At 42.9% G+C, this 72,089-nt stretch overlaps 1 protein-coding gene across 3 annotated transcripts; it reads right to left on the bottom strand.

The window, feature by feature from the left end:
• Positions 1–7,880: 7,880 nt before the first annotated feature.
• On the bottom strand, positions 7,881–55,463 carry CRR1 (Dihydrodipicolinate reductase, bacterial/plant). Of its 3 annotated transcripts, XM_086528716.1 has the most exons (12): positions 55,300–55,462; positions 45,145–45,359; positions 19,375–19,497; positions 19,219–19,293; positions 18,962–19,027; positions 18,741–18,836; positions 9,925–10,041; positions 9,704–9,796; positions 9,326–9,424; positions 9,153–9,239; positions 8,910–9,049; positions 7,881–8,173 (listed from the first exon to the last, which is right to left on the bottom strand). In XM_086528716.1, exons 3-11 carry the CDS (start codon positions 19,426–19,428, stop codon positions 9,017–9,019), a joined length of 720 nt encoding a protein of 239 aa, XP_086384842.1. In that variant the 5' UTR covers positions 19,429–19,497; positions 45,145–45,359; positions 55,300–55,462; the 3' UTR covers positions 7,881–8,173; positions 8,910–9,016. The 3 variants fall into 3 exon arrangements, with proteins under 3 accessions (XP_086384842.1, XP_086384840.1, XP_086384841.1); XM_086528714.1 differs by lacking the exon at positions 45,145–45,359; XM_086528715.1 differs by lacking the exons at positions 7,881–8,173; positions 45,145–45,359 and having other exon boundaries at positions 9,326–9,429; positions 55,300–55,463.
• Between the last annotated feature and the right edge of the window lie 16,626 nt (positions 55,464–72,089).

A 72,089-nucleotide genomic window follows, 5' to 3' on the forward strand; every position in this document is an offset into this window, starting at 1 on the left:
ATCCAAAATAGAAGTGGTTGCTTTTCACTCAAACTCTCTCAAAATAGTAGATAGAAGAGAGTTCTATTTACATTGCTTCTTTTGAATGGTTTTTGAGAAGAAAACATAAGCAAACTTGATAAAATGTCCAAAAGTAGTAAAAGTGATACTTTCTACTTTTATATACAATGAGATGATTGGCTTGCATTAATATAGCACCAATACCAAGTTCATATAACAAAAAAGAAGGATTCTCTAAAATCAAAAATTTATAAGATTAGGACATGTTTAAGTGCATTTATGAGCGTCTTAAAATATTTTTGATGTTGGTCATTTCAAGTGAAAGATGTGTTCTTTTTTAGAAGGTTTATGAGTGGTAAAGCAAAGTATAAAAAATTTTGAATAAATTATCTATAGTAACTATTTCAAATCAAGAATAGAATGAATCTCATGAATAGATTGAGATCTAAGCTATTCTTTGATGTATTTAGTCTTCCTAAGATCCATACAAATTCCTTCACCATAGATAATCTGACATAAATATTCAATCTCACTTTTGAAAAACGAGCTTTTCTTAGGATTTGAATAAAGTTGATTTTTGTATACTAATTTATAATTCAAATCCAAATGTGTATAATGGTCTTTTTCATCTATTAACTCAAAAGGCATTACAAGATTGAATTCATCATGAACAACTTATGTTTGAAACATAGTTTTATGAACATCAATTTTTATCATGCACACTTGATGATATCCAGATCTAAGATCTATCTTATAAAAAGTGGATGCAACACTTCAATGATCAAGCAATTCATCAACACGAGGAATATATATATATATATATATATATATATATATATATATATATATATATATATATATATACACATATATATATATATATATATATATATATATATACACATATATATATATATATATATATATATATATCATCAAAAAGTTCTCTTGAGAAAGAGATAATTTATCTTCCTATGTTTCAACACGTGTAGAGACAAAATCATGTGTGCTTTCATCATCATCATGTAATAACTTTAAAAGCATCATCATCAATCTCAATTTTAAAAGAATCATCACCATTTTTAACTTACATACGTAAAAGACTATGCAGTTGAGAAGTAGGACTATCAATGTGATCTTTGTAGTCTGAGTTACCTTGAGGTTTTTGATTTCTATCATTAAAAGTATTGGTAATGTTGATATATATCTCCATATTATGCACTTAATGGTTATTATCGTTTTCAATCCCTTCAATAAAGTGTGAGGAAGGTGTTGAATTTCTTTTAGCTATATGTCTCATCTTGTGATAAGTGTAGCAAACAACAGTCTTCATAACAAGTTTTTCATTATTATTGTTGTCATTATTATTGTTGTTGACTATGTGGAGCCTCGTTCTATGACTTCAAGAAAGGAACAAATAAAAGTTTAAAAGAATCACTTGAACCATTGTTATTTACTTTCTTTTATTGAAAACCATTTTGATTAAAATTGTTTGATTATATTCAATATTGATTGTAATGTTGCGTCCACCGTTGTCCAATGGTACCATTGGTCCTTGGTTGAAGATTAATAGGAATTGTACATTGTAGTGAAAGAGAAAGACAACTCTTTTTTGTTGGTGGCCCTTTTGGATTAAGATCTTCATCTTTTGCAGCTTCAGCATCATGAGTTAAAGAAATAGCTCTCTCCTATGTATGTAGACAGGATTTGTTGACCTTAACACACAAGGAATACTCCAAAATATATTTGTGTTTTCCAAATTAGAGCGGAAAACTTTTTCTACATTTTGAAGAGCAAGTAGAATTTCCCAAAATCTGTTTATATACTATGTGATAGTTTTCCATGTCCTAAATTAAAGAATGTCCCATGCGTGTCTAATTTTTTCTTTGTATTGAGAAGGCAAAAAGTAATCCATTACCATTCTTTGAAATTTCTTCTAGGTTCGTGGTTGTTTGTGTCCTTTACAAGTCACATTCCACCAAACAGAAGTACATTCTATCATTTGGTTTACTGCATAATTGATTTAGTTTCGTTCGCTGAACTTTTCTCCTTCAAAGTAGTCGATTAAAGATGATAACAAAGAGAGGTATATGTGCACCCTTTCTTTCATCATACTTTATAAAAGTAAATGTTTTTTTAGAGATCTTATTTTGTTTTGTTTTGCCTTGAGCATCCAAAGTATGTTTAATCACCTTGATAAGCCGATTTTCTTTATTGTCATCTTCACAATTTTATTTTTTAAAACTTTGCTTTTCTATTTTCTCAAGATTTTTCTAAAGGAGACTACGTGTAGTGCAATCCTTTTCACGCTCTTCAAAAAGAACATCAATTTTTTGATCCATAGCAAGAGAATTTTGGGTGGTCATAGTTGATTAACTCAAGTTATATATATATATGTGTGTGTGTGTGTGTGTGTGTGTGTGTAATTCCAAAATATATGCAATCGATAAATAACAAACAAAAAGAAAAATATAAGAAAACGAATAAGATGTTGTGTATATGTTGAATGAAACAAAAAAATGACAAGACCTCTTGTGAATATGCAAAGCCATTGAACAATCCAAAACGATGGATAGAAGCAGTTAAGAGAGCCTGTTCTTGTTTTGTTGATGATTGTAAACCCTTTGATTGACTTTAAGGTTGATTTTCAACTTTGTGATTGTCACTTGAAAGTTCAAGCAATGCATGAATTGCCTTTGTTGCTTTTTTTCAATTACTTGCATCGATTTCTTTGAAGTAGGTTGCTCATTGATGTGATTAAAACTATTGAGATGAGAAAGCTTGTTATTCTTGCATCTTTAGCAAAGAGAAAACCTTCCAAATGCAATCTTCTTGAAATTCTTCATTCCAGATTTATTTGATTTGCCCACAATAAGTACTCTTCTTTGCTTCTACACACTGTCTTGAATGTTTTCAAAGCTCCGATACCATTGTTGACTTCTTGATATTTTTCCAACGCTTTCAACACATTTTCAATTCATTAAATCAAAATAAATTCACCAAAACAAGTTATTGAATAATCATAATATATAAAAAGAACAACATAAACAAAAATCAAAACACAAGACACCATACTAGATACTAATCATCACCCTCAATCAATATGATTGAATGTTTTCCTTCCACCTCTTCATTCATCTCATGGAGTATGAATTACAATAAGATAAATACAATGAAAGATGAGAGAGCATGAGGTATGCAATCAAGAGTGTATGCCGTGATGAAGAGAAAAAAGTAACATAAAAGAGGGCAAAAGTGTATCTTCTGCAACTTTTCTCTAGTGAAATTTTTCATGGATCCGTTGGCTTCAAAAGGGGGATAAAACACAAGGTTGCATAGTCAGAATACTTTTGGAGTACTTATCTTCCTTGTGGAGGGTGAAGAAGATGATTCCTACTAAAACAATGCGGTGCGCATGAAAACACGATTTCGAAATTCTCTCTCTCTTCATCCTTGCATGCATGCATGCACCCAAAATAGAAGTGGTTTCTTTTCACTTAAATTCTCATTCTCAAAATAGTAAGTAAAGGGAATTTCTATTTCCATTTCTTCTTTTGAATGGTTTTTTAGAATAAAACATAAGCAAGATTGATAAAATGTCCAAAAGTAGTAATATTGATAGCAATACTACACCTGATGCATATAGCATGGTGAACTTCCACAACCATCAATAGGCACATATTGAGGTGATAAAGCCAAACGAGAAGGTAGACATGGGTTGAGGAGGTCACACATCATGGATATCGATGATACGTCAAGGTGTTGAACGTAAGGAGAAGGTGGGCAAGAGAGTCTAGAGGTTACAACTTGTGTTGGCAAGCATCAATGGGTAGGAGGCATCAAACCTAAGGGTTATGGTGTTATGGTGTGAGCATAGCTAATGGAGCCATCAATCCTCATTTTCTCATGTGATAACCATCAATGTCTCATCAACAATTGTGTCAACACATCATACGCTTGTAGTCATGCCAATAGCTTAAGAAACCCAATTCAATGGGTTAGCCTTTAGCCAATGAGATTAGGAAAATCTTAAAACAAAATAATGTACCTGTTCAGATTAGAGCTAGTAGGGGGGCCCAATCAGATTAAATCGAAAATTACAAAGAATCAATGTAGATACGAGGGACGCAATGAAAGTCGAAGCACAATGCCGATTGTCAAGCGACGTAGCAGTCAGCAGAAAGGAGGGTGTGCGGGCAAGGCGAAGGGTAGAAGAGCAGAGGTAGCATAGGGACTGAGGGTGGAGGGTAAGGAGGAGGTGCCGAGAGCTTGAGCCGCGTAGAGTTTTTCTTTTCATGGATTGATGCCTGGAAGCAGCTCAACTTGGCTGCTTGAGTGGCTACGATACATCTCTATAAGGTTGTTGAAGGAACGGTTATGGGTTCGACCCCGCCATCTACCTTTTACAGAGGTACTAAAGCAATGCCCTGAGAGGCAAGGAAAGAAACGGAATCGGGGAATCTCGAAATGATTTGAATAAAACATACTATGTGCCGGTAGGACCTATTCTACGAAGATTAGAGCCATTAGGAGTAGAATGTTAAAACCATTAAAAATGAGATTGAATATTATAATTGCCAAACAAGATTCATATATCAATCTCTCATCAAACCTTTTTTTTTTTATTGCTTATGGGATTTGACCATTTCATGTGTCAATCATAAGACAACATCAAGATACATTGGACCAACATAAGAAACTAACTTTGAAAAATCTGCACAGTTTAGAAAGTATTAAAGCATCATAGGAAACTGACTTAAAATAAGTAATGGAATATAACCAATTGCAAGCCCCGAGGAACACTTTCATTAAAGACATTTGTGAATTGACCATGCTATTTTGAGATATTATAGGAATTAAGTAAAAAAGACAAATGCTGCCCATTTCCTGCTTGCTTCCAATTTTGAGGAACAAGGGCTACATTCTTGATGCTTCTCTTTTAATCTTCTCCAAAGACTTGTTAACTTGTAGATTTTTGTGAAACAAATTTATTTTTACACTAGCACCATAGTGCTATTCTCTATATAGAGAGAGTTCCCAAAGATAGAGCAAAGCTAAATACAAATATAAGAAGATGTGTTGGATATTAGAGGTGGTCAAGGATTTTTTTTTCTTTTTGAACAATAATCAAGCTCTTCAAAGCCCAAACATCAACAAACCTCTCTCTCTCTCTCTCTCTCTCTCTAAAGAATTAATTTTTTTTTGCATCTAGCACAACCCAATTTATTTGCAATGTATGATTTATATTTCATTATATATTGGTACAGCCTTATAGTTGTGCTATTGTAAGGAGCCAAACATTGTCCTTAGAGAACCTCCAAGTTATAGACACCTCCATTGGCACCATGGGAGAAAAGGGAAATGAGAGGTTTAACGATGATGGATTTCACACTTAGAAGACTAGGCTTAAGAGTTACTTAACAAAAAGAGCCTACGGATAATAGTAAAGACTCCCATTAGTGATCCCCCTTCTAATGAGGGTGCACAAACACGTACCGTAGGTGCGAAAAATCTAACCAAAGACGAAAAGCTTCAAGGATCATCATCACATGCTGCATAACAACTATGTGCATTTCATAGATGAATGTGAGCAATACTCAACATCTTAAGAGGTTCTTGAAAAGAATATTGGGGCTAGGAGAAAGAAGAGTAAAGTGGGCCTTTAAAAAAACTATACAAATTAAAAATGGATTTAGGGGAAGACATAGCAAGTCTTGTCAATCGCCCCAATAGCATGATCATGCAACTTGCACATGTAAAGTGTGATGTACCTAAGAGGACAAGATTGTTCTTCTATTGGATGCTTTACCACTTATCTGTGACAACCTTGTCCCCAACATTGAAGAAAACGACCCAAATTCTGACATGCAAGATGCCATCAACTCTCTACAATCTGAAGACAGAACACAAAGGAAAGATCAACCATCAAGGAGAGAGCCATTAATACTTGCATCTAATATCATTACGAAATTTAGCTGAGGGTTGTTTTTCATCCAAGGCCTGTACCTTCCAAATCCTTCAAGAAGGGTGGTACCATTAGCAACTCAAATATTGAAGCTTCATTTCATACAGTAGATGAAGACCAAGAAGAAAAAGAAGCCGGCAACAAAAATCATGTATCTTGTGACTATGAAATTGACATTCTCTAGCTTGTCTTTTTGCATTTACCCCTTACAATTTACTCATGTTGGGGATTACTTTAATTTCATTTGGTCTCAATCATGTATACATCACTTGAGGGAGGTATTTTCAGTTTGTCTCCTGCTTGGTAACAACAATCATGTATCTTTTGACTATGACATTCTCTAGCTTTTCATTTTGCCTTTACCCCTTACAATTTACTCATGTTGGGGATTACTTTGATTTCACTTGGTCTCGTCCTGTATACATTACTTAAGGGGAGGTATTTTCAGTTTGTCTCTTACTCAGTCTCGATCATGTATACATTGCTTGAAGGGAGGTCTTTTCAGTTCGTCTCTTACATTATAAATGCACGTATTAGTCCCTCAAATTAGGGATGTTTTGTCTCTTAGTTTGGGATGTTTATTTTGCTCCTATATTGAAGTGTGTTGTCATTGCATCACTTGATATAGCTCAAATACTAAGGGGAGGATTGTAAGGTTATGTGGGCTTTGACATATGGTTTGTGTTGTGTATCTTAGCTTCTCTACATGGAGCCTAGTTCACAAGAAGTCACGTGACTATCGTGCATGTGGAGCAATAATCATCTCACACACATTTAGGGTCCATCCATGATTTTAAAGAGTCATTTGCTGGTGATTTTGAACTCGTACACACTTGTATTACACCTTTGTACTACCTACTCTAGGAATATTTAAAAATACAATCATGTACTCACTTACTTAGATCAAAAGTTTATTTTGTGTCTATACTCTCTTTTGGTGCATGCTTTGATTAAGTGTGTTGCAATTAATCCTCATCATAATGCCTCTTTACACTATCCATCATAGCCTTAACTTGTTCTTATAAGCTCTGCTTTTAACATGATTCACAACTAATGAACTAATGAGTTTCCTTGGCATCAATGACACGAGTTAACCTCCCCTACACGGTTTTTTCTCATTAGTTAACGAGGTTTGCGAGCTGTATGGGAGAAAAAATCCCTTATTCAACCTCTATTTTGTGTGGAATATAAACACATTTAATTATCCACATTCTTTGTTCTAATTATCTAGCACAAAAATGACATGTTCTGCATACAAGGCCCATGGCACGCACACCCTTCTGTGCACATCATACAACCCATGGTTCAACACCATGGGCTTCAAAGCCAACCCAACTTTTCAAAGATAGTTATGCATATTAGATCCTTTTTTGGCTCTAGAGGCCCATTTTAAGTTCATCAATTGAGAGTCTCTTGGGTGCAATCATGCCACTAGATGGCACCATAACAAGATAGCATCTTTCAGAAGGCAGCACTATTTATCACGCATAAGTTGTACTGGTTCAAAATTTCAGTATGTTCTGCCTTGGAAGAGAGAGGTTATGACTATGCGGAGCTTTTCAGAGCCCGTGTATGGGGGACATAAAAATAGCAAGCATGTGCTGGGTCTATTTCTTTGAGATGTCTCTCTCTCTCAATAGGACCCCACATATCCAATACCGTGGACAAGTCAATATGTATACAGGGTATACGATGTTATTCCAGTTGCACAAGCAAGGGGTTGAGCCCTCAACCTCGGCACTAACAACCCCCTCATAACTGGACAAACCCCGGATGACCTTCTCTCTAGCAACAAACTCCTCATACTGGACAAACCCCGGATGACCTCTCTTTAACAACAAACCCCTCATAACTGGACAAACCTCTCTCTCTCTCTCTCTCTCTCTCTCTCTCTCTCTCTCTCTCTCTCTCTCTCTCAATAGAAAGGCAGTGCCATCGTCTCTCTTGCGAACTAAATCGATGGCAGTGTCGACAGCGAGTTGCTTTGAGCCGCGCACAACAATATCTAAATAGCATTGGATTAGCTGGTCCATTATACAAACAGCAGCTCTTTTGTATGACCTTGCCTCACAACATATGCCTTCATCTTACTGCTGCTGCTGCTGGGGAAGTACTTAAACGGCAGGGAAACAAGCTGCTGCTTCGCATCTCCAAACTGATAGCTCACTTTGACAGACTAGCGGTTCATCCTCCAGCTTCTACAGATATCTAACAAATACTCTTTGTTAAGAAAAACGCAGTACAATTAGGCTGAAATCATGTGCCCCTCTTTTAATCATGGAATCATGTTTCGTTTTGTTAGAAGTGCATTACTTTTCGGATCTGTGTTTCTCTGCCTTCACTTGGTCTGCCTAAGCACTCTGTCTAAGGTTGCCAACAATGCACCCTTAGTGCTACATTAAGTTCTTGTGGCTTATGATGATACTTAGTGCATTTTGTGTGGCTCTGTGTGTGCATCATGTGCTGGACATGGGGTCAAATTGATTTTTTTATTTTATACAAAAAAACAGTTTCTCGACCGTTTTGGTCTTGGTTGAAACTCCAAAACACCGGTTTCTCCATTTCCGTTTCGGCTGTTTTTGTTTCAAGTGGTGACTATGCTCAAAGAGCATTTGTTTCTGCTCCTTCCAAAGAAACTAAAAGGCAGGAACAAGGCTAGCTTTCCAAGACATAAATAAAATACTGTGAGGCCTGCAGAAATGGTTTAAGAATGGTCAACTCATTCTCATAAGATGCATACCAAGAATAGATTCCGGCTCCTGTTGCTAGGCAGAACCTTGATTTAGACATGCAGCTCAATGGATTTTAAGCATTATGTGATGCACATTCACAAGATTATGAACATATATGGAGATGCACCACCAACCCACTCATCTGTCACACCATTCGACCAAAAACCGAGTCACGAAATTTCGTTATATCAAAACTGATTACCAAAGGATACATATTATGAGGATGGCACCAATTATGCTTGCAGCTGTAAGCATATATTCTAGAGCTGCACATCTTTATGATGAGGGTGATAATCTCTTTTTTTGCTGTTCAGATCCTTCAGAGAACCTTTTCTAGGCCATATACCAGAGACTACAAACACCCACAACTGTTAATTTTCTAAACATGCAGTTTCTTGTGAGCACAAGTCAAAACTGGCCAAATTTTATAATATGTCACATTAACGTATGGTTACCTCGAGTTTCAGTACTCGACGAATCGCTATCAAGAGGCCAGGCATGCATGCCTGCACATCATTCATATCATGCTGAAAGGAGAGAACCTGCATATTGACTAGTCTTAGAGACCCAACAAAATTCCGAAATTATCTTCATGAACAAAAGCTTGAGTTTATAGAAGCTAATATACTTCTCCTGGTCCTGAAAAATGTATTGATGTTCTCGAAACAATTCCTGGAAGTGATAGGCTGTGTATCCGTACACCATCACCCACAATTGCGCCTCTTGCCTGAGCTGCCCAAAGAGACCAGCCTTAAGTACACAAGCAGCTATGCAGTTCCTTTTGATTGTCAACGATTAGACCCTTTCTTGAAACTTTTGAAAAACATGCCGACACAAATATAATCATCTGCAGGCATTTCCAATTGAGAATGCCCAATTATGGCCAAGAACTTGCATAGAAAGTGTAGACTTTTGCAAGAATGACCACAAGGTTCAAAACAACCCTTCTGTTTACCTATGACCTTCATAAGTAAAATAACAATTTAAAAAAAGCAGGAGCCATAACTGGAGCATCTGTTGAATCATCTTTGGCGTTGTATCGTTGTCCTAAATCGGAAATGCTTTCAGCAAGCACTGCAGCTTCACGCGAAGGAAACTCCTGTACCTTCATCTATTAGTACCAATTGCTGCACCAATTTGCTCATAATTCAGAACAGTTTCTAAGCCAAGAGAAACTGTCATCTGGATTAGAACCCAAAACAACCATCTTTCAAAGGCAGCTCTTACGCTGGAGTTTTGTCGAGCTTCTACAATTTCCACACTTTTGTAATAAAAAGCTGCTGAAGCTGCAGCCTGCTGAAGAAGCACAGATGCAATGGAAAGCGTGGGAGCTACCAAGCAGCCCTACTCAAGAGAAAAATAGGTCTACATTCAGAATTATAGATTTGCTTACAACAAATAGACACTATTCACACATTTTCCACAAAGAAGTGATTTACCAAATGTGCTCTTCAAACATAAGAATGCCTATCATACACTCTTGTACCAATCAAGTTCAAGTAATTGCTAAAAGCCAATGAGAATGTCTAGCACAATAAAAACCCAATCAGAATTTGAAGACCTTATTTTTGACAATCAAGCCTTCAAGAGAAACCGGGCTTTCTTGAACTACTGCTGAGAAAACCGCCAATCTTTGTTATGTTTTCTGATTGTCTGGAACCAATCTTCGACTGTATTTAAGCTGCAAAAATTAGGGGTTTTTGTGGATTGACGAAGGAAATGCAATAGTGATGAGGTCCCCACAATCTGGCTATCCCTGTCAAAGGTGCAAGTTGCCAATATGTCTTCACTCGATGCCACCATCTGTGAGATAAACATTTTGGCAGTACCAAAAGAAATATAATTTGGTATTCAAGGCTATGCATTCTGGGAAAAGGGCCTTGTAGGTGCTCATGTGATACTGCACATGTGGACTACCATGTGGCACTGCTCATGTGGACCACCCATGTGGCATTGTCCATGTGGCACTGCCCATCTCGATATGGCATTGCCCACCCCTGTGCACTGTCATGTGGCACTGTCCATGTGGCATAGCCTAGGTGGCACCACCACGTGGCATCTTTATGTGGCAATGTCCATGTAAACTACCCATGTGGCACCACCATGTGACATCGTTATGTGGCACTGTCTATGTGGATGGCCCATGTGGCACCGCCCATGTAGCACTGTCCATGTGGTACTACCCATGTGGACTGCCCATGAAGTTACCTTAAGGAGGTGGAGCTACCTTCCATGAAGTTGCCACAACGAGTGTGGAGAAACGTTCCAGGATATTGCACATTGCCCCATGGAGCTGGAGGAATCTTCCAGGAAGTTGCTTCAAGGAGGTGGAGGAAGGTGCAAAGAAGCCTCATAACCTGCAATAGTGGGGAGCTCCCTAGGAGCTGCCTAACCTTTCAAGGAAGGTTGCTTAGAATCTTCCTTTAAGCTGCTAGGAAATTGTTAAGAAACAACATGAGCACGCATGTAGCATCACTCGAAGTTACCCTAAAGCTACCAATAACTGCCATGAAGCTTTTCCAATCTGGTGTTGTATTGAAGGAAATCTGACCAAATAGGGCATGTGTCACAACCATCTGCAGGTAGGAGCATCTTCAGCTTATAACATCTCAACATGAAGCCCATGTGCTACCGAAATTGAGCCAGCTGCCACAATGCTGCGGAATGTTGCAGCTCCCTTTTGTCTACTTGCTTCCCCAATCTGAGGCACATAAATGCTGGTTGTTGCTCTCCTTCAGGCCTATGTGCTGCACTATTCAGGCCACATGTCTGCCTATCGCTTCATCCTATGAGCTGCCCAAACTGAGCCTTATCTGCCTAAGGCTGCACCCTATAGGCTGCCCAAACTGAGCCAGATATCTGCCTAGCTATGCATCCTATGTTTATTTTTTTCCCTAAAGAGAAAATCTTCTATTAAAATAAATATCTCAAGGGCACAACCTCAAGATCAAATATAAAAAACCGATCACCACAGAGGTATGATCCCAATAATGTCCATGTGTCTTTGAATGCCAAGTGGTTGGAGGAGAATGAGTTGGCAGATTATCCTCAATTGTTAGATCTTTACCTTGAGGCTTTTGATTTGGAGCCTACCATTCCAAAAGTCTAGGCAGTTTCAGTAGTTGAGTCTGCTGGACTGGCACAAAGGAGACACAATCCACTCATTCGTCAGCGGCAGACCAACAAGATTGGGTTCCTAGTAGTCAAATGATTTGGTTCTTTGGAGCACCTAAGGTATTGTCACGTGCATAAAGAAAGAACCCACATCTTCTGTTAGTTTCCGATAATCATCCTAATGAGTCTCTTGTTAAGTCTTATGGTCATGCAAATGGACAACGCATTGTGATCTTGTAAGGTGCAGCGGAATGAATGTTTGCGCTTTGCTCAAGATGAGTGCTCCAAACTGTGCTCAAGGTTCCTTTTGTTCTTATGGAAGGGAGAGCCTTCCATTCTTAATGAGAAAGTGCTATGATCACAAACAAAGTGAATGGAGCCTTCCGTTCTTAATGAGAAAGTGCTATGATCACAAACAAAGTGAATGGACACTGTGCGAGCAAGTGAATGAGACTGAGAGATAGAGAGAGAGAAGAGAGATACGACACCAGAGACGTTGTAAAACCCTCCTCCGAAGGCCCCACTCTCGTCGGCGAGAGTGGTCTACTTATGATTGCACAAACTAGTACAAACTGAATGCATGTGACTGATGCAGGTCTAGGCTATGTCGATGATGACGACGGGGACGACGACACCGACCTAAGGGCTGAAATCTGCAATCTTTTATCTGCTGTCCAAAAACGCTGGTTTTGAGGCTGCTTTCTGATGATCTTGTCGCTGAAAATCTGCAGGTTTTAGGGCTGAAAATCGCTGCTAAAGATGGCTAAAAACGCTGGTTCGATGTTGCCTTACTGCTGAAAAACGCCAGCCAGAAAGGCGGGGGGGCGATCTGGTGTTCAAAACGCTAGAGCTGCCATTTGGAAACGCTAGGTTCTGGGACTTCTTGCGGTGAAGGTCTTCATGATGAAAACGCTAGGCTGATGCAGATGAGGGCGATGATCTCCTGCTGAAAACGCTAGGGATGAAGCTAGGCAATGATGTCTTTGCTTGGAGGGAAGAACCGCCAAGGTCTTGCTTGAGAAGTTGCCTGTTGAGCTTGGCTCCTGTTGCCTCTTCTGCCATTTAGTGCTAACTTGGGTTTGCTTATATATTAACTTACCCAATTTGCCCTACTCAATTTCCAACAAAAGTCACTTAAATTAATAAGTGAAAAATGTCAAAAATAGGGAAAATAGGCTAAAATCACTGGAAAATTCCCTTGATTCATTCTGATGGATTCTGATGGGAATGCTTATAATAATGTTGTGTGCAACTAGAGGATATGCATCTACACTAAGTGACTGGGCATGCACGGTCTACGAATAGACTCACAAAAGAGCCAAATCACTTCTAATCTAGACTAACGGAACCCTTGTTATGTTGTACCTTGTCCACGGACACACAGGGTTGGATGTTTCACGTGACAGATCTTGTTTGATTCACATAGTATGCATGATGTGATTCGTGATTCTCTTGTGAAAAGGGCACGCTTAGAAGCTATTCCAACGACTCCCTTTGCAATTTCTAGATTTTCTCCAAGCATGGACTCTTCAATCACGCATGAATGTCCTTATGTGCAAATCTCTGTTCAAACCGTATCTTTTCGCCACTAGTTTGTTGCCTCTCCTGTCTCTAAACGTGACGTGATTCTAGGAATTAAGTGATTTCGTGAACTTGATCCACTTGTTAATTGGAAAGATAATACACTCACTCTCTCAAGAGGGTGCCTCTCCGTGGTCACTAATCTCTCATGTGGAGACTAAGCGTGAGCTTCAAAAGGGATCTCAAGCGGCATTCATTTATGCCACTCCCTCGCTAAGGACCTCAAGACCACAGAGCAGTACTCAGGTTTATCTAAGAAGTATTCTTGCACGATGATCTTCCACCATCTCCCTCCCGAGCGTCCGGAGGGTCATTGCATTGAACTCATGGAAGGAGCGCAGCCCGTTAGCAAGGCTCCCTACCGCTAGAACAAATCTCAAGAAGAGAAGTTAGAGCGGCAACTAACCAAGCTGGTGGCCAGGAGATTCTTACGACCTAGTGTAAGTTCATTTGTTGCTCCTATTTTGTTTGTCCGCAAGAAAGATGGCTCTTCTCATTTGTGTGTAGATTACAAGGCACTCAACAAGATGACAAGCAAGAACAAGTTTCCTATGCCTTACATTGAGTATATCCTAGATAGGCTCAATGGGGCTAAGGTTTTCAGCAAAGTCAATCTCAAGAGTGGGTACCATCATGTTAGGTGCAGCGGAATGATTGTTTGCGCTTTGCTCAAGATGAGTGCTCCGAACTGTGCTCAAGGGTTCCTTTTAGTTCTTATGGAAGGTAGAGCCTTCCGTTCTTAATGGAAAGTGCTATGATCACAAACAAAGTGAATGAACACTATGCGTGCAAGTATATGAGACTGAGAGATAGAGAGAGAAGAGAGATACGACACCAGAGACGCTGTAAAACCCTCCTCCGAAGGCCCCACTCTCGTCGGCGAAAGTGGTCTACTTATGATTGCACAAAGTGGTACAATGACGATGCAATGGACTGACGCAATCTAAAACTATGCCGGTGACGACGACGGTGATGACGACGACGACTTTAGGGCTGGAATCTGTGGTCTTCTATCTGCTGAAAATCTGCTAATCTTTGGGCTGTTTCGGTGGCTGAAAATGACTGTTTTGGCTGCGTTTTTGTGGGCTGAAAACGACTATCTTCTACAATCATTTAGGGCTGAATCTTCTGCTTCTGCTTCTGCTGCTTGTTGAAAACGCTGCTACTCTGCTGCAATTGTGGCTGAAAACCAAAAACGCTGGGCGTCTGTTGTAGCGTTAGTAAACGCTGAGGTGATCTGGGGTTGCCAGCGATGTTCAGGGCTAAAAACGCCAGGGAATAGCGAGGAGGTGACGGCGATCCAAAACGCTAGGCTATGTGAGGTCTTGGCGGTGAAGAAAACACAAAACGCCAGGGATCTGATGGGGTTCTTGCTGAGAAGGGGCCTGTTGAGCGGGAGCTCCTGTTGCCTCTTCTGCCAGAAAGTGCTAACTTGGGTTTGCTTATATATTAACTTAGCAAAATTGCCCTACCTACTTTTGTTGGAAAGTCACTTAAAAATAATAAGTAAAAATACCAAAAATAGGGAAAATAGGCTAAATGCACTGGAAAATTCCCCTGACTGAATCTGATGGATTCTGAAGGGAATCCTGATGATCATGTTGTGTGCAACCAGAGGATATGCATCTATGCTAAGTGACTGGGCATGCACGGTCTACGAATAGACTCACAAAAGTGCCAGATCACTTCTAATCTAGACTGACTAGACTGACTGAACCCTGATCATGCTGTAGTTTGTCCACGGACACATAGGGTTGGATGTGTCACATGACATCCCCTCCTTTTCAAAGTGAGGTACTGGTACCGAACTGTATGGCGTCGAGTGCAATCGCCAATAGCATCCGGAATCTTGGAAGGGACTCTTCGCCGACCCACTCTGATGTGTGGGTCGTGCGGTACTTGAACTTCATAAAAGTCTACAACGCTTGCTTCTTTGGGCCGCGCCGAAAGCAACACAAAGTCTTCTGTAGCTTCTTCCATGCTTCAACTTCGTCGAGAGTCCTGCTTCTTTCTTCTTCAAGAATCTCCACGGCTGAAAATCCTGAAACCACTTCCAACACAAAAACATGAACATACCCATTCCATGTAAAGTGAGTGGAAAAAATCTTGTCTTCCTAAAAGACTGTGCATGCAATGTAGATGAACAAAGAGACGGAGTGCTAACCCGTTCACCACACACACGCAAACAATGAGATCAAATCTTTCTCTTATGATCTAGAGCAATCAACTGTGGCAATTCACAACGGAAATGCCCATGCTTCGTGCTCATACTTTCATGTGCTCTTTCTACAACTGTGTCATGCCAAGGAAGAGACATGGAATGTGACTTCCTTGAATGCATACTTTTCAGCTTTTCATGAACCATCCGCATACATTCGTGCTCATCCATGAGAGAAACGTGCTCAACATACAATATGTCATGTCTAGGAAAAGGGATCGCATAACGGTGCTGACTAAAATACAGGAAACGATCACGAATGAAACATTCAAACAATGCGTGCGTATCAATCATGCGAACACATCATAGTAACAAGGGACGGAGGGGACGGACCCTAGGGACGGGGGACGCCCATTTCCGGGACGGGTGGGGACGGGTGGGGACGGACGGGAAAAGAGCTGCCAAGTGGGAACGCAGGCAAAACGTCCCGGGGACGGCAGGGGGACGGGAGGGGACTTTTTTTTAAATTTGAAAACCTGATCATTTCTAGAGGCTAGTTTCTCTCCAATAGCCATATGTTTGAACTTCAAAGCACCCCAATGGCTATAAAAGCCACCCTTTGGGTCCTCATTTCTCGATGTTTTATTAGCACATTTGCGTCTATATGACTCATGTTCTTTGGTCTATTTAGTGTAAATTTGTGGTCAAAGTGATACTCTATGTATGTGGCATGTGTATAGGTCAAAAAATGCCAAAAAAACTCCTTTTTTTTTTTTTGCCGTCCTGACCCTCGTCCCCGTTACCTAACTTTTGCCGTCCCGTCCCCGTTCCCGTCCCCGACCCGCCGTCCCATGTAACTATGGAACACATAATACTTCCTGTGAGGGTTCTTTGGACCTAGGCTCGAGAGCCAAGATCGCTTCTTCGGGATCTATCGAATCTTCTTGTGGGGGATCTATGGACCTCGACTCAAAGCCAAGATCGATTCTTCGTGAATGATCGAATCTACAACGAGGTTAGTTTCGCTAAAAAAAGCATCCACTAACACATCATCCTTGTGAACAATCACATCATCTTCATGCAACTCATCATGCTTGTGAGGAATCACATCTTGATCATGCAAATCATCATGCTTGTCATTGTCATGCAATTCATCATGCTCATCATTGTCAATCAAATCATCATGCTTATCAATATCATTCAAAGCATCATGCTTATCATCATCATTCAAATCATCATCATGCTTCACACAATCATGCAAATCCTGTGTATCATGCTTTGCAGAAGAAGAGACTGAGAGAGTCTCCTTTTCCCAATTCTGTTGCATCTGTGTCTGAACTTGAGAAAAGAGTCGCAAGAACTCTTGCATGAGTTCTTGCATGCTTGCTTTGTTCTCGCGAACAAATCTTGCTTCTCTTTCTTTGTTCTCGCGATCAAATTTTGCTTCTCTTGCTTTGTTCTCTCGATCAAATTCGGCTTCTCTTGCTTTGTTCTCTCGATCAAATTTGGCTTCTCTTGCTTTGGCTTCCAAGCGTGCTTGCTCGCTCTCACGCACTATGGCTGCCATTCTTTCTTGGTACTTACGCTCGATGGCTTGTCCATCATCCTCTTGTCGAAAGCCTCCATAGGAGTTAGTGCAATCCTTGTCGTAGATGGGGAAGGGTCAGAAAAACCTCCTCGTGGGGAAAATTCTTCACCTCTCTCATGCTCATCACCTCCAAGCGAAGTATCCACTCCGCTTCGAGTGATGACCATTCTGAAGTCGTGGGTTCTTGTGGTCTTGGGTTCTTAAGTTCACGAGGAACTTGGGTTCTTGCGGGTCTTGGTTCTTGGGGTTCTCTTTCGCTTGCAAACCGTGTTTGAGAAGGATCTTCTCTTCACCCAAGTTCTACTCTTTTCCGCGGGCGCACCCCTTGGCGACCTTGCGCTCACACCAAGGTTGCTTTTTCCCACCTCACGTCGATTGGCCGGCCGCTAAGTGCACGGTCCGCTCTCAATAAGTCTCATGGTTGGTCGTTTTGATGACATGATTGGTATATGTGTGTTCATTTACCTTGATGACATTCTTATTTTCTCAACATCTTGGGAACAGCATGAACAGGATGTAGAGAAGGTTTTAGCCAACGTTTACTGCTATTTCTTTTTTCACAGGTGTAATCAGGAACAATTCCTCTTCTTTAATGGAAGGTATGTCACAAAATTGACACATGGCAGGCAGCATACAACCGCTGCCATGGTAGTATGCCGATGTACATCCTGCCCTTGTAGATGCTTTTCCCATACCAACCTGGATAACTTTTAGCATGCTCATAGTGCAATTTACTTGCTTTTGGGCAAGTTGCTTTTGATAATGTCAAGGCCATAAAAGTGAGCTAGCATCCCAGTTTGTAATAGATCTATAGTTGTCCGAGTACAGAGAGCCACTCAAACTTGTTTGGGTTACCAATCAAGAAGAAAAAAAACCATCAGGGGCACCTACGTCGAAGGTCAATGCATCTCAGAGAGGTACTCAGACTCTCTATCTCCCTGCAAATGCTTGATTTGAATTGAAATTGTTTCGGTTTGGTGCTGTATCAACTCCGTGCAATGTTATACCCCTGTTCAGGGGCTTCAGCCGGTTATTATGGAATTCATCAAGGAGGGTATGTGTAAATCAAGGTGCTGTATCAAGTCCCGTGTTATGATGGAATAGAAGGGTATGTGTAAATCAAGGCGGCATGCACACTGAATGGAGGAATGGACCACTATGGAGGGGCATAGCGACAGGTAAACCTGTCATCTGTGAAAGTTTGGTCGCACAGAACAAAGAAAGAGCAAGTTGATGTGCACTGCTAACTGCAACATGTGTGAAAGCTGACTCCATCAGCTGATAATGTATGTTAAATGGTAGAAGGTTCTCTCCACCCCACCCATAGAGTAATGCAGCAAATGGTACAGACGTTTAAGAGAAAAGGGGTTGTAAACCTTTGAATTAACACCTTAACTTCCCCCTTTAAATGTGACCATTGCCAAAGTTGCAAGTTAAGAAATGTAGCATGACCAAGGTTTGGGAGCAGGACTTGGTTCTCAATAATACTGAGTGAGTTCAGTCACCTCTCAAAAATTTTCATCATAGTCTGTTTGTTCACTTTGAAGGCCTCAATCAGCCCATTGACAACTGTAGGAACAGAAATATCTCACCACAGCTCACCATGTTGGCCTTCGAGCAGAAGCTTGAAAGGGCTGCAACTTTCTCCATATCAATGTTTTCAACGGCCACCACACTCCTTAGTCCAAATGCAGTAGCCTGCATTGGACCAAGATGACCTTAGCCAAATAAGGTCAATTTCAAGTTTGGAGAAGCAAGGTACAGGCAGAACAAAACCAAATTGCAATATCAATATTTCCATGTTTATGTTCAGAGAGCCAGACCTGTCTAACATTTTCAAGGATGTTTGACGATGCAGAAAAATCAACCATGACGCCTCTAGATGACCCCTGTGAACAGAAAAACAAATCAAGTTTGATACAAAAAATCAGTAACAAATAAGAAGGAGCACCTTGATTTAGCCTAGGCTAATCTTCTCAGAACAAGTCTGCTGACTTATCTCCACGTATTTACAAATTAAACAGGAATGTGGAATTAAGCTTAAAACAACAAGTTGCATATAATGACATCAAGCGTGCACCTGAGACAATGAACCTAATACCATAACAAGATCACTGGAAATGGGAAGCTCCAAGGGTTCATCTAGACCAGCTACCTGGGGAGAAGCCCATGATTTCAAAGGACAAGAATACCAGATGCAAAAAAATTATCCTTGAACTTTCACTCAATACAGAACCTCTCCAGCGTCCATTCCAGCATGAAAAGTATCTATTGCCCCTCCAATCTCCATGCCTCTGGCTTTGGTGATCGCAGATATTGCAGCCTTTCCTAGAGGAGTGCAAGCCCCATTCACAACTACCTGAAAATCCCCAAACCAAAACACACACCAATGACATGGACAAATATTGTGAAAACCCATCAGACCAACACATAAAAAGGAATGTCCTTGGAAACACATTCTTGAGCGATTTTGATTATAAAAATGACAAAAATAAATGATATACAAAAGGGCGATAATAAACTAATTAGAAACCACAAACAACTAGATAATTCGAAGTTATAGCAAGCATTTTCACTTATTGACATCAGAAGTAGCTTCAAGCTGCTTGCTTGAATGTGATTCGTGACTTGAGCTCACATACCTAGAGCAACTTTTATCCTACTATATGAGAATGAGCACAAGCAAAAAGTGGAACGAACTAAAATGACATGTTCCACATAAAGGAAGATGCTTTGGCTACTAATCTAATATGGTATCAAAGCATACTTTATTGCTTGAGCGTGTTTTCTTACTGATCTCTCAATTAGCTTAATTGTGGGATATGTACAATCATTCGGGCCACTACCCTCATTAAGATAATTGTTGATAAGTATATTAATACTACTCATAGCAATCCTCTATTGAAGACTCAAGTATTATGGAGTTATTGGCTTGGCCAAAAATCTCTATATATTTGTAGTAATCATTTATTGAAGGGTTAAAAAACCTCAATAATATATATATATATATATATATATATATACCTTCATAAGGTCAAAATAGTCTGAACTTACGACTTGAAAGAGGGGATAAAACACTCACAAAACTATAAAAGCAAGGGACACAAGAAAACAAGGGGAAAAAAACTAAATCACTTTATTTGCTACTGAACAAAACTAGATAAAACAAACCATTATTCACTTGAACATGTTTTTACAAAAGGCATAAGCAAAATAAGTTGAAGCAGCTTACTTGACTAAAGGCATCTCAACAACTTAATCCTAGAAATCAAACTCCACACAACAACTTCTAATAAATCCTAATGTAAGCTTACATACTAGAAATGAATACTACTACGAACCTACAAAGAAAAGAGGCTGAAAATAACCAAAGATGTACAAAGATCCAAACTTAACACCTCAACTTCACTGCCTGTCCAAACAAGCAGAATAAAATATATACCTAGATGAATCCAGGATAAGAAGAATAAGGTTATCACCTTTATCATGTGGACAACAGCTATGACATTCCTACTCACATCATCTATGTCCAAGAGTAGGTGCACGTAAAGAGGTCATTCATGCTTTGAACGTACTCTATGAAACTAACAAACCTAGTTCTTTTAACCCTCCTGACGTGATGATGGGCAACCATGATAAAGGCTAGCATTTGTCAAGCAAGAGCAAAGATACTAGAAGCACTGAAGATCTAAACATCAAAATAGTGCGTTACTAAGTCAAACAATAAGTGGGGTTTTAAGCTTCCCAGACTATTGATATCTTGAACATTCCAAAGGAAGAAACTTTGAAAATAAACTTACTACGATGCAAAAATGAGTGAACATTTTTCATGATTCTTTTGAATGAGTATCCTTTCTCAACGAGTAAAGAAATAAGATGGCACGATTGAACAACAAAAGCAGATTTACTAAAACAAAAACGAAAAAATCTAGATGGTTGTGAGCAAATGACACTATATTTAGCTAAAAGAGAAATGTTCGAGGAAATGTGAGGCATGCGGATGATAATTAGATTGGCACATTCCAGATCAAGGCGTGTATCATAGATATCTACTTCCAATCCCACGGGAGTTTGAAAAATCTTAAGGTTTAAAAAGGCACAACAATCACTATTTGAGGTACAGTTAGATTCACAAAACTCTTTAGGATAAATTCCTCCACCTACAGAACTCAAATCCAAGTACATAAAATTTTGAAAAGAGGGAACGTCGGCAACAAAAATTTCATCTACCTCATAAGTAAAACGATAGAATTGGCAAGGAATGGGTGCCCATAGGGATACCAATTGTTTGCTTGAAAAGAGAGTCACCGACGCTTAAATATGAATTATCCAAAAGAAAATCTAGCCAAGATATGATGTCAATGTCATCTACAATCTTGGTGAATCTCTTTCTTCCTTTGACTACATCTACATTCTTATTTTTTAACCATCAAAAGTCAAAATTCAAGGCTAACTTCTCTACTAGAAATGCCTTATACCTATCTTTCTCAAACTTGTATGCAAGAACTTTTGAAATAAGAGACTTGACTCTGAATTTAAGGTCCTCCAAATTCAGCTTCGTATACAATGTTGTAAAGTCAAAAGTTTGGAGACATCAAGGAGAAAAGGGTTTGATAGTATGGCAATTTCAATTTGCCATATTTTTTTCCATCCAAGGATGGAAGTTTTAGTTCCAACTTTAGTAGACTCTTGTTTATCCGGTATGTAGCAGATCAAATGCAGGTGTTGAGTTAGCTTTGACAGGAGAGGGGGATTCTTCCATCTCTAGAACCACTTCTTGTATGATCATCCAACTTCGATGGATGAAGTTTAGAGGTGAAGCATGTGGTGCCAGATGCTTAGCCAACAATGGCAACAATTCGAAGAGGTTCGGTTGGAGTGTGGACTACTCCTATCTCCAAGTTCTCTCTTCACCGATGGTAGCATGGCCCTACAGATTTGGTCATTCCTATGCCCTTTTTTTAACCTTGTCAATACCATTTGTGGGACAAGTTTGCGATCTCTTCCGGGCAGTCGTCTTGATGATCGACAACAGATTTGTCAAGATCCCTTGGATGACAAGTTTGCACGTAGTGTCGGCAATTGGTGGGGACACCTAGTTCCTACTTCCGCAGTCAGCAACATTTGGAAGCTTCTCCCGTACTTCTACTTAAAGAGCTCCAACCTTGGGGCAGCCCATTCCAATCTTCGTGGGCATCTTCTAGTTCCCCTAGGCAGTTCCCTTACTCTTACTCTTGAGTATTGGTGTCATGTTGTGCATTTGGATATTGATTGCACAGTTCAATGGTGGAAATATTCTCTTCCAACACAAGTAGTAAGGACAGTTTTTTAGTGAAGGTTTTAAGGAAGTAAGTTACAACAGTGGGAGTATAGGTGCTCTTCTGAGTCTGTTTGGAGTTTGGCATATTGTATTGGATTGTACCTACACGTTTGACCTTGGCAAATGCAAAGGAGTGGCAGACATTTGGTTTGATCTTAGGGAGTTGGCTTTAGTAGCTAGGTCCTCTTGGACCCCAATGGCTTCTTTGGCAAACATGATCCTTAGGTGACGACCTTTCAGGTTTTCCGATTCTTAGCAATGGTGTGATCCTCTTTGGGTCTCGAGTTCCTTGAAATTTAGGTTTGCTATTTAATAATAGAGAAAGCAGTTTTACTCCAGGTTGTCTCAAATTTCTTTTTTGGTGGTACTTATTCTCTTTTCCCACGATTGAGCAAGAAAGGGACTTCCTATCTTGAGGGGAGCTCCCAGCTTTAGCTCTAGAGCTTTTAGTGACAATGTTTGCTTTGTTTCGACATGGAGTTGAGTCAGTTGTTACCATAGAGCGTACTTTTGAGGATACTTCTCTATCAGAGGGGGCTTTTCAAGTTATTATCTTCAGCCGACTACCAATGCTCCATTCGACGGAGTACCATGCAAGGTGTCTTCTAGTCCTTGGTTTCCCTGCCCAGTTCTTGTGGCTTTGGATGGTGTGCTTTAGCCTACAATGCAGTTAGTATCTTGGCGGATGTTTTCTTGAGCCACGTCAGCGGTCGCTTCGTCTTTCAAATTGTGGTGTGACAGTTACTTTCTTATCCTTAGACTCGCATGTTGCTTTGTACAAGCAGACAGTGGTCCTTCTAGGACTAGGAACCAGTCGCACTTAGCTCAAGCATTCTCACAGTGGGGAGACAGTCTTCTCAGTTTTCCCAGAGTTGGTTCCAAGTTCCATAAATATATTTTCCTTCAAAATTCACCTACCTCGGGTGATCCAATTACACAGGTAGAGACTATTGGAGAACTAATCAATTATCCATGCTCCGGGTGTTCTCCCTTCAGAGGGGGATGTGGAGTCAACTTGGGAGTTAGTTTGCGCAGACTACTTCCTTTCAGTTCTAGGTTCCGTGTGCAGCAAACAAGATTGACACTCTATTCGGTGGCTTTCTATAGCACCTTGTTCTTCTCTTGCAAAGCTTGGGTGCAGGGTCTCTAGATCTTGCCTATTAGCTGCGATCTCAGTACTGATGTCTGTTCGTTTTTGTTGGATGTTTGTTCCCAATTCACTCTAAAAGTGGAGTGATACTCTCTCGAGATGTGTTCCAAACAAATGAAGATCAGTAGTAGTTGTCACTCTCAGTTCCGATGAAGTTCCTTCAAATACAGTTCAGAGTTCCTTCATATACAATTTGCAGTTCCTTCAGATACGGTTTACAGTTCACCATACTATATGGTGGTTGGTGCAGTTTCTTGGTTCTTCGTCATCGGGCAGTTAATTTCTCAGTCGCCTCGATTGTCTGCATTCTTTGGACTCCCGTAGCAGCTTGGAGATTCTAGCATGTGGTATGTGACCAAAGGTGCACGTTTCCGACTTTTTCCTCGAGGGTGGAGCACTTGAGGGTTGGGAAATGATCCGAATACCAGTAGTTTATGCCTTGGCCCTTTACCCTCAGTTTTGATGCATTCTCTTAGAGTGGTCAGCAACAATACCTTCCACAAATGCTGGTTGTGCAACTTATGAGTCGGTCAAGTTGAGAAGATTCTTTTTAGAGCTAGATTTACTTTCAACGGACAGCATTTTACTTCTCGGATGTCTTTTGAAGGTAGTGGTTGCATGGTATAGTGGCCACGTATAGTTTGACCTCAGAGTCTTGTTGCAGATATCCACATCCACAAAACCCTCTCTTTACAGTTGCAGATTGCTCACTCCAGCTTCCTGGTACATCTTCCTTTCAAGGAGCTGAGAGGGGATGTTAGAGTTACGGCAGCTCTCTGGATTCGTCAAGTCGGTCCTAGTTTCTCTTAGGGATAGGTGTTAGGGAGTGAGGACTTTTTTTCTCTTCTTTTCAACAGCAAGTTGGATCCTCTTCTATGTCCCAATCTCTAATGTTGGATACCATCTAGAAACACCTCTAAGATCATGCCACTAGAACTACCTCGGCCGGTGGTCCCATTTCCTCAGGCGTGATTCCAAGTCGAGCCACCAATTTAGAGGAGATGAAGTTGGCCTTGGCTCCTCCATCAAAGAAATGAGGGCTTCCTAATCTCGTACTTTGCCCCACACTCTGTAGAGCTCCGTACTTTCATCCATGTCAAGTGCACCAGATTTAGCTCGGATCTAGTATTCCCACCAAACACAAGGGACACTTTATTTCACTTGAAAGAACTGAACTAAACGCACGAAAGAGAGAGAGAGAGAGAGAGAGAGGTCCCAAACCCTCAAGGGCCCCCTTGCTTGGTTGCCAGAGCAAGTACTTTCTTTATTCTTGCACAATGCTAATACAATGACTAAATGTTGAGATGTTGATGCTAATGGGTACTGATGCTATTGATGATGGGTACTACTGAGGGTACTACGGGATACTCAGGTACTGAAGGTACTGATGGGTAATGAGGGGTATTGTGGGGGGCTGAGGTACCGATGGGTACTGAGGGGTACTACGGGGCGCTGAGGTATTGATGGATACTTAGGTACTACGGGGCACTGACGGGTGTTGAGGTACTGATGGGTTATGTGTCGACGATGATGACGACGAGGTACTGATGGGTTCTATGTCGACGACGATGACGACAACGACGACGACGAGGTACTGATGGGTTCTATGTCAACGACGACGACGACGACGACGACGAGGTACTGATGGGTACTAAGGTGTTGAGGGGTATTGAGGTACTAATGGGTACTGAAAGTCCTTATGATGAGCTAGGCAGGAGCCAAGCCAGAACACAAGGGGTACTAGGTGTTGGCTTATTGTGTCGATGTCGATGACGATGACAATGTTGACGACGACGCAGATGCTGACGCTATGGCTGAAATCTGAAAATGCTGGTGGTAATGTGGCAAGGCTTGCAACCGCGACGAGGCTATGCTGAAAACGTTGAGGGCTGAAATCTGATGGCGATCATAGGGCTGAAAATGCTGATGGCTGCTAGAGAAAACGCAGGTTGATGGTTGCCCAAGCGCTCGTACTACTGAGAGGCTCTTCTATTGCTCCTCTGCCTTCTACTGCCCATAGGGTTTCTTTTGTAGGTTCTTTAGCCATTTGCCATACCCTACTTTTAATAAATTTCATGTCAAAGTCACTTATTAATAAATGACTTGAGTGACTGTTCATATGCCTATATGCTTAAGTAACTTAATTGTGCAAGTGAGGGTATGCAACTATGACCTGCCTGATCCTGTATGACGGCACGTCCTTCTAGAGGCTCACAAAATGCCAGGCTAGATCCTAAGCTAACTAAGACTGACGCTAGACTGTAGCAGTAGCTTGTCCACGTAGCACAAGTGCAGTGCGCCCGTGACATCCCCCCTGTTAAAGGTGAGACACGACTGCCGAACTTTTATCTATACTTCTGATGTTGAATGCTTTTGATGCTTGTGGATGCATAAACCAATGAAAATTGTCACAAACTGCTGACGTGTCAAGTCACTGAAGAACAGAGCCAACCTTCAGATCACGGTCGAGGGGCCTAAACCCTAAGAAGAACAAGCAACAGCAGAAGAAGAAGTCCTACCAACTTCTGGGACCCCGTCCGATGGGGCCCAAGTGACCAAAGAATTAAAATAAAGATGGACCCTCACACACACACACAAAAGACTAGCGCAGAAACTGATGATGTAGCAGTTGAAAGGATAGCCCGGATTTTCTGCTAACAGTGTTGACGTGGCACATTTCTGCAAAATGCGCTGACAATGCTGACGTGGCAGTTGTACGGATTTTCGTAAATCACGCTCGCAGCTTTTGAGCGCCAGCTTTTGGGCCAGTTGCTTTTGAGTTTGAAGCTTTTCACTGTAACTGCTTTTCAGGCCAAGGGCCTTTAAATATGAGGCTAGGGCTCATTCTGAGGCATGCTTCCTGGAGAAGGTGCAAAGTCTGGAGTGCTGGCGTGTACTGAGTTGATGCGATATAAAGAAATACCGAAAGGGGCGTCAAGGTTTGGGGCCAATACTCTCTAGGGTGGAATTCCGCCACTCTGTCCGCGTGTCGTCTCTCTCTCTCTCACTTCAGTTGTTATTGAAGTGCTAAAAGTCTGTTCAGTCTCTTCTTTTCTATCGGCACGTGGTGCACGCCTTGTGACAAAAACTCCTCCAAACTAGTGGATACTGCGGATGTAGGTACTGCTGCGATGTAAACACCGACCATACGAGTTGCTAGGCAACCTTGCTACTGTCGCGGAATACCAGCCTTGATGTTGACTCTGCCTTATGAGCAAGTACGACCACTAAATAGTCTTGTCGTGAAAACATTGCAGGTGAAGTTGAAAGGTAAGGGTGCTCAAAGGTATTTCCAAGGGTTGCTTGTTGATGGAAGTGGATGCACGCTATATACGAATGTGAATGCAGAAGAGGGTTAGAGATCCTGTCTCCAACTCTTTCCATATCCGCATAGGAGGCAAGTAGATCTTGGTACTAAGGTCTGAATTTTCGTGTATCCAATGTCGACCTTCCTTCAAAGACATAGCGATGAAGACGGGAGCTAGTTAGTCCTAGATCGAGACTCGAAGATTCATTCAGGAAAAAAAACTTGGAGAGGTTCTTTGGGTTCTTGGTTCTGCTTGGGTTCTTGGTGTTTCTTGGGTTCTTGGTGTACTTGGGGTTCTTGATGGTTCTTCCCTTGAGTTCGCGAAGTCGAAGCACGCACAGAGCTCTGAAACCAATGTCAAGTGCAACGGAAGTGTTAAAGGGTTTAGCTCGGATCTAGTACTCTGCACAAACACAAGGGACACTTTACTTCACTTGAAAGAACTAAATTGAACTGAATGAAGAGAGAGAGAGAGAGAGAGGAGACGACACCGAATGTTGGGCCCCATACCCTCAAGGGCCCACTTGCTCTGTTGCCAGAGCAAGTACTTTCTTTATTCTTGCACAATGCTGATACAATGACTAAATGTTGAGATGCTGATGCTAATAGGTATTGATGCTACTGATGCTCGGTACTACTAAGGGTATTGCGGGATACTATGGTACTACGGTTTCGAAGGTACTGATGTGTCAAGTGCAGCGGAAGAGAATAAGGAATTGCTTGGATCTAGTACAACGCACACAAACACAAGGGACACTTTACTTCACTTGAAAGAACTAAACTGAACTGAAAGAAAGAGAGAAAAGAGACGACGCAGGGATGTCGGGTCCCAACCCTCAAGGGCCCCCTTGCTCTGTGTAAGGTGCAACAGAATGAATGTTGAACTTTGCTCAAGATGAGTGCTCCGAACTGTGCTCAAGGTTCCTTTTTCTTAGGGAAGGGAGAGCCTTCCGTTCTTTAATGAGAGAGTGCAAGTGATCACAAACAAAGTGAATAGACAGTGTGCGTGAAGGTGCTGAGACTGAGAGATAGAGAGAGAAGAGAATACAACACCGAGAAGTTGTCAAACCCTCCTCCGAAGGCCCCACTCTCTATGGCGAGAGCGGTCTACAATTGATTGCACAAATCTCTACAATGTGTGGACTTGCCGACGATGAGCACGACGACGAGACGGCCTGAAATCTGAAAACGCTAAGGGCTGAAATCTGCAAATCTTTATCTGCTGAATTCTGACTCTATGTCGCTGACGATGTCGATGGCGACAATGCGACGACGACGCGCTGAAAACTGAATGCTTCGAATTGGTAACTGTTGCACCAAGTTCGGGCTGATCTGCTAACTTGATGGTTGAAAAAAACGCTGCTTCCTATGGCTGAAAACGCTGTTTCTTATGGCTTGAAGGCTTGAAAACGCTGCACAGCAGCTGATGCAAAAATGCTAACCTTTGCTGAATTTCTGCTGATCTCGTAAGCGCTAAATCACTGCTGCAGAAACCCTGCCCTGATGGTGCCGAAGTACTGCTGAAAAATGCTATGCCGCTGGCTGAAATGCTGGTGCAGTAAACGCTGGGACAGCAGATCTTGAAAACGCTGAAATTCCCGAGTCTCGCAAGGCTAATGAATGGGACTGCTGGCAAGGCAAAGTGGCTGCTGAGAAACGCCAAGGCAGGGCTGAAATCGCTGGATTCCTTTGCTGAAAACGCCAAGCTGAGGGGGGTCCTTGTTCTTGTTGAGAGTGGGAGAGAGAAGCCTGCTGCAATAAATTGCCTGATGCCCTTTCTCCTCCTCTGTCAGATAGTGCTAGTGCTAGGTTGCTTATATATTTCATTAGCAAAATTGCCCTACCTAGTTCCCAACAAAAGTCACTTAATAAATAAGTGAAAAATGTCAAAAATAGGGAAAATAGGTTTTATGCATTGGAAACTGCTCCTGATGGATTCTGATGGTAATGTTGATGATCATGTTGTGTGCAACCGGAGGATATGCATCTAATCCACGTGTCTGGACATGCACGGTCTACAAACAGACCACAAAAGTGTCAGATCACTTCCTATTCTAGACTGACTTGACTGAGCTGAACCCTGGTTGTTGTAGCTTGTCCACGGACACATAGGGTTGGATGTGTCACGTGACACTCTGTTGCCAGAGCAAGTACTTTCTTTATTCTTGCACAATGCTGATACAATGACTAAATGTTGAGATGCTGATGCTAATGAATATTGATGTTGGGTACAGAGTACTGAGGTACTGAGGTTCTATGTCGAAGACAATGATGTCGACGACGGGTACTGCTAGTCTATGTCGAAGATGGGGAGGTTTGCTGTCACGAGGACGTGGCACCTGTTAACTATTCACGAGGACGTGGCAACTGCTAACTTTAGTTGTTGGTTTCTTTCCAATGATTTTTGTTTTATTTTTGAGACCCTCTTTTTGAAGTTGCAAATGGTCGGACATTGTATGGTCAATGTGAACAATAGTTTCACCCGCAGAAGGGAAGTTGGTCGGCACTGGAACTCGTATAGTAAAAGGATGTCTAGGCTCAGTTCAAGATCATGTAGGTCCCCCCGTCGCACTTAGCAAGTTGGTGGATGCTAGGAAGTGAACTCAATAAAGGCGTGCCAAGGTGGGGTCACCCACAAAAAATCACCCGAGAACTCGAGAACTCGGCTACATTACATTAATGGTTGTGGTCCCAATGGTGAAAGATGGTCAGATGACCAATGAGAGTCCAATGGAAGCATCTCCTAAAATTTAGGAAACTGCTATTTTGGGCCATGAAATTTGTTCACGTCATTAGCTCCGGAATGACAAGAGGAACATTTCATTACTCTGCCACTAAGTCAACTAAGCAACCGGTTGAGATATTTTTAGACCAGAAGGTCCAAACGGGGAATTAATGCATGAGTGCCACTTGGCACATTTTTGGGCATTTTTCCAACTTAAGAGAGAGAGAAGCATTAAAACAAAACGTGGACTGCATTTTTCAGCCGTATGGTGGATTGTTGTAGGTAACGCTACTGTGTGCTTGCCTACCCTCTACGTACAGTGAGTGCAAGAACTGAAGCCTTGCATAGCATTCACTGCTCTCTCTCCCCCCTCCGTGCAGTTATGTGATGCCCCACGAGAGGGCTTTTCATTTGACCTATGTACAGTTGTGTGGGTTCATGCGCGATTGCCGAGGCAAGAGCCTCTTGCACAGGTACTGGATTAGCTAGTTGCTAATCCTCCGCAGGTACAGGTGAATTCGGAGAGGTTTCACATGAGAAATCTCGTCCGATTCAAAGGGCAAGTAGCCCTACAAGTGCGGGACCTCGAGGACTTGCTACAGATGCGGCCAGCTCGCGAAACGGAGCCAAAAACAGGGAAATACTGCCTGCTGTGTATTTTTGCAAGTTTAGGGTTCCGACCCTGAACGGTCCCTAATACCCCCAAGAGGTCCGGGGACACGAGGGGACCATTATAGAGGTGATTTGGCGCATTTTCGGGGCAAAAAACAGAGAATTCAGCGTGCTGCAGATTCTCGCCAGGTGTCCGTATGCATCGGGAAAGTCACCTATTGCGTGGGGATACTGTTTGTGAAGCGTCCTAGTACAGTTATGCTGCTGAAATCAGGCCAGAACAGGTGGTTTTCAGCCCGGATTATGCGGGACAGCTCGTAGGAAATCACAGGTTTTATTCCCTCTGTTAATAGTATAAAGAAATACGAAAAGGGACGTCAATTTTGGGGCCTACAGGTTGTCGGTGTCTGCTCGGAGCATTCTAGCTTCCGAGCCGTGTGTGTTTAAAGTGTTGATTCCTGTCGCAGGTTACCTTTCCAAAGTGCGCTCTGCGTGTGACTAAAGTAAAGAATTTCGGGTGAAAGCCAAAGTCTACCGCCCTACGGGCCGGTTTCATGGTTCCGTTGCCGGGACAGAATCACTTTTTCCTCAAGAAGTGAGCCTCGGTTGTTTTGGGTAAAGACACAGAGTACAGGAATGCGGGATTTCACTATGGCCAACAAAGGGAAAGGCATTATGGAAGAGGGTTCCTCTTCGAAGAACAAACAGGAAATTCTTATGGTGTTCGAGATTGGCGAGAGTTCACGGCCACGATTGTCTATACCTCCTGTTGATATGAATGTTCCTCCTGTACATGGCTTTATGACTGGGCAACTTGAGGATGATGCGTTCAGGACTCAGTTAGTTGCCGCGGTGAATGTGTTTTCACAACTGGTGCAGAACCCAAGGTTTATGGAGTTCTTGCAAGCGCCACCAGTGCCACGGTAAAATAGGCAACCTACACTGCAAATAGAGCTTGTTGAGACTCAAGCCCAATTACTTCATGCGTCTCAGTAGGATAGGGAACACTCGCATGTTGCGGAGTCAGGGGCTCCAAAACAGGTTCCTCATGTCCTTGAACAGGTGGTTAGGACGCCTATTCCACACGCTATGCCAGTTCAGTCCGCCACCTTTCAGAGCCCGCATGCTGTCTTTAATGGACAGGGAACTGGTTACTAGGCAATGCATCAAGTTTTTCCACCACCCACGGTACATCCTAGGTATTTCGGGGGTGGATCTGTGTTCCAAAGTATGCCAATTATGCGCTTGGAAATCGGTCGTACATGCCAAGAACAATGTTTGGGGGTATGAAAGGCATGATGCCAAGCCCCATGTATGATAGCATTTGCATGCAGCAAGGTTTTTAGAGCAACCAAGGCCAGTTTGGGGTGCCACAGGGTCATTTTGGCACGGCTGGTTTTTCTGGACAACAGCCAGATATGGCACCTATGATGCAAAATGTCAATGGACAAGACGCGCTGATGATTCCTACTACAATGCCCATGTTGTAGACAATTGCTTGTGACAATTTAGGGGCACTAGAAAAGCCGAAAGCTTACAAAGAAGGTGGTGCAGCTGTAAAGTTTAGCACTTTCAGCGGCTTCGAGGATAAGGCAAAGGCTCTTACTTTCCTCCCACAGTTTCATACAGCTTATGCAGGAGGGAATTTTACAGAGGCCTCTAAGGTCAAGCTGCCACTTTCTTGAAAGACAATGCGCTTACATGGTGGACGACGTTGTTAATGCAAGGACAGGCACCCACCACTTGGGTCTACTTCAAACAAATGTTTGCATATGCTTGGCTGTCAAATGAATTTGAAGCTGACGTCATGACAGATTGGCACCAACTCACTGCGGCTACTTGCAAGAGCCGACAGGAGTACAATCGGAGGTTTTGCAAAGCATTACTCTCGGTAACCTCCTAAAGATTTGAGCCATTGACAGACCAGATAGAGAAGTATTGTTGTGGGCTGCCTAAAGGGCTTCGGGATTACTGTACCAAGAACAAAGTGGCTACCCTCACCCAGCTCATGGAAGTTGCTAACACTGGTCTTGCCTTGTTGAAAGGAGAGGACAGTGGGTTTCCGAGCAACGAAAAAGGAGGGCAGCAAAAGAAAAATTCAACAAAGAAGCCCTTTGTGAAAACAGTTCCTGAAGCGTCACAGGAGTCAGAAAAGACCAGCAAGGATAAGGACTCAGCCGGGACTTATGAAGCACAAGCAAAGAAACAAAAAAGGAAGCCTTTTGTGCGTAAGTCGCTCGAGGGAAAGAAGGTCCTAATGGCTAAAAACAAATGCTTTATATGCGAGCAGCCTGGTCACTTTGCTACAAATTGTCCCCAAAGGAAAAGACCAGCTGACTCAGATGATAAAAAGGACCAGAAAGGAAAGAAGCCTAAACCCATGGCAGGTTTGGTGCCAGATATGGTGGGTGACAAGCCCACTACAGATGCCAACGAGTTATGGGTCACCCACAGAAAATCACCCGAGAACTGGGCTACATTACATTCCAGTGGTGAAAGATGGTTAGAGGACCAGTGAAAGTCCAATGGAAGCATCTCCTAAAATTTAGGGAACTGTTATTTTAGGCCATGAAATCTGTTCACGTCATTAGCTCTGGAATGACAAGAGGAACATTTCATTACTCTGCCACTAAGTCAACTGAGCAACCGGTTGAGATATTTTTAGACCTAAAGGTCCAAAGCGGGGAATTAATACATGAGTGCCACTTGGCACATTTTTGGGCATTTTTCCAACTTGAGAGAGAGAGAGAGAGAGAGAGAGAGAGAGAGAGAAGCATTAAAACAAATCGTGGGCTACATTTTTCAGCCGTATGGTGGATTGTTGCAAGTACCAAAGCTACTGTGTGCTTGCCTACCCTCTATGTACAGTGAAGTGTAAGAACTGAAGCCTTGCAGCATTCACTGCTCTCTCTCCGCCCTCCATGCAATTATGTGATGCCCCACAAGAGGGCTTTTCATTTGAGCTATGTACAGTTGTGTAGGTTCATGCGCGATTGCCGAGGCAAGAGCCTCTAGCACAGGTACTGGATTAGCTAGTTGCTAATCCCCCGTGAATTCGGAGAAGTTTCAAATGAGAAATCTCGTCCGATTCAAAGGGCAAGTAGCCCTACAGGTGCGGGAGCTTGAGGACTTGCTACGGATGCAACCGGCTCATGAAACGGAACCCAAAACAGGGAAATACAGCCTGCTATGTATTTTTGCAGGTTTAGGGTTTCGGCCCTAAACGGTCCCTAATATCCCCAAGAGGTCTAGGGACGCGAGGGGACCGATGTAGAGGTGATTTGGCGCATTTTCGGGGCAGAAAACAGAGAATTCATTGTTCAGCGTGCTGCAGATTCTTGCTAGGTTTTGCAAAGTGTTCGTATGCATCGGGATACTTTCTGTGAAGTGTCATAGTACAGTTATGCTGCCGAAATCGGGCCAAAACAGGTGGTTTTCAGCCCGGATTATGCGGGACAGCTCGTAGAAATCACAGGTTTTATTCCCTTTGTTAATAGTATAAAGAAATTGTAACAGACTTGGACACTCCAAGTCAAGAATCAATCACAACAGCACCATATAACCACTTCAAACAATTCACAGATCACAATAGATTTGCACTGGCCGGCGGAGTTCCATGCCTAGAGTTATTGGCCCCAAAGACTGGCGCCCCTTTCGGTATTTCTTTATGTATTATATCAATGTCAGAGTACAAAGAGCGGTTAGGGTTTCACTCTCAAACTCTGCGTCCAGATGCTCTGAGAAGTGAGCCCTAAACCACTAATTTAAAGGTTACAAGGGATGCCCAAAAGTAGAGCCCCAAAAGCTGAAAATCAAAAGCTTAAGTAAAAGCTTTGAAAAATAAAGCAAAAGCTCTTTCTCTCTCTTTCTTTTAATAAAGCAAAGAGGCTTTTCTTCTCTCTCTCTCTCTCTCTCTCTCTCTCTCTCTCTCTCTCTCTCTCTCTCTCTCTCTCTCTCTCTCTCTCTCTCTCTCTCTCTCTCTTAAATGAAATAAAGCAAAGAGGCTTTCTCTCTTTTCCCATTGCGTGGAAAAGCAATGCCAAAAGCTAAAATAAAAAAACAGCCCAAGCAAAAGCAATGCCAAAAATCTGCCCAGCTTTCTGTAAATTGCGCTGGTGTTCGTACAACAAGCCACGTGTCAGCCCGCCACGTCAGCAAATCAGGGTTAGGGTTAGGATTAGGGCAAAATTAGGGTTTTTTATTTTAGGGTTAGGGTTTCGAGCAGAATTAGGGTTTTTGATTTTAGGGTTAGGGTTTCAACAACATTAGGGTTTCTGATTTTAGGATTAGAGTTTCAACAGAATTAGGGTTTCTGGTAGAAATTAGGGTTTGCAAGAATTTTAGGGTTTCTGTTGTCGATAGCCACGTCATCACTTTGTGACATACCCCCCTCTTGAAATCATTATAATCGACCGCGATTACGCCTGCAAAACCAACAAAAGACATAAACCGTCTTAGCACACACTGACTGTTAGTACCTACGTACTAGGAACACACATCTAGCACATGTACCAAATCGAAAGTTACATCACACGACATCACAGGACATCACATGACATTCAACATTCATTCGGATCTTAGACCGTGATTTATCGGCAATGTAGCTAGCAATCGCATCTAGGTCCAATTGAGACCTCATCGATGTCCAATTAACTAACCACTATTGCAACCATGTCTATTCGAGATCAATCAGACCAAAATGCTGCAGCCATTTCGTCTATCAGTTCCTGCACTTAAAAAGAAGTGAAGAACAAATCAGTATCATAATCAGGAATTCCATTTCATAAAGTCATCCAGCAGAATACTGTCAGCTCTCAGTATCCTTGAAGCTCAAAGAGACATCAGTGACTTTACTATCAAAATCGAGGCATCTGTTGACAAAGGAGCGGAGTGACTCCCCTCTTGTGCATCCCACTGCACCAGATCTCCGGCCAAGCTAAATTTTGGGTTCCGTTTGGAGTAGAGTAGACTATGCTAAACCAAAAGCATCGAGGTAAAGTTTCACAATCTGAGGAGTATCTAGACTATGCTAAACCAAAAGCATCGAGGTAAAGTTTCACAATCTGAGGAGTATCTGTCAGGTCCTCCTCCTCCATCCACTTCGCATCTAATGCAGGATAGTTCTTGAACTTAACCAAGAATCGCCTTCAGACTTTACCTTTCTTCGTATCCTTATGTGCCAAAATCTATTCAGGAACAAGGATCTCCTCGTTTTCTTCCACTTCGGGTTGCTCATCAGGCACATCACCCTTAAAAGGTTTCAAGAGACCCACATGGAATGCATTGTGAATCCTCCAAGTATCTGGCAGTTTCAATCGGAAGGAGACATTATTTTTTATCTTTTCAGTGATCTGGAAAGGTCCGTAGTATCGCATACTAAGCTTTGGAAAAAGCCTCTCCTTTCCCTTTTTCTTTCTTAGGCGTGCCTTCTCAAGACATAAGAGCACCCAATCATCCTCCTTCAATTTCAAGTCACAACGATGGCAATCCGCTGCCTTTTTCTGTCGTTCTTGAGACTCCTGCAAAGTCTCGCGAACCTTAGCAAAAGCCGTATCCAAATCTCGCGAATATTCATCCGCTTCAAATATCTGATCTTTCGTGCTCAGGAAGGATGGAACCTTCGCAGCACTTTCAACAATCTCACATGGTGTCTTCCCCGTCGAAGAGTGTATCGTGTTATTGTAGGCAAATTCCACCAAAGGTAAGTACTTTTCCCATTGAGTCTTCTAATCCGACATACAAGACATCAATAAATCTAAAATCACTGAATTGGCAATCTCAAATTGCCCGTCAGTCTGCAAGTGGAACGATGACGAGAACTACAACCGCGTGCCCATGTTCTCCCAAATTGCCTTCCAAAACAAACTCGTAAATCTGAGGTCTCTGTCGGAGACAATCGTCTCAAGCATGCCATGTAATCCGAAAATCATCGTGATCATTCTGTGTTCTCGGGGGATCAAAATGAAATCCATTTTAATACTTTCCCACGGACGAGAGGGTATGGGTAAAAGGCTGTAACAATCCCTGTGCCTTATGCCTGTCAAACTTGATGTTCTGGCATACTGCGCAGAACTCTTTCACATCCTTTTTGAGTCTCGGCCAAAAGAAGTATCCCTCTATCCCCTTCATGGTGGTAGCAATGCCGCGGTGACCCGTAAAAGGTGGATAGTGGCATTCAGTCATAACCTTTTCCCTCAACGGCTGCGAACGCACAACATAGTCTTTCTCGTCAAGTAGCCTTCCCAAAGGGAGTATCCAGCTACTGTCTCCCCATCCCGTATCCGTGTGAAAATATCTGCAAAATCTGTATCTGTGGCATATTGATCGACCATATCCTCGAAGCTCTTATGGTATATCGCGGAAATAGTCAGAACCAACGGCTTCCAAGACAAAGCATCTGCCACCACATTCTTTTGTCCATGCTCATGGACAATCTGGAAGTGAAACTATGACAAGATGTTTGCCCACCGCATCTGCTTTTCCGAAATATGCTTCTATGACAAGAAGTAGCGCAAGCTCTGATGGTCTGTAAAGACCGTAAAATCCGCTCCGAGTAGGTAATGTCGCCACTGAGTAAGAGCATGGATCACTGCCAAAAGCTCTTTCTCATAAATCTGTGTTGTCATCTCCGGCCTAGAGAACAATCGGCTCTCATAAGCAATGACATGGCCTTCTTGCATCAAGACTGCACCCAGACTACGACCACAAGCATCACAATATACTTCAAATGACTTTTCCAAGTCCGGCAAAGTCAAAGCTGGTCCCGTAGTCAATTTCTCTTTCAATGTCTGAAAGGCAGTCACCTTTGTGGGTCCCCACGAGAAAGGGACTCCTTTCTGTGTCAAGATATGCAAAGGGGAAGCAACCTCTGCAAACTTTTGAATGAACCGTTTGTAGTACGAACACAGTCCCAAGAAGCTTCCAACTTCATGGACATTCTTCAAATCGGGCCAATCACGGATAGTGTCTATCTTGGCCGGATCCATTTGCACTCCTACTGCTGAGACAAAGTGTCCCAAAAAAAAGTGTATCTCTGAAACAGATGATCTCGGTGTTCTGCCTCAGTCTTGGAGAAAACAATGATATCATCAAAGAAAGTGCCAACAAATAGCCTGTACTCTCGAAAAATCATGTCCATCATCCGGTTAAATGTTGCAGGAGCATTGGTTAAACCAAAAGGCATCACCAAAAACTCAAATAACCCAAAAGTCGTCCAAAAAGCTGTCTTGTAGACGTCTCCCGATGCGATTTGGATATGATGATATCCACTCTTCAAACCAATCCTGCGTGTCACGATTGTGACTAGTTACACTCTTCTTGATTCATTACAGATGCAGATGCGAAGTGTGACTAACCCAGGAGGACTCCTGTTCTCGAATGGTCACACCCCTTCGTCCAAAAGACATACCTCTTCGCCAAAAGCCACACTCCTTCGACGACTGGTCACACCCCTTCACCTTACGGATGCGACTCTTCACCCAATGGTTGCAGCTCTTCGCCGAAAGGATGTGTCTTTTCGCCTAAAGTCATGTCTCTTCACAAAGAGACATGCCTCTTCACTGATGACTATTCAATTCCTATAAAAGGAACCCTTGTATCACACTTTCAATCAATCAAACACAGAGTCTTCTAAGTCTTGTTCTAACTTCAGTTTCAGTTTCTTAAGTCTTAATCATGAGTTTAAGTACTTAATTAAGGATTAACGACTAGAATCCTTACACTGCTAAAACATAAGGATCCCTGTAACCTGTCGAGTATATCATCGATCCTAGGAATCGGAAATTTGTTCTTGATGGTGATTTTTTTGAGAGCTCTATATTCGATGCACATTCTCCAAGATCCGTCTTTCTTCAAATCCAACAACAATGGAGAGCAATACAGTGAAGTACTAGGCTGGACAAGACCCTTTTCCAAGAGGTCTTTCACTTGGTTCATAATCTTTTCAATCTGTACTCGGCTCACACGGTAAGGTGGCCGGTTCGGTGGCGTGCTTCCAGGTATCAAATCAATGGTCTGATCTTCAGGCCCTCTAAAAAGCAATCGACATGAGTGTGGAGAAAAATCTTGGCGTTCATTTGTTCAGGTCAAAACATATTCAACCTTTATCCATCGTTCAGTTCTCTCCCAAAAGAATGAGTAAAGAACCTGAAATTCATCAAGTACAATCTCTGAGCCCTTCATTTGTCAAAGTCGCTTTCTCGGCTCGGTAGTCAACCACGGCGTAGTTCTTGTGGTACCAAGGGATTCCGAGTAGACGTCACTCGCATGCCCTGAACACCCGTGTCATTGCAAAGTTTGCCAATGCTCGGTGTGATGGCAACATCCCCTCCAGGTGCCAGTCGAACTACCTCCGCCTGTGGCGTCAATCTGTCGGACGTAATTCCAAATCGAGCCGCCAATTCCAAGTGAAAAGAAGTTGGCCTTGGCTCCTTCAAATGAGCTTCCTGATCCTTCACTTTGCCCTTTTATTCATTTGATTCGGTTCAGGTCCCACGCCATGTGGTACCAGTTCTGCTTTTTATCTGCCTTTTCTGCCACGTTGATATAATACATAAAGAAATACTGAAAGGGGCGCCAGTCTTTGGGGCCAATATCTCTAGGCACGGAACTCCGCCAGGCCAGTGCAAATCTATTGTGATCTGTGAATTGTTTGAAGTGGTTATTTGGTGTTGTCGTGATTGATTCTTGACTTGGAGTGTCCAACTCTGTTACAGTGGTATCAGAGCACGGCCGATTTCTCTTCTACGAGAAATCCGATCCCCAAATTTTTTTCCACGGCACCTATGGCTTCACGCAAGGATCAGTTGACTCCCTCTGCATCTGGAGATGCGGGCTGGGATCACAACGAAGATTCGGGTAGAGAGTATGGTCCATCTCGGCCTACTCAAGCGGAGAGACAAGATGGAGTGTCGTCAATTAAGCGGCGATGCAACAAAGATGATGCTCAATTTTGCGACAGACCCAAAATTTGCAAAATATATGAGCGAGACTTCTTTTCAGGAAGTGCATGAGCAGTGGCAGAAAACCACTACACCCCCGAAACCCGCTCTCAAGAAACCTTCTTCTCACAAGAAATATTCAGAAAAGGAATTAGAAGAGGTAGTTGATGCTCGGATTGCTCAGCTTTTTGATGCGCAAAAGAAAGCCAAAAAGCACGGCAAAAAGTGAAAAAAGAGCACTGACTTCCCGGGTTACTTGGGTCGTCAGTCAACATTTAACAAAGCAAAGAAACAGAAGAAGCGTGTTCGATTTGAAGGAGTACCCAATTCTTCTTCTTCTTCTTCTTCTTCTTCTTCTTCTTCTTCTTCTTCTTCTGACAGTTCTTCTAGCTCTTCAGATTCGAGCGAAGAAGACAGAAAAGGCAAAAAGCGAAGCAAGAAACAACGCTTCGGAAAGGGCACGAAAAAGGCAAAGAAGGCTAAATCTCGCCCAGAGACTGACAGTTCTACTGAGGACTCGTCTACAGACAGCTCAGATTTCGATGACGGAAACTTTTATGCGAACAAGAAGAATTTTTATAAAACCAACCAGTATGACTTTCTAGAAGATAAAAGCAAGAAAGTCCGAGAGTTTGAGGAAGGTGGACAGTCAATTGAATTTGATACTTTTTCAAGATACTCAAATGCTTCGAAGGCTTTGTCTTTTATATAGCAGTTTGACATTGCTTTCGCGGGAGGATGCTACTCAGAGCACTCCAAGATTCGGAGAGCTGCCTCTTGCTTTAAGGTGAATGCTCGCACTTGGTGGTCCACTCTTCTCTTAAACAAGACTGCGCCAGTTAAATGGCTGAAATTTAAGAAGCTTTTTATTTCTTCTTGGTTGACGCAAGAGTATGAACGAGATATACGAGCTGCTTGGAACCATCTTTGGATGACCAAGAAAGATACAATCAATGCTTACTGTGAGAGATTCTGGAGCTCTTTTCTACCCGCCTCTTCATTTAAGAAGATCTCGTTCAGAGAACAGATTGAGCGGTTCACCTTGGGTCTACCTACAAAGATCCGAGATCATTGCTTGGAACAGAAGTCAGCTTCTATTCAGGAGTTGATGAGTCATGCGAAGCGAGGCTTTGCCATTCACTCTGGCAGTCTGACCTACCCCACAGATGAGGCCATGACACAACGAGCCGAACATACTTTTGGGAATGAAAGTAGAAAGAAAAAGAGCAACCCAGAGAAAAAGGATGCACAACCCAAGCTTACTCCTGAGGAGAGAGCTCGTTTCATCAGAGAGGGGAAGTGCTTTGGATGCGGGGAACATGGACATATCTCCGCGAAGTGTCCTAAAAAGGCACAAAAAGAACAGAATGATAAAGACGACGACAGGCTTGAGACTCTCAGACTCTACGTCCAGATGCTCTGAGAAGTGAGCCCTAAACCACTAATTTAAAGGTTACAAGGGATGCCCAAAAGCAGAGCCCCAAAAACTGAAAATCAAAAGCTTAAGTAAAAGCTTTGAAAAATAAAGCAAAAGTTCTTTCTTTGTCTTTCTTTTCATCAAGCAAAGAGGCTTTTCTTCTCTCTCTCTCTCTCTCTCTCTCTCTCTCTCTCTCTCTCTCTCTCTCTCTCTCTCTCTCTCGCTCAAATGAAATAAAGCAAAGAGGCTCTCTCTCTTTTCCCATTGCGTGGAAAAGCAATGCCAAAAGCTGAAATAAAAAAACAGCCCACGCAAAAGCAAAAGCAATGCCAAAAATCTGCCCAGCTTTCTGTAAATCGCGTTGGTGTCCGTACAGCAAGCCACGTGTCAGCACGTCACGTCAGCAAATCAGGATTAAGGTTAGGGCAGAATTAGGGTTTCTGATTTCAGGGTTAGGGTTTCAACAAAATTAGGGTTTTGGGCAGAATTAGGGTTTTGGGTAGAATTAGGGTTTCTGATTTTAGGGTTAGGGTTTCAACAGAATTAGGGTTTCTGTCAGAAATTAGGGTTTGCAGGAATATTAGGGTTTCTGGCAGAAATTAGGGTTTCTGTTGTCGGTAGCCACGTCATCACTTTGTGACAGAAGTACCGAAAGGGACGCCAATTTTGGGACCTACAAGTTGTCGACGTCTGCTCGAAGCATTCTAGCTTCCGAGCCGTGTGTGTGTTTAAAGTGTTAATTCCCGTCGCAGGTTACCTTTCCAAAGTGCTCTTTGTGTGTGTCTACAGTAAAGAATTTCGGGTGAAACGAGCCGGTTTCATCTGTGACAGGTATTGCTGGTCTATGTCGAAGACGATGTCACGGACACGACGATGTCGCCGTGACAATGACGACGACACGAGGCTAGGGCTGAAATCTGAAAATGCTAGGGCTGAAAACTGAGATTGTTGGAAATCTGTTGTGATCGGGTATTGTGCCGACGATGACAACGATGTCGACGACGACTGCTGCTCTAAGGGCTGAAAACTGAAAACGCTGAATGAAAATTCCTCATACTACGGATGTAGGTACTGCTGTGATGTAAACACCGACCATACGAATTGCTATGTAGCCTTACTACTGTCGCAGAATACCAGCCTTCATGTTGAATCTGCCTGCAAGCAAGCACTACCACTCGAATAGTCTTGTCGTGAAAACATTGCGGGTGAAGCTGAAAGGTAAGGATGCTCGGAGAAAAATCCAAGTGTTTCTTGTTGACGGAAGAGGATGCACGCTACATGCGAATGCGAATGTAGAAGAGGCTAGGGATCCTTTCTCCAACCCCTTCCATATCCACAAGATTTGGGTTCTCGTGTATCCGATGTCAATCTTCCTTCAAAGACATGGCAATGAAGATGGGATCTGGTAAGCATAACCAGCCAATACACAGTAAAGGGCGGTACCAAATCTACAACCTGTTAATCACACACAGAGTACTGATGGAAAAGAGAGAGACTCAACACTTGCGTCCAACGGCTAGAATGCCCAACGCAATGATGATCGATACCCTGTTGGCCCCAAAAACTGGCGCCCCTCTTTACTTGATTGAGATCGGAAATCTCCAAGCAACATTATAAGTTGTCCAAACCTGTCTAGGGCTGTAATTTCAGAATTTGGCCCAATTTCAACAGCATAAAGACTGTATAACTTGTATAGGCCAAAAGTAAAAGTTAGGGGTGACTTCCCATGCAATTCTGGAGCTTTTCTATGGGCTGGCGAGAAAATGCAGAGCACTGTTTTTCATTGTTACATTCTCTAAAATGTTCCCAAACTCTTGTACAACTACACTCTAGCTTCCCCGAAGCTTCTGTGAAGTTTTGGTGAACTTTAGGAGCAAAACCCTAAACCTGCAATTTTACACAACAAGCTGTATTTCTCTGTTTTGGGTCGTTTTGGACAGAGCTATCATATCAACACGCTCCCCAAGACCTCCCGCACGCAATGGAACAGTTGCCCTGTGATTTGGAGGAGTTTTCACGTGAGAAAACTCTCCAAAATCGCGTTCCTTCGTGATGGGGCTGTGCGTACCTATGGGGGATTAGCAATTAACTAATCCGGTTCCTGTTCAGAAGGCTCTTGCCTTAGCAAACGCGCATAAAACCCACAAAATTTTACATGATCATCTGAATAGCCCCACTAGTGGGGTATTACAATATGTGCAAAGGGGGGAGAGAGATGCGCGAGAGCAAATCGTCGCGCTACATAGAGCAAAGGAGAAGGCAAGACCATGTAACCGGCCTGTTAACTTCAAAAAGGGCGGTAGACTTCACTTTAAACCTTGATTTAGCTTTCACCCATTATTAGTCGTCTATTCTACCTATGCTATAATGACACAAGAGAGGGGAATGGGATACAGATGCTAGAATGCATCTGTATGCGAGTCAGACACTGGATTGGCCCCTAAATAGGCGCCCCTTTTAGTATTTCTTTATTCTTTTACAGTTAAGAGGAAGTACAAAGAGTGCTTATAGCGCTAAACCTGTATCCCGCAATTCTTAACCTGTATCCCTCAGTTTCTATCCTGTTTGGAGGAATTTGGGCAACATAACGACGCAGAACCCTGCCCAAAACAGTCTGCAAGTAGGGAATCCTAAGGAGACTACTGTCCTTGTCCCGATTCCACCTTTAATTGACCAAAACAGAGCATAACCAGCCTCTGTAATTTCTGGTTATTGACTAGTTTTTCTCTGTTTTCAGCTCCCTGTAGCCCTTGCACTGTTCCCTGCACCTTGGGCTAGTTGCCCCTTGAATCTGGAAGGATTTAGGGCATCGAAACAGCCCCAAAACTTGCGCGAAACCAATTCCTCTGCTGGAACTCACTTCCACTGGCATAAACCCTCTCATTCCAACTCAAAAAGAGCAATTACAGCTCGCTGGAATTTCTGGTTTTTCACTTGTTTTGAGCCCCAACACTTCCCAAAAGTGTTCTCTGACAATTGGGCACTGTTCCCAATGCATCTGGCATCCATACGGCTGCAAAACAGTAAATTTCAGACCGCTGTATTTTCTAGTTAGGACCTGTTTTTGACCTAATTTCAGCTGTCAACTGTCCCTGCACTGTTCCCAATTCCTTGGACTACATGCCCCTTGATTTTGTCATGATTCCGAGCACAAAACAGTCCCAAAACAGCCCAAAATCAGCAATAAAACAGTGCTGATTTTTGTGTGTTTACTTGAGAGGTTATCACCCTCTCGTTTCCCTGCTTTGGAGTAGCAGTTAGATACTCTTGTTCCCGTTCAGGGAGGCTCTTGCCTCAGCAATAGAGCATGAAACCACAAGACTATACATGGTCAATCTGATGAGCCCACTAGAGGGGCATAACCATAAAGAATAGGGGAGAGAGAGAGCAGTGAGAGGTGTGCAGGTCATGACATCCTGCACCTCACTGTACATAGAGGATAAGCCAGCACTCCATTGAAGCTCTCCCACCTGTGACAGCACTCAAAAACGAGCTCACAACTAAAAATCACGTTTTTGCCTTCTCTTTAAGTAGTAAACTGGCCTCAAAGTGCCAAGTGTCACTCATTTGTGCATTTTCCCGATTTAGACCCTCAGGTTTAAAAATATCTCACCTGCAGCCTCTGTTGACTTGGCCACAGAGTGACAAAATGATCCCCATGTCAAACTGCACGTAATGACACGAAGACATTTTGCCGTCCAAAAATAGCAGTCCCTAAAATTTAGGAGTTTCTGCCATTATATTCTTCTAGGTCATCTGACCCTCTTTGTACACTGCAGCCACACCCAGAACTAAAATGTAGCCTATGTAGCAAAGGATTCCGCTTTGGCTGGCCAATGACCCTACTTTGGCTAACCATAGTCCTTGCCCAACCTTAGTGCTCTTTAGCCCTCAGGCCTGGACTCTCTCTGAACAGTTCCACACTGGCTATGCAATGCAGGGCAGTTAGATTTCCAAAGGGGTGTTTCCAAAAGGTAAAACAAACGAAATTCCCCAAAGAAAGAAAATAAACAAAAATGGAATTGTCACTGGCTAGTGACAGCAAGCTTTCCATTAAAGCTGTAAACCTGCACCCACTACTCACACACACTCTGTAAGTTCACTTAATGAGAAAAATTCAACCTCCTCTCAAAATGGGCGTCCCCTCTTCATGTTGGATGTGGCAAATCTTCCAAGAGCCGCCATGTGTCCACTGTCAAAACGCGTTTCATGGTTACGCTAGCCCCTCTTGAGTTAATACTCTAGTTCCCACTAACTTATGAAGTTATAAGTGACTTGCCGAGTGGCCCAAATTCCATCTGGCACACACAAGCTTCCATACTTATTACTCATCAGAATTCAGTGCTAACTCGCCCGACCAGTCCCAAACTAACCGACCTAGACTCCTGATGTGAGAAACCTGTTCGGCCGCAACCATTTCACATTGACCATGCAATGTCCATTTGCACCTTTTCAAAGGTTTCGAGAAAACAAGTAAAAATAAAATAAATAAAAATATGTTGTACATATTTGGAGAAGGCAGCAGGAAAAATACACCTCCTGGTGACGGTAAGTCCATGGTTGGGACTCAGATTCTTCAGGAAAAAAAAACCGGGAGAGGTTCCTTGGGTTCTTTGGTTCAACTTCGGTTTCGATGGTTCTTGGTTCTTGAGGTTCTTGATTCTTCTGGGGTTGTTCTTTAGGTTCTTCCCTTCAGTTCGCGAAGTTGAAGCACGTACGGAGCTCTGATACAATTGCAGGTGCGGCGTACTCTGCACACAAACACAAGGGACACTTTACTTCACTTGAAAGAACTGAACTGAACTGAAAGAAAGAGAGAGACAAGAGAGAAAAAAGAGACGACAGAGGGATGTCGGGTCCTAACCCTCAAACACAAGGGACACTTTACTTCACTTGAAAGAACTGAACTGAACTGAAAGAAAGAGAGACAAGAGAGAGAAAAGAGACGACACAGGGATGTCGGGTCCCAACCCTCAAGGACCCCCTTGCTCTGTTGCCAGAGCAAGTCCTTTCTTTATTCTTGCACAATGCTGATACAATGACTAAATGTTGAGGTGTTGATGCTAATGGATACTCATGCTGGGTACTGGGTACTGAGGTACTGAAGGGGATACTGAGGTTCTATGTCGAAGACGATGACGTCGACGATGGGTACTGCTGGTCTATGTCGAACACGGGGAGGTCTGCGACGGGTACTGTTGGTCTATGTCGAAGACGATGATGTCGACGACGGGTACTACTGGTCTATGTCGAAGACGATAATGTCGACGATGACCGTCACAGACACGACGATGTTGCCGTGACGACGACGACGACGTGAGGCTAGGACTGAAATCTGAAAACGCTAGGGCTGAAAACTGAGATCGCTCGGAATCTGCTGCGACGATCGGGTACTGTGCCGACGACGATGACGAATGCTGTTCTAAGGGCTGAAAACTGAAAATTGAAAACGCTGGCTGATTTGTAAGGCTGAGAATTGGCATTGATGTAAGGGCTGAAAATGCGGTACTATGTCGTGGCGATGACGATGACGACGATGGGACTATGGCTATGACGACGATGGGTCGTCGTCAAGTCCGACGACGACGACGATGACAATGTCGACGATGATGATGGTGTCAACAACGGCGATGATGGTGTCGACGACGATGACGTCAAGGCTGAAAAACACTAAGGCTGAAAACTGAAATCTGTCGCAATGGATGGTTTTCCGGCAAGGATCTGTTGTCGGGAATGGAATCAGGGATGCGACGAGGCTAAAGGGATGGTATTGTTGCAACAACGCTGATGGCTGAAATCTGCTCCAAAAACGCTAGTGCTGCTGGGGTAATGCTGAGACAGAGACCGCCTGCCAGGTGCAGCACTTGGTGCACCACCTTCTGCTGCCTCTACTGAGTGCCCAATGGGTTTCTTTTATAGCTCTTTAGCAATTTGCACTACCTACTTTTCCAACAAAAGTCACTTATTTATACATAAGTGAAAAATGTACTTTGGCAAAAAGGGTTCTATGCTCTGGAAAATGCTCCGTACTGTGCAAGAGAGGGTAAGCAATTGTGACCGGCCTAGACATGCACGTCCTGCTCGAGGCTCACAACAGTGCCAGGCTATGTCCTACGCCAAGACTGACGCTAGACTATGGCAGAAGCATGTCCACGTGGCGCAAGTGAAGTGCGCACGTGACATGATGGGTACTAAGTGTTGGGGTATAAAGCCCAATGTGGTCGCCCAGGTAAGTGGACGGGCCGCCAGGTATGTACACATATTCTTTTGTAAAAACCTAATAAGAACTCACTATGCTCTACACATTACAGTAGAGCGAGTTCACCATATCGTCGTGCTCTTCTTCTCGCACTCTCTCTCGCGTCGCACTTCCACTAGTACTCCTTCAACTGGTATCAGAGCTCAGATCGAGGCTCGGGGCAGCACTGCAGGAGGCTAGAGTCACCAACTCAAATTGAAGTGAAATTCGATAGGCGAAGACACGGCCCCAAATCTCGTTGTCAGAATTTCATTCTGAGGTTATCTCAGCCACCGTTCGGCTTCGACAAAGGTCTGCACAGGCCATTTTCGACTATGTGGTCTCAGCAGGTGCAGATCCGACTCTGCAAATTTGGGGTTTTCGGCCTACGACTGCAGGTGCTGAGGATATCGATACTCCCAGAGTGTTGATTTGTGGCTGTCTACACATCGAAGGACGGCTCACAGTTCTTGGAGGCGTGTCACATACGACACGGGCACATCTACACACAGACTGTAGGCGACATCCACTAGTTCATCAGGTAGCTTGTGTTTGCTGCTTGATATTCCAAATTTCATCCTGACATTGCACGTACTTCCACATGGGATGTATTGTCAGAGATGATGTATGTCTGTTGAGGGTTTGCTGCCTGTGAGTCACGCAACAAACAACCGCCGCAGCGGTTACAGCATACAGTGGGAAATTTGTGGATGTATGACTTTGTGGGAAGTCTATGTACTGTCAGATTTACTGCAGCCTTTGTTGAGGGTCGAGTGAGGTTTTATTGAGCTGGGGGATTCTCGAATGTTGAGATCCTTTCGGTGATACAGGTCTTGGAGCGATCCCTCGAGCACCCTTAGATAGGCAGCTAGGATGTATTGACTGTGAGTTAGACAGTTGGGATTGCATCTTTGCTTTACTGCTGTTGAGGCATTGTCGCAGTCTATGCTTACAGGACAGTGACAGGACAGTCAGAGACAGTATAGGTGCAGGACAGGTTTATCCACAGCTTACAGTGTCAGAGAGACCGTGTTTTTTTGAGCTATTTTTTGGTCTGTTTTTAGTACACCAGAGCCATTTTACAAAGGAGACTCTGCAAAAATTTCTGCAGAATCTGAAGCTTTCTTGGTTCATTTGACAGGTTGATATTGGTTCAGAAATCAGATTACAGGGGAAACTACTGTGAACTGTAGCTATGGCTGGATCACAGGACACTGCTCTTTACAATATCAAGAAGCTGGATGGAACCAATTTCCCATTGTGGAAGCAACAGATTTGGCACGTGTTGGTACAAAAGAAGCAGATAAAACCTATAAAGCTCAAGGGGATAAAACCAGAAGATATGGACGAAGATGAATGGAGCGAAATGGATGAATTGGCAGTTTCTACCATTATGCTGACTTTGGCAGAAAGCGTTTACTTCAATGTAGCAGACGAGATGTCGGCTTATCAAGCATGGTTAAAGCTGAGTGATCTTTATGAGAAGCAGAGTGCAGCTTCACAGGTATACTGGCTTAAGAAGCTTGTTGACTTGAAGATGAAAGAAGGGACACCTATGTCCAATCATCTGAATGAATTCAACACAATTTATAGTCAGTTGTCAGCTCAAGGTGTCAAGTTTGATGAACCTGTTAGAGCTATGTTCCTGTTGATCACATTGCGGGAAAGTTGGGACACTTTTCGCACAGCTTTGAGTAATTCTGCACCTCTAGATGGTTTGAACATAGCAGGTGTAGAAGGAAGTCTGCTTACTGAAGAAACCAATAGAAAGACAATGGACAAAGGCAAAGGAACAGCCTTAGTTGTCAGGGGAAGGACCAAAGAAAAGTACAAAGGTTGAAAGAGGAATCAGTCTCGTAGCAAGTCCCGCAGTGCTAAAGGCAAGAGTGACATAGAATGCTACCATTGTGGCAAAGGGTCACATGAAAAGAGACTGCAGAGAATGGAAAGCAGAAAAAGGCAAAGAGAAAGCTGAAGACCATAGTGAGAAGAACAAGTCCTCAGTGAAGATTCAAGAAATAAATGTGACAAACACTGTTGCAGAGGATGACAGTCTAATGTCAGGAGACATCTACTTCTTGAAGAATACAATGGACTCAGCTCTTCTTACAGCATCTGATGGAAATGCATTGAGTGACTGGATTATAGACTCAGGGGCATCACTTCATGTGTCTCCAAACAAGGAGTGGTTTACTTCTTATGTGACCACTAAAGATCATGTTCGGCTAGGCAATGGGCAGACATGTGAGATCTTAGGTGTTGGAGATGTTCAATTGAAGTTTCAGAATGGCTCTTCTTTCACGCTGAAGAATGTGAGACATGTTCCCGCAATTACAAAGAGCTTGATCAACACAGGTTTACTTGATGATGCTGGCTACGTCACCACTTTTGGACAGAACATGTGGAAGATATCCAAGGGTTCTATGACAGTAGCACATGGAGTAAAGTCTGGAGGACTTTACATGATTTATGTATCAAATGTCTCTAAAAATGTAATCAATGTAACCGAGCAGCCGAACGTTTCTTTGTGGCATAGCCGGTTAGGACATATGTCCAAGAAGAGAATGGAAATCTTGTCTCGTTCTGGTTATTTGCCTGGCTTTTCATTTAATGATTTTGAATTCTGTGAACATTGTCTGTATGGTAAGCAAACACAACAGCCACATAAGCATAGAAGCAGTAGAAGAGATATACAGTTGGCACTTGTTCATAGTGATTTGTGTGGACCTATGCCTAACCTATCTCTAGGGGGAGCTTCTTACTTTATGACATTTATAGATGATTACTCGAGGAAAGTATGGGTTTACTTTCTCAAGCACAAGGATGAAGCGTTCAGTGTTTTCAAAACGTTTGTGACACTTGTGGAGAATCAGAGTGCCAAGAAGCTTAAATGCTTACGCACTGACAATGGTGGAGAGTATGTTTCAAAGGCCTTTCAGGACTTTTGTGAGTCAAAAGGTATAAAACGTGAACTTACTGCTCCTTACAATCCTCCTCAAAATGGTGTTGCTGAGAGGATGAATAGGACCATACAAGAGAAGGTCAGAAGTATGTTGTCTAATACACAGCTGCCAAATGGGTTTTGGGCTGAAGCTGTATCAACAGCTGTTCATCTTGTAAATAGATCTCCTAGCAAGGTTTTGCAGAAGGATTCAGTGCCAGAGATGGTATGGTCAGGCAAAATGCCCCCATACAAGCATCTCAGAGTCTTTGGCTGTGAGGCATATACTCACGTTCCAAAGGAATTTAGGAACAAACTTGAGCCAAAGAGTAGAAAGTGCATCTTTCTAGGCTATGGTAATTCTAGTGAGATGGGGTACAGACTTTGGGATCCCGAATCCAAAAAGGTTGTCCGCAGCAATGATGTTCACTTTAATGAATCCAAATATCATTCTAAACCAGAGAGGGTTGAGGAGATTAGAAGAGTTGTCTTCAAAGAAGATGGACCTGCACGTGCAAGACAAAATGTTAGGGCTCAAGAGGAGCAAGGACAGGATAGAGTGGAACCACAGGTTATGGCTGAGCCTGAGCCACCTATTGTGCGTAGATCTGGACGTGTCACGCGACCTCCTGATAGGTTTGTTCCATCTATGAACTATGTCATGTTGACTGATTGCAATGAGCCTTCATGTTACAAGGAAGCAGTGCAAATGAAGGACTCCGGGAATTGGCAATTGGCCATGCAGTCAGAGATGACAGCTCTGCATAAAAACAAAACATGGAAGCTAGTTAAATTACCACGGGGCAAAAAGGCTCTACCCTGTAAATGGGTTTACAGGTATAAGATCACCGCTCATGATAGTCAGCCAAAGTACAAAGCAAGGCTTGTTGCCAAGGGCTTTAAGCAAGAACAAGGCATTGACTTTGAGGAAGTCTTCTCTCCGGTGGTCAAGATGACTACATTGAGATGCTTTCTTGCATTGGTTGCCATATTAGATTTGGTGTTGCACCAAATGGATGTCAAGACAGCGTTCTTGCATGGTGATTTAGATGTGGAAATTTACATGCAGCAGCCAGAAGGGTTTGTTGAGAAAGGCAAGGAAGATTGGGTATGCCAGTTGTTAAAGAGTCTTTATAGCTTAAAACAATCACCGAGGGCATGGTACCATAAATTCCACAAGTTTATGCTTTCTCAAGGCTACAAACGTAGTGAGTTCGATCACTGTCTATATACAAAGAAGACTAAGGATGGTAGTTGGTTGATCCTTATTTTGTATGTGGATGACATGTTGATTGCTGGAAAGCACTTGGAAGAAATTTCAGCTTTGAAGTCAAAGATGGCAAAATCGTTTGACATGAAAGACATGGGTGAGGCAAGTCATATACTTGGTATGCGCATTGAGAGAGACAGATCAAAGAAGTTGATTTGGTTATCTCAAACAGAGTATATTGACAAGGTTTTGCAACGTTTCAATATGGAGAAGGGAAAGGCACTGAGTGTTCCATTGCCACCATATGTGAAACTTAGCAAACAAGATTGTCTTGTGTCTGAGGAAGAACAGGCTGAAATGGATAAGATTCCATATGCGTCTGCAGTGGGTAGTTTGATGTATGCAATGATTGCTACTCGCCCAGACATTGCATTTGCAGTGGGAGTAGTAAGTCGATACGTGTCAAACCCAGGCAAGAAACATTGGGAGGCAGTGAAAGGAATATTGAGATACCTGAAAGCTACAAAGAGTATGCGTATATGCTATGGGAGTCAGGAGGTAAGTGTAAAGGGTTTTACAGACTCAGATTATGCAGGTGACTTAGACAACCGAAGGTCTACGTCAGGGTATGTCTTTACATTGGCTGGTGGAGCAGTATCATGGCGTTCTAGATTACAAGATTGTGTTACTCAGTCTACTACAGAGGCTGAATATGTTGCAGCATCAGAGGCATGCAAAGAATCAATTTGGCTTAATCGACTAGTAACAGATTTGGGAATCAAAGAAGAGATGCCTGTGTTATATTGTGATAGTCAAAGTGCTATACAATTGGCTCGCAATCCAGTTTATCACTCAAAGACAAAGCATGTGGATGTGAAGTATCATTTCATCAGGGAAATGCTCGAGGATAAGCAACTTCAGCTTGTCAAAGTTCACACCACAGAAAATCCTGCTGATCTACTTACAAAAGGACTTCCCTCAGAGAGCTTTGCGCATTTTCGCAAGCAGTTAGGTGTAGGGTAGTACATCACTTCTCTACATCTCTTGTATATTAGCTTGTATAGTAGCTTCTCTCACACTTAAAGTACCACATTGGACTTTAAGTGGGAGGTTGTTGGGGTATAAAGCCCAATGTGGTCGCCCAGGTAAGTGGACGGGCCGCCAGGTATGTACACATATTCTTTTGTAAAAACCTAATAAGAACTCACTATGCTCTACACATTACAGTAGAGCGAGTTCACCATATCGTCGTGCTCTTCTTCTCGCACTCTCTCTCGCGTCGCACTTCCGCTCGTACTCCTTCACTAAGGGGTACTGCGGGGGGGCCGAGGTATCGATGGGTACTGAGGGGTACTGCGGAGCGATGAGATATTGATGGGTATTGAGGAACTGCCGGGTACTGAGGGGTGTTGAGGTACTGATGGTTTCTATATCGACAACGACGACGACGAGATACTGATGGGTTCTACGTTGACGACGATGAAGACGACGACAAGGTACTGATGGGTTCTACGATGACAACGATGACACGGTACTGATGGGTATTGAGGGGTACTGAGGTACTGATGGGTACTGAGAGTCCTTATGCTGAACTAGGCAAGAGCCAAGCCAAAACACAAGGGGTACTAAGTACTAGCGTACTGTGTCGGCGTCGACGACAACGACGACGAGGCTATTGCTGAAATCTAAGAACGTTGGTGGTAATGTGGCAAAGACTGCTGCCGCAACGAGGCTATGCTGAAAACGCTGAGGGCTGAAATCTGATGGGATCATAGGGCTGAAACGTTGATGGCTACTGGAGAAAACGTTGTTGATGGCTGCCCAAGCACTGGTACTACTGAGAGGCTCTTCTACTGCTCCTCTGCCTTTTATTGGTGCCAAGATGGCTACTGGAGAAAACGTTGTTGATGGCTGCCCAAGCGCTGGTACTACTGAGAGGCTCTTCTACTGCTCCTCTGCCTTCTATTAGTGCCAAGAGGGTTTCTTTTATAGGTCCTTTAGCCATTTGCCCTACCTACTTTTAATAAATGACATGTCAAAGTCACTTATTAAAAAATGACTCAAGTGACTGTTCATATGCCTATATGCTTAAGTGACTTGATTGTGCAAGTGAGGATATGCAACTATCACCTACCTGCTTGTCCATGTAATGCAAGTGCAGTGCCCACGTGACAATCCATTTGCTCTTGGTCGGTCCCCACAAAACCCAATACCACTCCTGCCTTGGTCTTTCCTTTCTTTGCTCGCTCCTCTACCGCTTTGGAACTCTTGGCTTGTGCTTGGCCTGATCATTGGACGCTTTGTTAGGGCACATGGCAAGAACATGACCTTGCTTCTCTCGTCCATAACATTAGCCCTCTTTGTAGTTCGTTGTTCGGCCGAAAGTCTCACGCCTGATGGTTTCTTCTTCTATTACTTCCCCTTCTTCTTGTTACCATTTGCTTGGTTTGGCTCTCGTTGAGTAAGCACTGGTATGTCCATTGGGTACGTCAATGTACCAACGTGCATTCCAAATCCTGGCTTGGCATGACCCATAAGCCGTTGATTGGAGTCCACCTTTTGCAAACAGTATCGTCGGATCTTCTTGAGCAAACCGCAACAAAACCGCTCCACTTGTTTAAAAGTATTTCTCTTGAAGAACGAACCTGGTAGAAAAGTATCCCAAACCATTGGTAATAGTCATCAAGAGTATCTTCTTTGATCATCCAAAGATGGTTCCATACTGTGATAACATCCACTTCATACTCTTCAATGAGCCATGCGGAGGTAAAAACTTGTTTGAACTTTAACCATGTGGTGGGTGCTTCCTTTCGCAAAAGTAAAATAGACTACCAAGTTTGGGCATTGCCTTTCAGATAGGAAGATGCTCGTCATACTTTTAGAATGTTCAAAAAAGCGCCCTCCCGAGAAAGCAATGTCGAACTGTTGGATGAAAGCAAAAGCTTTGTGGGTTCCTTTGTAGCCCGAAAAAGTGTCAAATTTAAGTGTTTACCCACCCTCTTTAAAATCCTTGGTCTTCCCACCTGTCTGTTCCAGATGGTCAAACTGACTCAATCAATAACCTCACCTCGGCCTTGCTCCAAACATTGACTCGTCCGAATTAGAATTGTCTGAGGATGAGGTGTCCTCGCTAGAACTAGCTAAATGCTTTTTGTGCTTTCAAGATCCATTCTGGGATCTGTTCTTCTTGGATCGATTGTCCCTCCTGTTCTTCTTGCTCTTTTGAGTCCTATACTTCCGATGCTTCCCATCCTCCTTGTTGGAGTAGGAGGAAGGGGAACTCTCAAAGTTGTCTCAAGATAAAGATGAAATGGGGTCATCCTCAAAGCGTACATGCTTCTTGGATATGCTAACTGCTTCGAATGTGGATTTTTGACCTAAGTAGCTGGGGTAACCCGCCCCGCGTCTTTTCTTCGAAGACTTCATAACTTGGTTGACCTGCTGCTCCACGGCAATGTCAAACCTTATCCTACAAGTACAGTCACACTCGGCTTAGATTTTTGCTTCAAGGCCGACTTGAGAGGTGAGTGAATGGCCGTCTACTATCCCAAATGAATCTCGTCAAGTGGATGATTCTTCAACAATTTCGCATACTACGGGTGTTTGGCGTATTTGAGCATCAGATTGGCATAGATGTCAACCTGAAGTTGCCATTGCGCTTCCATCTTTTCGATGTCGTTTGATGGAAATGGGCTGTACTCTTCCCCAAGGTCTCGGAAGAAGCCCGACTCCCACTAAATCCTCCCTTGGTTTCTTCACTCAGGCAAGTGGGGATAGTTGTCTCCTCCATGCAGGATTCACTGCCAGAATCCATGTGTGCTACGTGAAAAGGTGGTAAAAAATGTCACCTTCCTTTGAAGGAAAGGCTATTCCCTTGGAAATGTCTGCGAGGATACTCCCTATCAGACGCGTTTGCCAAACAAAAAATTTCTAACGATGCAAACATTCAAAAAATATGTTCATTTTCTTTGGTCTTGCCAACATTCTCGGCTTTTTTTTTACACCTCGCTCAGAAAGAATTCCCTACTCACAGATTAACAAAAACTTCTGTTTGTTTTGAATTATATTGAACGCATCAACAGGCGCTTCCATTTTCTTTACATGGGTTCAATCCCTTTGGAGTTTTTAGAACGATATCATCCAAACTCCACGGGATCCTTTTTGCTTTTTTTTACGATCTCTTATAAAGACGGTACAATTTTGCTTGTGTGTGTGTGTGTGTGTGCGCGCGCGCGCGCAGGTTTCTTTCGCATACATTTTTGCTTGTGCAACAAGACTCTGTGTATTGGGATTGGGCCGTACCTTGATAGAGGTGGAGGAGCGCTGAGACGCAGACATGGTGATATAGCAGGAGACGGGCAGCATGGGAGACACCTTGCTCACGGGAATGACGCATGAGAGACCAAGAGGTCCCATGACAGACGGGTGGGAGTGTGGGAGTAAGTTTTCGGCTCACTGTGCTTCAAGTTTTCTTTCATTGCTCCTATTTGCCCCACTAGATTTTTTCTTGATATTTTTATCGCCTACTGGGTCCTACTACAATCTATTTGGCTCGCTCCCATTTTATTGGGACAGAATCTCAGTAGATCCCATCGTGCGCTGCTAGGTCCAGAGGACAAAAGCATCAACCCTCCGACAAGTTTTGAGCGCATGACGTCTTAGATAAATAGAGGCATTGTGCTAACCATTCCGCCAACGCGATGTCGCTGAAAGCTTCAACACCCTTTACTGATTATCGCTCTTTGCAATTGTTTTTTTCCTCTTATAAGTCTCAGCAGCATTTTCGTCCTTGCGCCTCCAGTCCCCGCTAGTTTCTCCTCATCCCTCATCCCGCATGGAGGCGACGTGCTCTCATCTCACCCTACCCCACCTTCGACCTGCGTACTCACTTGGAAATCTAGGGAGAGCATTTTCAAAGATTCTGGAGATTTTCCCATTTTCTCTAGCTGGGTACCCTCTACTGGCTCGCTCTTATTTATATTCCATTTATCTCTGAGATTCCTTCCTCTCAAGGGAATCGCAGAAATTTCTACCTTGTCCCCCCTTACCTCATAAAATGAAGTGATGTGGAGTCGAACCCACACCAACCGGCAAGCATCAACTTCGTGTGGCTTCACGTAACCACTCCAGCAAACGCCTTGAGTTGTGCCCCTTTCCAAGCCATGCAACTAAGAAAAAGCATGCGCATGTTCCTCCTCTGCGTGCTTCGACCTGCCTCCCCTCCCCCCCTCTCGCCACCCTCAGCCTCCGCGCCCTAGCCTTCTCTTCTACCTGCTGTAGCCTTTCCTCACCTGCTCTTCGTCCGTCTGACTCGCAGCCTCCGCCTTCACTTTTTCCCAGCACAGTATGACATCTATATTAAGATTCGGTTGCAATTTCTTTTCTACAATTGGGTACCTCCTACTCCCACTTTGTAAAAGTTCAATATTTTTCATTGCCATTGCGAAGGAGTTTCAGCCCGTGTACAAAGGAGCACCCTTCAAATTTTGGAGGGTATATGTTTCTCCTCTTTAAGATAAAAAAACTTTTTTTGGGGATTAGTGCAAAATCGTCAAAGCTGTTATATCAATGTCAAGAGCAACGGAATCGAAATGGTGAAGATCTAGGTTTTACACTTCCACAAATCTTTACTTATTTTCCTTGTGTTAGTAGTTGCTTTTAGCTTGAATGATGGTTCCTTTTACTTTCCCTAAAGAGAGGGAATGAGAGAGAGTGGTAGACATGTGTAGGAAGAGAGAGAGAGAGAGAGAGAGAGTGAAGAGGAGAATAACACCCGATGGGGTCCCAACTAACCCTCTCAAGGGCCCCCCACACCGTTGCTGATGTGGTATTTGCTTTTGATTGCGTAAATGGAATGTACACACATGCAATACCTCAAGTGCAGACTCTACTGACTCAAATGGTGAATGTCATCGCGGTAACTCCTCGAAACAAGGCACCTCCACAGCTGATTTGATGCACCTTTGGATCCTTCTTAATGTGGGATTGCAGATGGCCACCAAGGGGTAGATCTGGGGCTGAATTGCGCTCCTGATGTGAAAGGAATGAAGGGTTGAAAACATAGATCTTGATGATGTCGATTGTCAGGACACGGGTCCTGTATCCTAAGAACTAGGCTAGGCAAGGACTACGGCCAAGGGCCGGGCTAGGCAGTGTGGACAGGGGATCCGTCTAGGGCAAGGGGCTAGGAGCCCACCTATAAAGGGAGGTTGGGAGGAGGATCCAGAAGAGCCTAGTTGCCTAGTTTCTTACACTGGTATCAAAGCAAGGTGGAGAGGAAGGGGGAAGGTGGAGCCATGGCGGAGGAGAAGGCATGGAGCGAGCTCTCTCTCAAGCGGGGATCTCTCTCTTTCTCCCTCTCTTTCAAAATCTCTCTCTCGATTGACTTCAGCCGAGGCCTGGCCTTCCTTTCAACAGGGTTTTCTCTCTCCCTCTCTCGGAATCCCTCTCCCTCGTTTTTCAGCAGCAAGCCGTGCCATGCATGGTCTTGCATAAGCATGCAAGCTGTGCTGTTCAAGGTCGGGGACGACGTTGTGGGACTCCTCTCTTGACTGGCGGGGAAGGAACAATCGGGTGTGGGCACGGCCTCTTGAGGCGAAGGGGGGAGAGCGGCCTACCTGCGCAGAACCCGGAGCTATGGAGCTCAACGGGAGCGCGAGGAACAGCAACGCAGTTCACATCACTGCAACCGAGTGCGGCGGGCATCACAAGAGCCACCATCTCCTCCCAAGCCTGTCGCGGCGCTATTGGCTGCCATAGCCGACAGTAGAAGTTTTATTTCCCACCTGTACACGCCCTAAGGCTTTGGGCCTTGGACAATAATTTGGGCAAGGGTGAATGCCCACCCCGGCACACACCCCGTGCACAGAGTACACAGTTTTTCCCCCGGTGGTCAGCCAAGGTGCGATGTAACCTCATCGACAAGGGATCAGGAAATTCTTCGACCGGCCGTCAATTTTCTGCAGATTCTCCAAATTTGCAAAAATTGTCGAAGTGGATCAAGGTTAACTTACAACGGCTAAGTATCTATTAGTACTTGTTTCGTCAAGAAGATCAAGTCGTCTACGACGTTTTCAAGGAGACGATTACATACTACGGCTACAAGATTGTGTTTAGAATCAAGGGGGTTGGCCCATGAGCTATGTTGCAATTTTGCAAGGACGTGGATAGCACGGAGGGCGAATCTGCAGCATTTCAAAGACGGAGGGCAAGCAAATACATCATCGAATGTAACTACGTATAGCCTGCAGTAAATACATCATGAAGTCGATGGCTAATGCCACTTTGCGAATCCATCGGCATGATGTCAAGACATCATGACCATGGAATCAACCTCGTGTTCTGAAGCTGTCAATCACGTGCAAGGGATGTGCTAGTGGTTAGACTGGACCAAGATTCAACAAGAGCACAAGGATTCATACTAATCCACAGGTTTGAGGTTTCATGTTTTAAAGGTTTTCTCATTTTATGTATGATCTCAATGCAGGGGATATTCCAGATATTTGCACAAGTTGCTTCTTGCTTCAAGAATTATTCTTGTCCAATCAAGGTAGCCGTGCAGGATGATGCACCGTAGGTTGGTACCAATTGGTACTGTTATTCAATTGCATTCAGCAAAGTACATGCAGCGCCCGAAATGGGTATGATACAGAAGTTGGCATGGCCGACTACTTCTTTTTATCGCCAAGGTATGCAATAGCTTTTGTTTTGGTTTGATTATGCTTTCAAACATGCTGTGTAGCTCTTGCATGCAGGCACGAGCACATCTTGTGACAAGTTCTATATGCAGTCAATTTTTTTCCCACTGCTTTGTTTGCAAAGAGCCATTGTTTGGTTGAGAGATCAACATCGAGCAGGGCTTGACTACACAATATTCAAGCCATGCAAAAGAAACTGATACTTACAGGGATCGGCATGGCCGATAATTCTTATGGCTCAAAGGCTTCAATTTAGGGATCTTGCATTGTGACTTCCCATGTTTGGCATATGCTATGAGCATACATAATATGGAAAGAACAGGCAAGGTGTTTGCAGGTGAATTCAATTTTGCAGGTTATGCCCTTATGTACCAGACGAGTGTATACAACATACGAGGGCGTCTGGGCAGATATGGCTATGGGCCGTTTTGGAATGAGTTTCCTCCCAACTATCATGACAACTGGTTGCAGCAACAACGACCAGGTTAGCCAAGTTGAAGTTTTTCCTGTTTCTTCCTGTTTACACTTTACTTGGCAATTACTGTCATTGTGCAAAGCAAAGTGCTTTGGCAATTTTATAGGAAGCACGGCTTCAGGGAACTGGAAAAATAAGGGATCTCAGCTCACAGAATCCCTACCAGTTTCAATTGTGCAAGATACTTATAGTTTTGGTTCTCACGGTTGAGGCCATCACTTTGCACGAGGGCTTACCATTCTTTATGCACGGCATGCTAACCAGGTGGCATAAATTCCACCGCTTCATGGATTACGCTTCCGCTAACACACTCGCAACTCTGTCAAGGGCAGAGTACGGATGGATTGTTGGTTGCTATCAACACTCACCAATACTAAAACGAATCTACAATTTCGTCTCGATTCATCGGCAAGGTGCCCATTTCGAGTCATCCTCATACAGTCACGACCCTACACGGTAGATGGTCAAGATTTAACTTTTGTTTTCTGTTGCCTCTCTCGATGAGAGCATCATATAGATAGATTGTGGAATGCTTATACGATAAGCTGCAAGTCAGGAATAAGATGTTTAAGAGGACATAGCTTGGGCACACACTCTAAAACCTTAAGGCAAGTTCCTCAGCCCAGCATGTTCTTCTTTTCGTTCTCTATCTCTAATCTTCTAAGAAGCTTTTGATACATGTTTTTCTCATGAGTCAGCTTGAGCCAAGGTGCTCTAACTCATAGCTAGCACGTAGCTAAGATGCTACTCAAATTAGTCTTCATCGGTTCGTCGATTGAACACTATTTTGCCTAAGGGCTATGAGCCAAACAGGCTAAGAGCCGATGTCAAGACAAGGGTAAGACCCAACTATTGGCATTCTTTGGGTGATTGTTGTCCAGATATACCCAAGGAAGTACACATCGACGTTAATGGACAAGCAAGAGTCTTGTCATTACGGATGTTTAGGGTGTCATTTTTGCACCATATGTTTCTAGTGCGATGCTCACGTTGAGTTTTTGATACTCGTGCACTTACATCAGCTGATCTATACCATGGAGTCTAGAGGCAGCACACAGTTGAGACAGCATGGCTGTTAATACGAGCTAGACATCTGACTTATGTGGATTTCTTGCTCTCACTACAACACTACAACGTGTCTATGGACATACTTTTTAGGGTAAGACCCGGCGAGTGATTGCTACATCACCCCATAGGCATTAAAGATCACAGTTGATCTCTCCCAGCTATACTTTCAAGGAAATAATTCCGCAATCTAACACACGCGGTAGCGGACGGACACACTTGTCAAGTTGTTTCCAATCATTCCGCACACGGTTGACTATGTTGGTTACCTTTATCTGCTAGTTGAGCAGTTTCTACAAAGAGCCTTACCAAGGGGTTTGACTACATAGATTCCAATCCATGGGTTTGGATTGCAAAGGCAACACCCAGAGTTCCCAGTGCAATGCTGTTTGTTTTTTCAGGTAGGGGACGTGCTCCTCTCCATTTGAATACAGGTAAGTGTACATTACGTACAACTCTCCAGGTACGCATCTATTGATTTGGTGTTATTCCATTTTTAGTATGCTTTGCTTGGTTTTTCAAGACGTATAAGTGCGCTTGAATGTTACAGAACCATGCCAAGGGCATGTCGGCAAAAAGTATTTTGGGCCAAGTGTCCAATCTATATTTCTGCCTTATGCTGTTATGACTCCACTTGTAGGATTCAATATGGCACATGTTGTCACATGGGCTACAACATGGTCTAGGAACTCAAGGAGTTCGGTTTAGCCAGTGTGGAGCAATGAATGAGGGTCCCTCTCACTCCCGTCGTAGAGTGTCTGTAGTTACCTCCACACACAAGTACGTCTTGTACTTGAAGGATGTTCTTTTTTACACATCCTTACATGAGACATATTCCACATGTGGAGAATATGAGTCTCTGGACTGACACTGGCACCATTATTTCAATTATGTGTCACGACAAAGTCCCTAGGTGCTGGTCACATCTCTTTTCTAGACCATTTTTAGCACGACGTATCAGGAGCAATTTCGTGGCCAGAAATTGTCGGGTACTTAGGATGACTTGTTAAGGTACAAGTACTGCTAAACAACATTACAGATGGTTGTTTATACATATAGCATGGCTATAAGTTGTTAATGACAAAGTTTCATTGTTTGTATCTAGAAGTGATCACTGTTTCACCTTCTATTATGGTTCAGACGTTTAAGCAAAGCTTGCAAAAGATTGCAAATGAAAGTATTTAGTTTCTTTTCAGAACTATTTTCATTCCTGTTAATGTGTGTTAGACGCATCACATTTGCCATAAGTATTGGCAAGCATCATTATGGATATACAGGTTCGGTTATTTTTTGCTAACTGCATGCACACTAGGTGTTATGGGCCCTAGTGTTTAGCAAGAGCTGATTTGGAACGGCATGCATATTCCACAGATTGTTGCTTATGAAGCATTTTGCACTCTATGTGTACTATCTCTATGAGATTACTTTTGGATCCACTAACCACCTATAGAGGTCATGGCTCGGTTTGGGCGTTTCTGGATTTTTTCAAGTTAACCACGATGGTTATTTCGGACATTGTTGATTCTTCACCAATGTTAAACACTACTGTGATTTCCCGTTTACCAATCATCTGGGATGACACACCTCAGTACTGTCAGTTATCCAAGGGGATAGGCAGATTACAAAGATTACAAAGAGTAATCTTGTGCTAAAAGATCTGTTAAGAGCATACGTTAGCACAACGCATTTCTAGATAGATGATTTTCTCCCTATTCTAGAATTTGCTTAAGTACGATTTTCAATTTTGAACACCTCTTGTGGTGGGATTGGAGATTGTGTCAATACTTTCATACGTCAAGGACTTACCAGGTGTGCTGACAGAGTACGTTGGCACGTTACCTTCATTAGGGATAAACATGTAACAGACTTTCAAAATACTCAAGCAAGTTGGTGATCGTGCCTACAAGCTACTACTACCATCACACTCTCGCATTCATCCGGTGTTTCATGTTAGCCGTTTACGAAAGCGGTTACATGGGGACAACAACATCATTGACCAACAAGTTTTGGTCGATTACATTGAACCTCCTACGTTACTGCATGAACCTGAACGTGTTATGGATTATCATGAGTTGCGTACAAGCCATCATGTACGACAACAAGCCTTAATCAAGTGGAAAGACCGACCTGAAGAAGCACTTGGGAAAACATTAGTGTTCTTAAGAAGAAGTTTTCCACTTTTGTTTTCGAGGACGAAGACTCTTCTTTAAGGGGGGAGTAATGTCAGGACACGGGTCCTGTACCCTAAGAACTAGGCTAGGTAAGGACTACGGCCAAGGGCCGGGCTAGGCAGTGTGGACAGGGGATCCGTCTAGGGCAAGGGGCTAGGAGCCCACCTATAAATGGAGGTTGGGAGGAGGATCCAGAAGAGCCTAGTTGCCTAGTTTCTTACATCGATGATGGATAGCAATGGAGCACTCAATGAAGGACGACAAGGGAATGGCTCAGGAGAGTCTCAATGGGCTGCCAAAGTATGGAACCACATCTGTGAGGGCTAGCACTAGTAAATCTGACACAAATCTGATGAGAAGTCAGTTGAAACTAAAAATGATGGCTGATTTCCGCAGAAAATTCTAGACTTGAATTGGATCTACAAATCGTTGGGACTCTGCTCCTCTAGTGCTAGCTTCACTTGTGTCAATCGATGGCTTGATGGCTCCCTTTATAGGCCAAAATTCGGGGTTATAAATCAACTAAGGCTTAGGTCCTTGCGCACTCGCTCTCTTTCTTCAACCGAAGTGAAAGGCAGTGCCAATGTCTATCTCCAAACGCTTTGTTTGCATACATAGAAGCTAGCCTTCAAAGTTGCCACCTTTATAGGTATGGTGCATCCTACACCCATCACACAACGTCGTCATGTAGTGACAAGAAATGGCATGGGAAGATGGTAGAGGCGATCGCTTGGGCACAGCCCTCATGTCTGCATGAGAGAGGGGGGGGGGGGGGGGGTCAACCTTTTTATCTTCTCTGGTTTTCTGTTTTGGAAGAAAATAGAGAATTTGATTGCCTTTCAATTTCAGGAATTGAAAAGGGCATCTTGGCCACAACCCTCACGTCTTCATGAGAGAGAGGGGGGTCGGGGCCGGGGGGGGGGGGGGGGGGGGACGGAGTCAACCTTTTGATTTTCTTTGGTTTCCTATTTTGGAAGAAAATAGAGAGTTTGATTGCCTTTCAATTTTAGGAATTGAAAAGGGCATCTTAGGCACAACCCTCACATCTGCATGAGAGAGAGAGAGAGAGAGAGAGAGAGGGGGGAGGGGGGAGAGAGAAGGGGGCGGGGGGGGGGGGGGGGGGGGAGTCAACCTTTTTATTTTCTCTGGTTTTCTATTTTGGAAGAAAACAGAGATTTGATTGCATTTCAATTTCAAGAATTGAAAAGGGCATCTTGAGGTTACCTTTTTGTTTTGAAATGCAAGCCCAACATGATAGTGTCTTGTTTTGACTGTTGAATTTACCTCTTTGAAAAAATGCCTACCACCATCTTTTTTTCAAGGAAACAAAAGACCATGTAAATGAAAGATAGTAACAATTTGTGTGATACAATAGCTCAGCATTGTACAAGTGATGCCCCTCAAACCTCCTTAATAGACCTTCAAAGCAATAGGATTTGCATAAAGAGTATATTTATCCATCTATCTTGCTTTATGGGCAAAGTTATAAATACTCCCTTCTAACCCTAGCCAAGCTTTGCTAGCTCTTGTCTTGACATTACTCCCTCTTGTGAGAGAGTTTTCCTCAAATACGAAGGTGGAGAATCACAAGAGAACATCGGTTTTCTCCCAAAAGAAATCTTTCTCAAGTGTCCCTTTATTTGATAAGTGCTTTTCATTGCATACGATGTGTCCTAGATCGTTCACAAAACCTACAATTTGTTTTGGTTCATGGATCTACTCCCAACACTCTTGTCTACATCTAGTGTTTCATGGCGAGTCTCTTGAAGACTGGTAATGTGGTAGGCCCAAGCTTGTAGGCTACCTATCCTTCATTATTTAAAATTGTAAATGGTCCGCAATACTTGTGATAATGTCCTCTTTCAAACTTTCTAAAAGTTCTAGAATGTGGAGAAATACATATTGCCTCCCTGAAGAGTGACAAACCATCATTTCTCATCTACATAATGCTCATAGAGTGTTTGAGATAAATGTCTTGGCAAGAGACCTTCAATGTATCCAATGCTTTGGAAAAATCCTTAACTTGAAGCATTTTCTTGTTGGCTTGAAGCCTATTTACAAGCAAGAATAGACTAGAGTCGCATGTTGGCCCTATTGCATGCAAACTCTAGAGATGGATAAATAATTTTCTCGATTAGATTGGTGTTCGTTCATATGTTCATCGTGTATATTCTAACATGTGACTAACCATTTTAGTGTGACCATTTGTTGAGATGGTTGGGCATGTATATAATAGAGCATGTTACTCAACTTTTTGAAATACTACCCTCTAGAAATGGTTAAAACTTTGGACTGTGATCACCTATATTAGTGCTTAGAAGCCCATATAGCTTGCCAAAATATTCCTAAAATTTGATGCTACTTTTGGAGTTTGACTACAAGATATCATAGGAATAGGTCTACATATCTTCATTTGATGACCAAGTGTCACCATGACCATGATTGTAGTACGAGACCACCAAAGGGATTCTTTCTTACTTTCTACTAGGGATCTCTACAAAATGTAAGAGCCCACTTCCCTCTAGGGAGTCAACCTTAGGTAATGTGGCAATTTCTTCACTGCAAACTATAGACTTCAACATCCTTATGTAGTCTACACCAATAAAATTACTTTTGTGCCAATGCATAGGTCTTGAAAAGTTTGGGTTTCCTGCACTTTTGAACTATTGTGACACTCAGAGTATCCATGTCTAATGTTTGAGTTCAATAGTATACATACTCTCCCCTAATGGAACAAGTATCATCTTGCACTCTTAACCTTTTGTTTGTTTGTCTTTCCTTTCTTTCACTCTCTCACTCTGTCCCCCTCTTCTTCACCCTCCCTATATATCACCATCTTTGGTTGAAAAAAATTACATGTAACTTCTTCTTTGATGACATATTTGATGGGGTAAAGGGCCATAGTGGTCGCCCTACCATGACTAACTCCCTACACACTAACCATTAACTTATACTTATTTCCTTTCGATATACAATAAGTGAACCCTAAGCACATACTCCTTACAATTTGGTTCCACCCAAGGCCTCTCCTCTCTATATCTCCGCTTCCCTCTCTATATGCATGCATTCGTGCACTCTCACTCTCAAAAATTGGTATCAAAGTTATGTCGATGGAGGTGGCGAGTGATTGACTACAGTGATGATAAGAGCTTTGCGACGAAGAGCTCAAAGAGGAGATTGGACCCATAGAAGCTTGGAAAATCTTTGGGAAAAGAGATGAATAGTAAATTACAATAGACTAGTTGATTACAAAGGCTTTTGGTGAACTTTTGCATTTTGTTAGCACTGCGCAATGGACGACCTTCAATGATGATATTTTTTATATTTTAAGCATACAATGCTTCATATTTTGACAGACATATCATTTATATATACACTTTTGATGTATGTACGGGCTCTACATGAGTTCTGGTATTTGACGCTACCATGATGCCTAGGAGCTGTAGAGATGCACATAGTTTTATGCATCTCATGGGTGGCCAGACATATTTTTGATGCCCTAGGTATAAAAGTGAAATTTAGGTAATTTTTCATATATCCTTTTGAGAGTAGAGCTTTCATGGAAAGCTTGTGAGGAGGTGGAGATGGTGATGCGTGTAATGGAGCGACTACTCTCATGTGCCTTGTAATCCTCATATCTTGAGCTCTGGTAATCACATTTTGATTCCAAAAAACTTGAAATGTGTTCCTTGTCTATTGCTATTTCATTCAAGTATATTCATTGTCGATTATGCTATGATTTATGACTACACGTTAGTAGGCTAAATATGATGTTTTGAGTGCGTTAATGATTATTTTTTGACATTCATACCATAGGAGAGTGTTCCTAGGCCCTAGGGCAACCTTTTTGATATGTTGCGTTGATGTTTTCAAGACGTTGATCATTATGGATCGTGATTTTGATACCTCCTCAGATTGTGACCAGACTTTGTAGGTTAGTACCCCTAAGTGTCTTAGACCTCCTCCCAAAGTTTCGCAGCATTTAGACTTCGTTCAAGTGCCGAAATGGGTTGATGATTGAGTGCGGTGACATAGGACGTAGGAAGGTTGCCAGATTTGAGAGTGATAGATTTGCAGGTCCTAGTGATATTGTCGTTCCATAGGTTCACTTCTTGAGGTTGACACCCTCAAAGAGTCTCTGTGTCCCATTCGAGTCGCTCCCCTGAGTATCGTCATTATGCTAGTGCCAAAAAGCTATGCTATAGACGTCCGTTGCGGCGACCCACTAACATTGGCACCGTTGTCGAGGAGTTAGTTAGCTAATCGAAGATGAAAAACGCAATTAGGGAATCTTGTATTTAAATAAGATTCTTAGCCTAGCTAGTACTAGAGTAATTGTTTTAACCCTTAGGTGTAGCTAATTAATTGATAGACTCATCCATAAGCCCAAAACTGTTGATTAATTAATTTCAGTAAGTGCAATTTATTTGTCCTTAATGACAACATAACATTTCATAATTCTTTGCATTTATTCATTACCACACATGTGCTTTACCTTTCCCTTATGCTTCATTGCCATATGATTCAACTTGCTACCTAATCATGTCTTTCTTTTGTAGGCATGTACCACGTCATGACTTTGTCAAGGACGACAAAGCTTAAGAAGGGGGGGATGTTAGCAGCACGCAGTGGGTGACCTTCAATGATGCTATTTTTAGCATACAATGCTTCATTTTTTGCCATACATATTATTTGTATATGGAATTTTTATGTATTTACGGGCTCTACATGAGTTTCATATTGTATATTTGACGCTATCATAATGCCTAGGAGCTGTAGAGATGCACACAGTTTTATGCATCTCATGGGCGGTCGGACATATTTTTTATGCCTTGGGTATAAAAGTGAAATTTAGGTTATTTTACACTTATCCTTTTGAGAGTAGAGCTTTCATGGAAAGCTTGTGAGAAGGTGGAGGCAATGATACGTATAGTGGAGCTTCCTCTTGTGACTCCTTTGATGACACGCAATTGAAGGTTGAGTACTCTTCTTCTTCTATCTTCGTGTCAATTGCATTAATGGTGTGTGGATAAGTGTTAATTAGTTTCTCATTCTTGCTTTTGGCTCTCATTTCTCTTCTCCTTTGCTTGATTGGTGAGCTCTTTAATCTTTTGATCTATGTATGTGAGTGATTAATGAGTGTGTGCACTTTTCTCCTCTTGATTTGTGAGATTAGAGTAGATTAGAGAGTAGGCATTGAATAGCACACTATTAGCATTTCTTTCCCTTCTTCTCCTCTCTCGATTAGGATCCTCTTGTTGCATATACATGCCTCCATGCACTGGCCGGGTTTCGATCCATCGGTTTGACAATTATGTGGATGGATTGAGCTATGCTACGACCCGCTAACATTGGCGCCATTGCAAGGGAAAGTGATCCTTAGGTGGTGAGTGACCTAGTTGTAGCTTTTTGCTTATAGATTTGTTATTTTGATTTCTAATTCATTTATGTTACCATATACATGTGGTAGTGATGTGTGTGAACACACTAGGACCGCCGGGGCATTTTTTCCCTCTTTAGGAGGTTTTTTCCCCTGTGCATTGTATATACGCCCATCACTCTAGGGCTATCTGTTTTTCCATAGCACACTAAGTAACACACTCTCTATTGTGTGCCTTGAGCTTCCTTCGTCTTCTCCAAGCTGTGTGTGTTTCTCTGCAACCCTAATTCCAACAATTGGTATCAGAGCAGGTCACGTCCTCCCGAGCTTAGTCGCCAGCTGCTCCAGCACACGCATGCTCACTTTCTCCGATTTCAGTGAGCTTTGGCGAGCGTTCGCAGGTCGACAAATATTTTGGGTGAGCTCAAAGAGCTTGATCTGCTCAGAATTTTGATTTGGGCTCATTTCGGCCTCCGTTTCCACTACGGGCAGTATTGCACAGGCTATTTCGTCATTTTGTGCAGATTTTCTGTCAGTGCCGTTTTTTGCATAACAGGTGCCTTATAGTCTTCTACAGTTTGTGCTATATAGCACAAGTTGTTCCCGCTCCATTTCTCCTATTTTCGGGCAGTTTTCACATCAGGTGCAGCATTTACCATGGCTGACAACAACAACACAGATGTGTTCAAGATGTTTGCTGCTGAGGACAGGTTGGATGGGGACAACTACCCTATGTGGGCTTATATGATGCAACATGTTCTTATGTCAAAAGGTGTCTGGAACATTGTGCAGGGCATTGATGTACGTCCTGGTTCTGAAGATGTAGGCGATGTTGAGGATGTTGCAGGTCTTGCTGCAAGGATTGCAGCTGTTAGAGTTGTTTTGCCTACGGCAGAACAAGCTCGTTGGGATGTTAAGGATGCGTAGGCTCATGCATTGATTGCGTTGTCTGTGAAGCGCACCATTATTCCTCACATCCGTTCAGCAAAATCTGCAAAACAGGCTTGGGATATTCTAGCAGGTCTTTATGCAAGCCGCAATGAGGCTAAAATTGCTTTGCTGCGTAAAGAGCTAGAGTCGAAGATTATGCATGAGGAAGATGATATGGACACTTTCCTTGCTAGTGTCAAGGATATCAATGAGCAACTCATTTCTGCAGGTGAAGTCATTTCTGACAGTTCCCTTGTGCAGACTGTTCTTGATGCCTTACCAGATTCCTACCAGACTTTTGCTAGTACTTGGAGACTCATGACCCAAGGAAATCCTGAAGTTGTCAAGTTTGATGCATTATGCACATTGCTGTTGCAAGAGTCACTTTCTAGAAAAAACAGGACTAGGCAGCGTGCAGTTGAACAGGCTTTTATTGCTTCTCAAAGAAAGGGTGGTAACAGTAATGCAGCCACTTCTTATGGTTCTGCTGCGAGTGGCAAAAATTCTGTTCCTAATGCTTCTGCTGGCAGCACTTCGTCTGGCAATTCTGGTGATAAGGGCAAAAAGAAGATGCGTTGCCATTATTGTAAAGCCAATGATCACTTGATCAAGTCGTGTCCTAAGTTGAAGGCCAAAGAGGCTAAGAAGAAAGAGGGTGGTTCCACTGCAAATGCTGGTTCCACTACAAATGTAGCCATTGTTGAGTCTTCTGTGAAAGGAGATTGTGATGTTGATGTTGATGCAGAATGGGCTTTTAGCGCAGAGTGCACTTACAATCCTGCTGTCCATGATGCATGCTTGTCAGTTGCTGCAGATTCACATGTGTGGTATTTTGACAGTGGTGCTACAAAGCACATTACCTCACATCGTGAATTGTTTACCTCTCTTGAGTCTGTCCCTCATGGAAATTCAGTCTCTTGTGCCAACAACGCCTCTTATCCAGTTCAGGGAGTTGGAAAGATTGTGCTCACTGCTGCTAATGGCAGTTCCTTCACACTTGTTGATGCACTTTATGTACCTGGGATCAAGAAGAATCTCTTGTCTGTATCCGCACTTGTTAGACTTGGACTTGTAGTCAAATTTGTGGATGACAGATGTACAGTTCATGATCTCAGTTTTGGTGATGAAATTGTTGCATCTGGGCTTTTGTGCCGTGGGCTGTATAAGCTCACTTTGTATGACAAGTGTGGACAAAATTTTGCAAATGCTGTTGTAGATTCAAGGGCTATTTCAGATGCAAAACTTTGGCATGCACGTTTTGGTCATCTGAATTTTGCCAGTTTGCTGCGTTTGCAGAAATCTGATATGGTTGCTTCTTTGCCGCCTCTTGAAGCACCTGTCAAACATGTTTGTGAAGGCTGTATTCTGGGTAAAATGCAGCGTTCTAAGTTTCCAAAGGATGGTTCAGTTAGGGCCACATGCAGGTTGCAGCTTGTGCATAGTGATGTTTGTGGGCCCATGCAAACTCCGTCCTTGGGCAATTACCTGTACTTCGTGACTTTCATTGATGATTACTCCAGGCATGCATGGGTATTTCCGCTTAAAGCGAAGTCCGAAGTTTTTATGTGCTTCAAACAATTTTTGGCTATGGCTGAAAATGTCTCAAAATGTACTATGGGCACCCTCCGTTCCGATCGAGGGGGGGAGTATATGTCTCATGAATTTAATGCATTTCTGGCTAGTCGTGGGATAAAACACCAATGTACAGTGCCTTATACACCTCAGCAAAATGGTGTTGCTGAGAGGAAAAACAGGTCACTAACGGAAATGGCACGATGTATGGTCAAAAGTCAAGCTTTGCCGCATTCTTTTTGGCTTGAGGCCATCATGTGTGCCACTTATGTACTTAACAGGTGTCCTACGAAAGCTTTGCAGTCTATTACTCCATATGAAGCATGGCATGATAGAAAGCCTTCTATTGAGCACATGCGTGTTTTTGGCTGTTTGGCATATGCTTTGGTGCCACAAGTGCAGCGCAGAAAATTGGATGATAAGGCTGTCAAATGTATTTTTGTTGGTTATAGTGCTGAAAGCAAAGGTTACAGGTTGTATCATCAGCAAACAAAACGTATTCTGGTTTCACGGGATGTAGTATTTGTGGAAGATTCTGTTCAGCCCTTGCTGTCATGTACTAGAGACAGTAATGTAAGCTCACAGGACATTTATGACACTTTGTTGCCTCTTTTCAGTGGTGGAAATACGAATGTAAGTTCCAATGAGGCAAATGTACAGCCTATGGGGGTTTCTGAAAATGTTTTAGAACAGCCTATTACTGATGCAGATGTACATGATGTACTTGATGAGGAAAGGGCTGAAAATGAGGAGGCTAGAGGTATGCCAAAATGGCTGGTGCACACTTTGCGTGACAGTAAATTGGATGCACCTTTATCTAGTCGTACTCGTTCAGGCTCTCGCCATGCATCTTATGCATCAGATTGTTATGCTTTGGCTGTGTCTAGTTTACATGATGTTGAGGAGCCTCTGTCTTTTGATGAAGCACAGAATTCAGAAAATTGGATTGCTGCCATGAAATCAGAATATGATGCACTTATAGAGAATGACACATGGACTTTATGTGATTTGCCTCCTGGCAAAAAGGCCATTGGTACGAAGTGGGTTTACAAGTTGAAACGCAAGCCGGATGGTGAGATCGATCGCCATAAGGCTCGACTTGTTGCAAAGGGTTATGCACAACAAAAAGGCATAGATTATGAAGAGACTTTTGCTCCCACTTGTCGTATGACTACTGTACGTTTTCTATGTGCATTGGCAGCTCATTTTGGTTGGGATGTACATCAATCAGACATTGTTACTGCTTTCTTGAATGGTGACATATTTTAGGAAGTTTATGTAACGCAGCCTCGCGGTTTTGTCATAAAAGGACAAGAGGACAAAGTGTGCAAATGTAAGAAGGCTTTGTATGGGTTGAAGCAATCTCCTCGTGCTTGGTATGAGAAAGCTGACACTCATTTGGTTAAACGAGGCTTTCGTAACAGTCCAACAGAAAGCACATTGTATGTAAAGCGTGAGGATGATGTATTTCTCATTGTGGTTCTTTATGTTGATGATTTGCTGATCACTGGACCAAATGAGAGACATATTGCTGAATTTAAGGCTGATTTGAATGCTACTTTCAAGATGAAAGATTTGGGGCTGTTGCATCATTACTTGGGTATACAGTTTAAGCAGTGTGATGGTGGTATTGCCTTGTGTCAGAAAAGTTACATAGAGACATTGCTATGTAAGTTTGGACTTGAGGATTGCAAACCTATTGCCACTCCCATGGAAACAGGTTTGAAGTTGAGTCTACATGATGCTGGCGATCCTGCTGATGTCACTCTTTACCAAACTGTTGTTGGCTGCCTCATTTATGT

The sequence above is a fragment of the Adiantum capillus-veneris genome, chromosome 14 (assembly GCF_014529385.1).
Source record: "Adiantum capillus-veneris isolate H3 chromosome 14, ASM1452938v2, whole genome shotgun sequence".
NCBI classification, from domain to species: domain Eukaryota; kingdom Viridiplantae; phylum Streptophyta; class Polypodiopsida; order Polypodiales; family Pteridaceae; genus Adiantum; species Adiantum capillus-veneris.

Coding starts and splice junctions, on each gene's coding strand:
- CRR1 (XM_086528714.1), bottom strand. CDS start 55,413: ATGGGACCTCTTGGTCTCTCATGCGTCATTCCCGTGAGCAAGGTGTCT. Junction 19,028..19,218: donor TATTAGGTTCATTGTCTCAG/GTGCACGCTTGA, acceptor TTCTGTTCACAG/GGGTCATCTAGAGGCGTCAT. Junction 9,797..9,924: donor AAGCTCGACAAAACTCCAGC/GTAAGAGCTGCC, acceptor ATGAAGGTACAG/GAGTTTCCTTCGCGTGAAGC.